Source organism: Staurois parvus, unplaced genomic scaffold (genome assembly GCF_062004578.1).
Source record: "Staurois parvus isolate SC_StPar_1 unplaced genomic scaffold, SC_StPar_1.0 ptg000607l, whole genome shotgun sequence".
Taxonomy (NCBI): Eukaryota; Metazoa; Chordata; class Amphibia; order Anura; family Ranidae; genus Staurois; species Staurois parvus.
In genome coordinates, this window is record NW_028318403.1 from 2,071,443 (window position 1) to 2,143,531 (window position 72,089).

At 42.7% G+C, this 72,089-nt stretch overlaps 1 protein-coding gene across 1 annotated transcript; it reads right to left on the reverse strand.

Annotated features, from left to right (window-relative positions):
• Nucleotides 1-2,891: 2,891 nt before the first annotated feature.
• On the reverse strand, nucleotides 2,892-42,482 carry OSGIN1 (oxidative stress induced growth inhibitor 1). The gene is made up of 6 exons (XM_089692864.1): nucleotides 41,654-42,482; nucleotides 18,010-18,105; nucleotides 14,649-14,785; nucleotides 10,989-11,180; nucleotides 9,561-9,652; nucleotides 2,892-5,692 (listed from the first exon to the last, which is right to left on the reverse strand). The coding sequence occupies exons 1-6, from the start codon at nucleotides 41,802-41,804 to the stop codon at nucleotides 4,705-4,707; spliced, it is 1,656 nt and encodes a 551-aa protein (XP_089548990.1). The 5' UTR covers nucleotides 41,805-42,482; the 3' UTR covers nucleotides 2,892-4,704.
• Between the last annotated feature and the right edge of the window lie 29,607 nt (nucleotides 42,483-72,089).

Genomic DNA, 72,089 nt, shown 5'->3' on the forward strand with positions numbered 1-72,089 from the left:
CAGGTATGACAAAATGTTGTGGTCACGTTTTTGAGAGAGCTTGTAAGACCTTCCATGAGCATTAAGTCAATAAATCTGTCAAACCAGTTTTGGAGATTAGGTTAGTTGGGTAATTTCGAAATGCAGGAATATAGCCTGACCTTCGTTAACCAAGTGGATCAAGACAGTGCTTATAGCTACTGACCGGGATAGTATTGTGTTGGAGCAGAAACAATTCAGGGGTTCTTGGCACAGAGTGGTCAGTGAACTGTTGAATGATAGTGTGGACTTGGAACAAAAATCTAGCAAGTTTTGGGCATAACCAGAAGATATGGAGGATATCCCCAGTCCACATCTCCGGCAGGAAGGGGCAGCGTATAGAAAAATTGGTGAAGTTACTGGGGCATCCCGTACCAACAAGTTAAGATCCTATAACCAAACTACGATATTTATTACAAATAGATGATTTGGTAGACAGGGATATGATCCACTTTCTCTCCAAGGCCAACATCTCTTTTCCAACATTCTAGATAGGGCAGGGGAGACATGGTCTTCTTGTAACAGCAATTTATAGGAGAAGGCCAGAGTGCATCTGTTCAGGCCTGTTAATGAACATTCCCTCTCGAATGGGGTGAGGGGCTCTTAAAAGTTGGAGACTGAAGGAAGTGAGGACAAGAAATTTAGCAGCTGTCCCTGTAGCCAAGGATCCAGGGAGGCCAGATTAGGGATGCCAGCAAGGGAATCTGAGGAGATCCAGGTATGGTTGAGGATGCAATGACCGTAGATGCCCATCCCCTGGAGAGCTAGAAATTGGGGGTCATGAATACCCAGGGTGGAAGCCACTATACCCTGAAATGGCAGTTACAGAAGACAGAATTGGGATAGAACCTTTTTACTCAGGAATGTTTTGGCCATGGTCCAAATGGGAAACAAGGTTGGGTGACATTTTAAATTCCGTGAATATGGTAGATCACAACATGGCATGGTATGAAGGGGGATAGGAGTGAATCATTGCTCAATGGCTATACACAATTACCGTGTAGGAGAGACAATATATTACAGCTTGATGTCAAGGGCGGATAATCCCCCTTTTAGTTTATGAGCATCACAGGATTGCTTGTTTCAACCTGGGGGGTTTATTGGCCCAAATGAAGATGATAATCAAAGGTTGGGCGGCTCTGAGAAAAGGGTGGGTGATCAAGATTGGTAGAGTCTGAATCAGAAAGAGTAGTTGAGGCAGGACATTCTGTTCAATTATATTGCACCTACCTAACAATGAGAAGGTACCCCAGGACCAAACTTGAAGATCCAATGTAATATTTGTAGGAGTGGGCTTCTGCTTTGTTTCAATTTACTTGGTGGCTTGTGACAGTGTTTAATCGTTTGATTTGCCACCTTATACTATGTTACAAATCACATTTGCTATTTTTGGCTGTATTTTATAAAATTTTATACAGACTACATATGTTTTAGCCACTAAGAACCAAAAAGCAAAGTCATCATAAAGACTACCCTAGGGTTTCAGAACTGAAATTTTTCTCAAAGGTTCTTAAAATGGATTCTCATTTTTTCAGAGGCTGATGGAAGAGAGAATAAAACAAGGAAAAATTATGACATTGTTTGCAATTCCGAAAAGTGACAATAATGCCTTTCTGTTTCTGTCTGCTCCCTCCCCTTCTTGTCCTGACCCAGAAATGGCGTTATGATGTCACTTTGGGTCCCCGTTCACAGTTGAGGCCGGGAAAGAATGTAACGCAGTGTGATGTACACTGCGTTACATTCAGGGGAGACTACCACTATTTTATTCTCTAGGGTGTCTGCTTTCAGAAAATATATAATGTTTAGGGATTTTGTGTAATCTTGAAGCCTAAAATTATTTTTTAAATGTGTAAAAAACCATGCAAAAACGGCTCTGGCAGCGAAAGGGATAAAGGATAAGCCCAACACTCCCTTTTCCTGAGGAGCACCCAATCGGTGCTGATTACACTGCAAAGTCTCTCCCCTCCCTGCTAGTCCCTAGGTGCGGTGCTGGAGACAGGCAGGGAGGGGAGGAACAGATATATAGAACGATGTTAAAAAAATGTAATGTTTAATTCGCCATAAAGCCCCAGACATTCCTAAAAGCACCTCAAATTTTAATACGGTTATTTTTTTTTTTTATCTGGACAAGTAGATTGTCATGTGGGAAGTAGAATGGGACCCAGATTTAGTCCCCAAACAAGTAGTTTTTTAAAAAATTTCCACACCCTTGTATGTGCTATTTTTGGTCCTCCTTTGTCAATGGTAACCCTACAGATATAGGTATTGGCATTAGGTGTCATATCTCTTGCATGGCTGTAGGATATGAAGAACAGGTGGAAGTTGGTGGGAAAATATCTCCTAGCAGTTGACTAAAGGTAATCGGGTCACAGGTGGCTCAAAAACTACAAGTAGTTCACTAGATAGTGAGCAAAGTTTAGGATGGTTAGAGGCACATGCTGCCGTACAGTAATGTGTTTCAAGCTATTGAGGAATAAATCTTTTGTTGGTTATAAAGGAGTGCTGGTATGAGTATTGGCAGATATCTCCCCACTTGTTGCTCTTTAAGAGACTACATGATCAAAACTTCGTATACACGTATGTGAACATCCCATTCCAAAACAATGGGTATATACAGTATATGAAAGTGGTCCCAACTTTGTGGCTATAGCAACCTTCACTCCTATGAGAAGGCTTTCCACAAGTGTTTGGATCGTGTCTGTGAGAAGTTGTGGCCATTAAGCCAAAAGAGCATTTGTGAGGTATTGTTCTGATGTTGGACAATAAGATCACTCCAGCAATCTACATTCCAATTCATCCCAAAGTTCCTCTACACCAAACTCGTCATCCCATGTCTATATGGACATGGGTTTGTGCAAATGAGAAGTAAACCCTTTTCAGTCAACAAACAAGTTTATTTTAAAAAATATATAAGTACAAAAAATAAGTACAATAACCATCTTAAATACAAAAATATAAAATTAAAAAGGAATATACCAAAATTATGTAGTATATTTTAGGTGTACATGAAAATATAACAAACATAAAAACACATTTAAATAGGTTTGGCCTTACAATATGAGTTAAATTCAGCACATTACCAGTGTAAGTTAACAAGTGGTCTTATTTGAGTTTGTTGGTACCAATTTCTTAAACACGTCATCTAGACTCATGTAGTTCTCCATGTGCAAAAAGCAATTAGTTTCAAAGACATTTTGGGAGATTAATTAAAACTGGTGCAGTCAGAATCTGGTGCAGCTGTGCATGGTAGCCAATCAGCTTGTTCAATTAAGCTTCAACAAAAAAAAAACCTGGAGGCTGATTGGTTTCTCTGCAGAGCTGCACCAGATTGTGCACCTTGACGTTTTAGTAAATAACCCTCACTGTATATATCAAGCATGGAAGGCTAAGTTTGGGATTCAAGTAGTTTTATATTAAATGTAACATTCAGAAATGCATGGGTATGTATTTGGAATGTCACTTATTTTATTATATATAATATATTATATACTGCTTTATATCATTGGAAATTTGGATCTACTTTATCAGACCCACCAAAATGAATTAAACTTTCAATTTTGATAGTGATTCTACCATTTAAAATAACTTGTTAGAAACTAATACAGCTTCTATCAGACCACACTAGTACAACAATAAAAATAAAGACAACTGCATATAATATACTTGCCCTTTAGCACTTGGTCACACCTCCAATTCAAGACATGTTATGGCCAACGACTGGTTGGCTGGGACAGAAGTGGATCATTCGATGTTGTGTATGGCAGGTGTAAATTTTCCATTTTGATTCCCTCCCCAATAGCGAGTGACATACTCCAAGATAGAGTATTATAAAGGATTAGAAGGAACATCCTTGACTAAAAAGAAATCCCAATTCAACCATTTTTGAGGCTGCAAAGATATTCAGTTTCATTGTGAGTGATATCGCAGACCAAAATTTAGTATATGGTCTGGGAACCATATAGGGACAATTCCTAGTGAAAGATCTCTTTTAAGCAAGCCTCACCTATGCTAGATATTAGCCTGCCCCCTAGGATCTATATCCAGTGTGACCATGCATACATACATACTTGCCAAACTGAACAGATTAGATCTCTCCAAGAATCTAAGAGCCCAGTGTCAGGCTTAACTAATTAAAAACATGACGGAGGATAATAGCTTGTATTCTGAATCGTATAATTTAAACCACATAAGGTAAATGATTTGTTTCAGACTGGAAACAATACAATTTTCATTAGTATTTTAAAACAAGTGGAATTGTCCAATCACACACTCCTTTGTAAAAATAATGTCAATAATATACGGAAATTCAGTATTAAATGTATACATATACATACAATAACATACAGACTTTTACATAAACTCTTTAACAGTTTCACCAGTATGAAAATATTCCATGTAACTAAAATAAAAACATTGTTTCAGTTTTTTCAAACTGAAAATTGTGTACACAATTAATACCTTCGATATCCTTATATGTAAAAATATGCATTGTATTGCATTACTGAATTAAATGAGAAGACAAAAACACCATAAGTATCTTCATCTAAGGTGGAATGATCTGCATTTGGCTGGCTTTTGTACTGGCTAAGGCATTCTGATTGTGTGTTATACCTCAGTAAAATGCCTTCTTTGTGAGCTGATCTGTGATACAGTTCTTGGTGTTACAGAATAACATGTCTTATAATATTAGGGAGGTTTCTTCTGAGATTTCTGTATTGAGCTAGCAACAGCTAAAGCTCCACCTTGAACAAAGCGTACAAAGTAGTCACCAGCCAGAGGTCCAACTGCATAAAGACCTTTCTCCTGTAAGCACTCATAAGTGAATGGATCAATCTCCAGCGGATTCCTTTTGGAGCTGACTGGCTTCTGTGTGTCCACAGCCAGGTGCTTGCCATTTTCTGGAAGGAAAGACAAGTTAGGGTTGGAACCAATAAGAATTAGGGTCATGGAGACACTCAAGGCCTTGCGCTGTCCATTTTTATCCTTGAAAATACATTTTTTGCTGTCACTAAAGTGAACTGCATGGTGTTCAGGAAGACTCATGTAACCTTCATAGGGTCCACCTTTAAAAACGGATTGTTCTTTCATCATGTGGTGCACCTTGTGGTACTCTGGGTACATAACCTGTGGTAACTGGTTGAAAATGAGTGCTGGGTCATTAACCCGTCTTCTAAAGGCATGAATTACGGGGATGTTGTAATGATGCGCTAACAGAATGGCATCTGCAGCTGTCAGACCTGCGCCTATGATCAGTACAGGGTCCGAGTCTTGATGGACTTTTTTTGTCTTCACAGCTTCTTCAAGAGCAGAGATCTGGTGGTATACAAATGGAAGATCTTCTCCTTGGATGCCCAATTTCAAAGGACTATCATATGTTCCTGTGGCCAAAACCACATTCTTTGCATATACACAGAAATTCTGCTTGGTTCCTGAATTGTTTTTGATGAAGCCACTGACTTGGAAGATGCTCTTGTCCTCTGGTCTATCTGTTTTAGGCTCGGGTATGTCCCAGAGGTTGTCCTTCTCAGGTAAACTTTCCTCACTTCTGCTCAGTTTTACAACCGATTTGACAACAGCTCCTGAAACAAAGTTGTCCTGAAGTCTTTTGTTCCTTACATAGTATTGGTAATAATTCAAGATGTCACCTGCAGTGGATCTATCATTTCTGAGGTTCCTAAAAAATAAAACAAGTAGGTGGTTAGTTAAGTCAATGCTGTGTTTTTACACATTTTGAAAATGAATAATTTTTTTATCAGTGAGTGGCTTCCTCCAGGTTCCAATTGTCTGCTCTTTAAAGTGAACCTATTCACCAGTATAGACAAAGTTCAGGATCACCTAAATTTAAAGTGATATTAGACCCTCTGTTTTTAAACACTTTCAGCAGCTGATGTAATCACTTAGTGAGTATGCACTTCATTATCTTTTAGTCCTTGCGTATGTCCCAGTGTAAGCCTGTGCTCTGACTGCTGCCCTAGATTTCCCATTTCAGGGTGGCTCCCTTCCTTGCAGCATCTAATAGAGTGAACCTTGCATGCAGGGACTAGACCTGTGTCTCCCAACCAGGGCTGGGACAAGGGATGGGCAGGACGGATGGCTGCTCTGGGCACACTGTGATATCATATGAGGTGGGGGGAGCACCACAAAGAGATTGGGGGGAGGTGAATTGTGTTTATAGAGGGGATTTGGTGGGAGGTAGGGGGTTAAAATTGTTCTGGAAGGAGTAATTTGGGGAGGTGTGCTAGGAGTGTTGATTTGGGGGACTTGTGTTTGGAGGGAGGGATTTGTGCTAGGAGGTGGGGGGGGGGTGCTAAAAAATGTGATATGGTGGGGGGAGGGGATTTGCGTTAGGAAGGGCACTTTTTTGGAGGGGGAATGTGTGCTAGAAAGGATGATTGGGGGTATTTGTGCTAGGAGTTTGGGTGGAAGGGGTAATTTGTGTTTTGGATATGGGCTTGGGGGAGGAGAATTTGTGCTGGGAGGGGGCATTTGGAATGAGGGGGAGAGGATTTGTGCTCGCAGGGGAAACTTTTTTTTTGGCAGGGGGAGGGGGGATTTGTGTTGGAGAAATATGAGGAGAGAGAGGATTGGAGCTGGGGGCACATAATTATACTGGGAGGGGGGGTTAGCAGGGGGGCAGATTTGTACTGGGAGGAGGGGGGATTTATGCTTACTGGGAAAGCATGCAGATTAGTGCTCAATTTTATTTTGGGGGGGAGGGGGTGTTGCTTACACATAATGCTCATACATCTTGGAGGAGGGGGGAATTTTGGCATGTTCGCCCTTTGCTCTAGATGTCCTTGTTTGGGCACTGCTCCCAACACTTTGTGCATCAACAGAAACACGCAGTCTCATTGCATAGGATGGCAAGGCACTCCCCTGCTCCTCCTTCCTCTCCCCTTCCTTCAACTTAAGTCTTCTTAAGACTGCACTGTCCACTATAAACTCTTCCTTTGAAGACTGGACATTTAGGGAAGCAGCACTGAGAGAACAGGATCCAGCAGCTGTGAACATGTGGAATAGACTCCCTCAAGAGTTAGTTCTGGCCAGCTCAGTGGATTGCTTCAAAATGGCCTGGATTATTTCTTAGATACACAGAATATAACTGGATACTAATATTTATAGGTAAAGTTGATCCAGGGAATAGCCGATTGTCTCTCGGGGGATCAGGAAGGAATGGTTTTCCCAGAAGGAGCAAAATTGGATCATGATTTGTTGGGGTTTGTTTGCCTTCCTCTGTGGGCATTAGGATTATAACTTTTTTTTTTATGGTTAAACTGGATGGACTTTTGTCTTTTTTCAGCCTGACTAACTATGTAACTATGTAGCATTGAAAGTTGTGAAATGTAAGTGTTGGGGTAAGAATGTTATCAAATAGTTAACTGGGGAATGTTTATTTCATTGTGCTCAGTATGTAAAAAATATTTTACACAATACTACATTAAGGGCCGGTTCACACTATAGAAACGCGGTCCAGACATGTTCCGGATGTGTTTCTGCACATGCATTTTTACCTATTTTGGCAGTGCATTTCTGGAGCGTTTTGGTGTGTTCTGGTGTGTTCTGATGTATTTTACCGCATTCCAGTACAGTTCTGTGCAGAAAAAATGCAGCATGTTCTACTTTTTTTTCTCCAACCGGAACGCACTGGAACTGAAAGCACTGATGTGAACTATGATATTGACAACCATATAAACTACTTTCTGTGCGTTTTGGATGCAGAAAAAAAGCAACTGAAATGCATGTAGTGTGAACTGACCCAAAATGTTGCAATTATAACTCAAAATAAGTGCAGTTCATTTGTGCAGAAAAAAACCCTTTTCACAGTAGAAAGACCCTTAAAGAAAAAGTTTGGTCAAAAGCTAATTAAACCTACTCCCACCACCACTCTAAACTCTATTCTATCTGCCCTGTATAGGAAAGTCTATACTTATTTAATCTAAAGGCGCTCTGGTCATTGGCTAGCAGGTAATTGGTGGTGACTGGCTCCCAGCACCAGCTTCCGTGTAGAGGACAGGTAGCGGACAAAGGATGCCCATACTAAGTCTATGGGTGACATCACTGCCCAGGCTCTGCAGCCATTGTCACTGGTCTCTCCTCTCCCCTAAAGCCGGCCACTGGGGAGATCATGTGACCGGACCAAAATGTCCTTAGATTAGGTAAGTATATCCATCTTTCCTTTAAAGGGTAGTGAGCATATGGCTTACAATGGGGGTTGGTGTAGATTTAGGCTTCGTTAGCTTTTGGCCATACTGCCACTTTAACAGTTGATAAGAATAGCATAGGTAGTTGTGTATGACATTAATTTATCCATGTTCAGAATGCAAGCTATGTGCACTATGAGTAGCTGAGATAAATAGAGATTAGCTGGCGGCATGGAAATCGCAATAGTTATGTGCTTTAGACTGTGTTCTTGGATTGTAAACTGAAGCTTTCTGCAATGTTCTTATCAGTTTATGACCCCCCGAGCCCATAAGAAGTAGGAATTCCAAGTACGAAGATACAGTGCATGAAATGGTAGACCCAAATACTCTATATGCTTTTCAATAAATGAACAGGAGCTAGGGAAAAGCTATTTATTTTCAGTGGGTACATATTTTATTGATCAATGTTTACCTTAATACAATTTTCTATATGACTTTCGCAGACTTTGAAGCATGGTCATTAACATTATATATATATATATATATATATATATATATATATATATATATATATATATATATACACACACACACACAGGGGCAGACTGACAACTCATGGGGCCCCCGGGCAATAGGGGATCATGGGGCCCCTGTGTCCTTGCCCAAACTCAAAAAAGCCTATGAAAAAGGTACCAGGGGCATCTCATGGGGCCCCCTACTGACCCCAGGCCCTCAGGCAGTGCCCGAGTTTCCAAATGGTCAGTCCGCCCCTGTTATATATATATATATATATATATATATAGCCTCCTGTGTTGCAGCACTAGGGTCATCATTTTAAATTCCAACCTAATCACCACCTGCATGGAGTTCACCTGTGCTTGTATGGGTTTCCTCCGGGTACATTGGTCTCTCATATTCCAAGGACATACTGGTAGGTTAATTGGCTCCTTTATAAATTGGCTCTAGTATGTGTGTGTAAGCATGTGACATAGCGACCTTAGATTGTAAGCTCCTTGAGGGAATGGACTGATAGGAAAATACAGTGCAATACAGTGTGATGTGAAGAAGTTGGCTAGCAGGTGGCTATCAGCTTTGCCTCTGGTGATTCACAGGCCTATAGCTGGTCAATCAGCAGTTGGCCCCACCTACTTCTGCCCATTGCTTTCTGGATTGACTGTGCTGCTGGGACCCTCCCACTGTGAGCTGCAGTGTCTGGGAGGGAGAGCATGTGAGAAGCAAATGAAGAACAATTTTTCTTCGTCAGGAGATTGTGCGTCAAATAGTACTGGATTTACACCAAGCTGTTCTGCTTACACATTTATCTAAAACAACCAAAAAATATACAACCCATACAGAACAGTGACCATACTCCAAAGCTTGATTGTGTATTTGGTTTCTTACCTCCTTTTCATCCTTATCCAGTCCTTAAATGACAAATCAGGCAGGCCCATCCATTCCCCACGGCTAAGAGTAATCATGGATCCCTCAATGGCCTAAAATAGAAAATATTGTCATCACATGACTTTCACAGCACAGAACAAAAATGCTTACTTTCCCTGAAGACATTTAAACAGAGAATATAGTTGATTTTCAGGCTTTGTTCACACTAGCTCCTGGTGTTTGGTGCAGGCTGGTGTTCATTGTGCACAAGTGGCGAGGGGCAGTGCAATGCAGCCCTTCACACTATTTACATTGTTTTAATCTCATTGAAGCGTCATCAATGAGTTGTGACGTGGAAACATACAGCAAATCTGCATTTTTCTGTACAGCTCCAGCATACTGTAGTGTAAACAAGGCACACAGAAAACAAATGATTTCTATGTGCTCTGGTGGTGACTGAGTATGGTTGCCACATGGTCCCTTTAAACCCGAACACATATTAATTACACAGGTTCTGTGGCTGATTAAGGTGGTAATTAAACTCACTCGGTGACTTGTGTGCATTAAATTAGCCTCAGAAGCTGTGTAATTAATGTGTTCAGGTTTAAAGGGATGAGGTGGCAACCCTATGACAGATTATAGTGTGAAAGATTCATTAACCACTTCCCGTCCGGGCCCATGTACATAAATGGCCACACGGGAGCATTGCAGGAGCGGGTGGCCATTTATAAATGGCCTCCGCATTCCCTGCCTGTGCACGCTCCCTGGGAGCGCTCCGCACCGCAATTCAGTGCCTGCTGTCCGGACACCGATCGCTGTACGGGACCTCTGTGTGAGACCACTTCCTGTCCGGCCCATGTATAAAACGGCCGGACAGGAGCAGTGCAGGGGCGGGTTGCCGTTCATAAATGGCGCTCGCCATTTTAGCCTGTGCGCGCTCCCTGGGAGCATTACTTCTAATGGCACGCCGCCCACACTGGAAACCGCAACCCTACTGGGAACCGAGGTTCCCGTGTGGGCTACGTTTTCAGAAGAAGTGCAGGGACTTCTTCCTTGCGTGTCACGGGGCACGGGAGTCCATTCAAATGAATGTGCTCTCGTGCCGTGCAAAACGCAGCCCACACGGCTGCATATATGTGAACCAGGGGTAACTGTACACAGCAGTCAAGTGTACAAATGAATACTTTGCATACTGGTGCACACAGAATGTGGTGCAACGGCGGATAGTAACTGATCACCTTCCAGGTTCTATTGTCTAAGTTAGAATCTGATTGGCTACCATGCACAGCTACACCAGATTCTGAGTGCTCCAGTTTTAGTAAATCTCCCTCTTTGAATCTATGTCACAATGAACAACAGCTAAAGCATTTGGCTTCTCTGGATGTATTCTGCAGCTGTCTCTTCTGTCTCTAATGTGATCCATTTGTAAATTACATTTGAAGCACTCACATTCCAAGCTCCCCCTGGCGGTCCTCTTCCCAGCACCAAGTGAGGAATGGCTCTCTCTGGCTCTAGAGTCCAGCTCAGCACAGATTCCACGTCCCCGAGAAAATCAGTGTCAGGTTTGAGCAGAATGTCAAACAGAAGAGCAGCTGGGCTGTTGGAACGTCCTTCCAAGCCCTCAGACAAATACTCGAGATCCTGGAAAGGTACAAAATGTAAAGTTTTTCATTTGTTAATTGTGATGTATTGATAATCAATAATCATTTAACTCCCATTGCTAAATACAATTTGGTGAAAAGTAGATATGCACCGGTACCGGTACCTGTATCAGTGCCGATACCGAGTATTTTCATAAGTACTAGTGAAAATAGTACCGATACCTTAACCGATACTTTGTGGAGCGATTTACCTTAACGGACGCAAATTGCACCGCAAAGATTAGCATGCAATTTAAATAGAAATGCGATTCCAATCCAAATCATATGCGGTTTGTCCATGGCTCCTGTGTGATCCCAGGATTGTCATAGCCCGAGTTCACAAAGGAGTGGTGCGGGAAACCTCCCTGCAGGCATCCCATGCTGAGTGTCAGTGGTAGGAGAGGAGAGAAAGCAGGATTTGAAATCCCCGCCGCTTTCTTTCCTCTCTTTGCAGTGATGACAGTTCGGGCTAAACGGCATCTGATTGGTCAGCAGCTGATGCTGTCTCCTGTGTGAACTCAGGCTATTGCAAGCCTGGGTTCACACAGGAGCAGTGGGGAAAACACATGCGATTTGGACAGGAATCGCATTACTGTTTATTTCAGGTACTTATATATATAGCACTGTCAATTTACACAGCACTTTACACATATATATTGTACATTCACATCAGTCCCTAACCCTCAGGGGGTGTACAATCTAAGGTCCCTAACTCACATTCATACATATACTAGAGGCAATTTAGACAGGAACCAATTCACCTACCATCATGTCTTTGGAGTGTGGGAGGAAACCGGAGTACCCAGAGGAAACCCACGCAGGCACAGGGAGAACATGCAAACTCCAGGCAGGTGGTGCCGTGGTTGGGATTTGAACTAGCGACCCTAGTACTGCCAGGCGGAAGTGCTAACCATTCAAATCGCATGCTATTTGTGTTGCAATTTGCATCCAGTAATGCAAATCGCACTGCAAAGTATCGGTACTCAGTATTGGTGAGTACTTGCCAGAAAGTATTGATACTCATACTCGCCGATAAATAAAACGGTATCGGTGCATCCCTAGTGAAAAGATCTCATTGCTTATTGAAATACAGAAAGCAGGTGGGTATGTCAGCCCGCTGGCATCTACCCCTACTTGATGATTTAGCATGAAAATCTGCATTGCCAGAATAAAGCAGAGGTCAAGGTATGAAATAAAAATGGATAACCCCTAAAGTGAATGTCAAATAAAAACCTCAGTCATTTTTAACCACTTGTCAACCAACCACTTGTCAACCACTTTCCACATTTTTCACACATCTTAAAGTGACATTAAAGCTTTAACAACCATGTTCTACTTACCTGCTCTGTGCAATGGTTTTGCACAGAACAGCCCAAATCCTCCTCTGCTCGGGTCCTCCACCAGCACTCCTGGCTCCTACCCCCGTTGAGTGCCCACCAAAGGAAGCTGCTTTCTATGGGATCACTGGTGCAGACTGGCTCCCAAACCGAGCTGCTTGCATCTATTCAGACACACAGCCCAGCTTGGCACCACCCCCTGCTCTCTGCTCACTGGTTTTGACTGACAGCAGCAGCAGCCAATGGCACCCGCTGCTCTCAGCCAAGCCTATGAGAGCAGGGAGAGCAGCTGCTGAAGACATGCACAGTGCTGGACCCAGATCTGGTTCAGGTGCGTATTAAGAGTGGGGCTGCATGAAAAAGGTTTTTTACCTTAATGCAAAGAATTCATTAAGAAAAAAAAACACTTTAAAATCTTACTTTTTTGCCAGAAATTACTTCAATCCCAAGCTTCAGGGTTCATAAGTTGCAGGGGGGATCAGAGAGTTGATGTTTCTTGCTCACCTCCTCCTGTGAATGTTACAGCACTGTACTGCGGTCCTAGGACTCCCGAAGGAATGGTAAAACCTCGGAAACCGCTGTGAGCACCGCAGCACCTACAGATCCCCATAAACATGACTGAACAGTCAACTGGATCACTTTCATCTAAAAGCCCATCACCAGCTCTAAAAGCCAATGCTAGGTTTCATTCTCTGTGCTCAGGAAAGGGTTTCCTTAAAGTGGAACCCCCCCCATCCTTAAAAGTTACCATCTTAGCGTCTGCTTGATCTGCAGTTCCTATGGTGCTGCACATGTAATCAGTTACGACACCAGCCATTTGATAGCTTGACAGTTTGACTGAGAGCACAAGCAACTGACAGTTGTCGTTCACGGCATGCCTTGCATGTAACGGTTTTGGGAAACAATTAAAATGATGGTTTAGTCCCACTTTAAAGCTTTGTGTAGGTCAGGACAATGAGTGATTATTGTGCTGAAGCAGCAAGCAACATCACCGCTCACCACAGGTCTACACATAAGATATATTTAACGCGGTTACAGAAAGCTATTGGAATGAATTATGTAAAGTATTCTAAGACCTTCACCAAAAAAAAAGGTCTACAGCTAACAACACAACACATTGAGTGCTATATAAAGGACAGAGTTTCAACATTGCCAGACTCCCTTTAAAGTACTGTTTTACAGATATACTCAGAAGCCTCTATTAGACAGCTTGCTTCCTTAAAGGCAAGTACTTGTAACTTTATTTTGATTTTCCACATACCAAGACATTGACCTGGATCTATTGTATATGACATTCAATGTCAGCTAATTATGAAACCAGTATTTCCATGCTGTAGATCCCCAAGGCAGTTGCCTCTATGGCCTTTCAGTGATAATCTACTCATGGCTGGAAGTGACACCTGTAGGCACCTCTCTAGCATTAAATGTATTAGTTAAAAAAATGAGGTTTTTCTGCTATACTTGGTGTTCTAATGACACCAAGTGACATTTCCAGAATGATTTTTCTCATTTAAACTTCTAAAATGTGCTGTAGTTCACGTAGCCTCAGGTCATAGTGACCTTTCCAAGGTGCCGATCACCTCCAGGGCCATCAGCTAGCTGGTTGTCAAAAGTTCTCCTGTAGAGAGTGTTGTATGAAAGACCTGATTTTTGTTATTTGGTTCCTTTTTGTTCTCCTTTCTCTTACTTTGACAAAAGAATGGGATCACATGAATGAGACTTATATATCACATAGAATGGTGCAGCGCTGCACCATTCTATGTGATATATATGTTTCATCGGAGGTTTTTTGTTTGGTTATCTTTTCGGTGTATCAGCTGCTCATCATTTTTGTTGTATATACATATTTATATACCTTTCCATTTAAGTAGCGCTCACTATAATACCTTTTACATGAATGAGACTGCCATGAAAGCAATTTGCTTATCACAGCTGTTCCCCTCATCTTCTCTGAGGTCCATTTGCTGGAGTTTTAACCATTTTTCGGTTATTGCTTCTGCATTAATGGACTAAGCTTCAATATTGTCACGGTAGCCAATTCTAACCACTGTAATAATTAAATATACTGTATGTGTTGCAGATATAGCAATGATCATGTGACTGCATAATTCCATATATAAATGTACACAAACCTGTTCTGTGATAGGAACACGAGGGAATTCTTCTAGTTTCTTTTGTAACAATGGATTGGGATGTACAGCTCCTTCTTTTACATATGGAGTATATCCAGACAATAAGTAGGACAGACAAATCCCTGATGGACCATTACCTAAAAGCAAGCAAGCATTAACCATTAAATAGATATGTCTCTAAATGCTCTGGAAAGCAAAACATGAAACAGGCACACATTCCTAAATACACCCTCTATGCATGAATAGGACTTTTTTTGGCCATCCATTTTCATTGTCTTTGTTGCCTGGACCCAATGATGAAAGAAAGACAATGCAACACGAGAACCATAAATATGCAGCTCCCAGGGAGAGGAACAGCAGGCAGGTGAAAGCTATGTGTATTATAGTAGAGATAATATATATTTAGGCATGGGAGAGGGAAATTCCATCTATTTTGTCTTCTATGTCTTGGGATAGCAGCTCTGAAGCATGAATTTATTATCCAGGGTGGAAGCATTGAGCTAAAAGTCAATTACTTTGTAAGGTCTGTAGAGAGAGAAACAAAGGGGGTAGATTTAGGGTCCTTTCACACGGGCGTCTGTTTTTCATCTGTCCGTTTACGGGTGAAAAATGGATCCCCATGTATTTCTATGGACTTGTGGGTGTAAAGGGATGAACATCTTTTTACATCCGTTAATGTCCGCATCCATTAACATCCGTGTTTGTGAACGGAAGAAAACCCTGGAAGAAAGCCCTGGTTGATGATGTCACCCAGTAACCGTGATGTCACCATGTTACATATTTAAGAACTGTCAAGCCATCGGAGCAGTCAGACGGTGGGAGCCAGCGTAGAGTGTGCAGCCTTTGTTTTTTTTAATTCTTTTTTTGGGTGGTGGCGGCGGGCATCGTGATTGATGTTGGATCTACTTCGGGGGACATTCTTTTATTTTCTCTCTTTTAATAAAGGACTTGTCAAAGAATGTCTCCTGTCTCTTTTCACACTACACTTTTTTTGTGAATGAGTAGCGGTACCATGTACCCCACACTCATTCACATAGTGGGCGGGATCTGGGGGCCCCCTGGCTAAAGGGGGCTTCCAGATTCCAATAAGCCCCCTTCCCGCAGACCCCCACAACCACAGCCCAGGGTTGTGGGGAAGATTCCCTTGTCTCCCCATGTTGAGGGCATGTGACCTGGTATGGTTAAGGAGGGGGGCGCTCGCTTGTCCCTCCCTTTCCTGACCTGCTGGGCTGAATGCTCGGATAAGAGTCTGGTATGGATTTTGGGGGGGATCCCATGCCAATTTTTTTTAAATGTTGACATGGGGGTTCCCCTCAAAATCCAAACCAGATACGAAGGGCTTGGTATGCATGGAAGGGGGACCCCATGCCATTTTTAAAATTATTTTTTAATTGCCAGCACTTTTTTTTACATTCAGCTGTCATTGGGGAACCCCCACGGGGCACCTGTGCAGGCTCACTCCTGAGCCTGCCTGTCTGTGTGTTGACCCCGCTTCCACCACATCATTTGATTGACAGTAACAGGAGCCAATGGCTCCCGCTTCTATCAATCTGCCCAATGTGGAGGGAGATGGTGGTGAGAGACGCTGCTCTCTGGCACATTGCTGGATCAGATAGGGCTCAAGTAAGTATAAGGGGGGGGGGGGGGGCTGGGGAGGATCCTGCAGCACAGAAGGTTTTTTCTTTAAATTAATGCATAGAATATATTAAGGTAAAAACTTTTAAGGCTTTAGAACCACTTTAAGCTGTTTGCCTAGTGTTCAGCTTTAAGGCCGAGTATTCCAGTTAGCTTTGTTGGTACATTGCTTTATTCTCCATTCAGTACATGTTTTCCCTGCTCTGAATGAATATGTGAGAGCATAATACATGTCTGGGCACTTTGTGACGGTCATAGAGATATGATTACATTTGGAACAATAATGTATGGCTCCCGTACAGAGAACCTGCCGAGCCACTTCCAGCGTTGGCTGGCAGGGACATCAGTGGGTATGGGCACGGTGTACTTATGTAATGTAATACAAGTTACAGCTGGTCCTTGTGTGCCTGTAAACTATAGACGATGCTGATTAGGACACAATGTGGGTCTCTGCCAAAAAGGATCAAGGTTACAATCAGGACACATTACCAAACATAAATGCATATGGAAATATCATGCCAGTCATGTCTGGCATAAATGGTTTCTTGTTGTATCTTGTATCTCCGCTTTGTTCTCACTCTAAATAATGTATCATTACACTGTTGCAACAATGTATATCATTTTGGCCTGTATAAGGCAATTTTTTACTTGCCATATTGCTAACATGGTAATACAAATGTTTCAGGTATGAGAGACGCAAACAGGGCCTTTTGTATTTATAAATTAAAGAAATGTCTTATTGTCACACAAGAAAATCAATATTGCCAAGCCAATCGGCCCTGGCCTCTGATTGATAGCATACTATGGCCACTTAATGTTGCATGCATAGCCAAAACTTTTTTTTTATTTGGATAGAGTAACAAAGAGTTAAAACCCATGCCAGGGTATTTTTTTGCTGCCTGTGTACCACTGGGGAAATGTGCCAGCCAATCAGAATTCTGCAATCAAGGACACATGGTTGCAGTTGGTCATAAGACATTATTTAGTGACCACTGTTCTGCATCAACTGGCTTATTAAAAAAAACTGAAACACAGTGAATCAACCAATCAGAATGCACCTTGTACTGGTCTCCCTTCTTTTAAAGGCTGTTGCAATGGTTTACTGTGGTTTCTGCTCTTTAGATTATTCCTTTAACAGTGGGGGAACCCCCACGGGGCACCTGTGTGGGCTCGCTCCTGAGCCTTCCTGTCTGTGTGTTGACACTGCTTCCACCACATCATTTCATTGACAGTAACAGGAGCCAGTGGCTCCTATACAGCCAAGGAAGATTCCCTCTTAGCCTCTGTTCGATCTGCAGTTGCCATGGCGTTGTACATGCAATCAGTTATGACAAGCAATTTGATGGCTTGACAGTTCAATTGAGAGCACAAGCAACTGACAGTTATCATTCACAGCATGCCTTAAATATACCGGTTTTGGAAAATAATTAAATCAAATCAATTAAAGTTAAATCAATGGGTTTACTTCCACTTTAAAATCATCAACATTCAAAAAATATGGCAAGAATATGAGAAAAAAAAAAACTGAGTACACACGTCTCTTTTGAAAGGACAGATGTGGAAGGACTATTACTCACGTAGATCTCTTCTGATAAAGAGTGATTATTGCTAAAGTGGAAGTGGTCTAAATGGAAATCAGCAGATCAACTTCTGTGTTTCAGTTTTATAAGTATTAGAGATGCCAACCTGACTAAGCAGTAAGAAAAGCCAACAAGCAAGCACTTACCAATAATAACCACAGGAAGGGGCGACTGTTCACTAGTCTGATAATCTGCTACTTCCATAGACATTTTGGCCTCTTGGGCGAAACAGATCGGAGTATCTGGAATTAGAAAATATGCATTTAAATGATCTATAACTTCTAAGGAAATATCTAATTAAACACAGTTATTGTGGTACAATACAGTCTGGCAGTGTTAATATTAGTGCTAAAAAAAGTGAATGCATCAGTGCTGTCCAAGGTATCCCAAAGGAGAGGGGAGAGGGAGAGAGAGGGGGAGAGAGGGAGATAGAGAGAGAGAGGGCGGGGGGGGAGGGAGAGAGAGGGAGAGAGAGAGGGGAGAGGGAGAGGGGGGAGAGGGAGAGGGGGAGGGAGGGAGGGAGAGGGGGAGAGGACGAGAGAGAGAGAGGGAGAGGGGGGAGAGAGAGAGAGATTTTTAATAGAAGAGGGAAAAAGGTTAAAAGGGTTTTTTTTGCCATTTGCAGAAATGTCCCTTCACACAGATGTACATTTTTTTTTTTTTTAATTTCAGGTACTTATATAGTGCTGTCAATTTATACAGTGCTTTACATATATAGTGTACATTCACATCAGTCCCTAACCCTCAAGGGGTGTACAAGCTAAGGTCCCTAACTCACATTCATACATACACATACTAGGGACAATTTAGACAGGAGCCAATTAACCTACCAGCATGTCTTTGGAGAGTGGGAGGAAACTGGAGTACCTGGAGGAAACCCATGCAGGCACAGGGAGAACATGCAAACTCCAGGCAGGTGGTGCCCTGGTTGAGATTTGAACCAATGACCCTAGTACTGCCATGTGGGAGTGCTAACCATTTAGCCACTTTGCTGCCCATGAAGGTTTGAGAAAATTGTGAAAGGATTTCCCCTTTCAGACAGATATGAGTGTCCCCATTGGATGATTTCCCCTTAAATATTGTTCTGTAGACATCTCTAAAATGTTAGATTTTCCCTAACGGTCACTAGTACAAAGAGGGAGGAATCTCCCCATTGGGGTCAAGCCTGTAGCATCAAAATGATCAAATCCAAAACCTATCAAAAAGGGCATAAGCCTTCTGATCAATTTAAAGTGTTACTAAACCCACAACAGTAAAATCAGTCTGTATATGCAGTAAAGCATGCTTGTTATACTCACTGTGGAATCTAAGGGGTTAATCCTCTGCACTGTGTAAAACGGCTGTTTGCTCCTGTCATCTCTGATCCTCCCCTTTTTCCAGCGACCACCTCGTATCCCCAGACTAAACCGTAGGCATGCACATACTCAGTTTAGTGTGTATTGCTAGGGAGGCTTTTTTTTTCTTGGGAGAGTGCATGTGATCAGCACAGAGCCAATCAGCATTGTCCAGACAGAGGTCATGGGATTTGTATCCTCCTAGAGCAGAAAGAAAACTCCTCCTACAAGCTTTAGCTAGTGCTCTGCTGGACACTGATAGAAGTCACAAGACTGCTCTAAGTGCTGATGAGAAAAGGTATTTAGCAGTTTATATTTACTAAAATAATTGCATTTCCATGTTGTGTGTACTGTGGGAGACCAGATATAGTAAATGCAGGGTCTGGGTAGACCAGATATAGTGAATGCTGGGTCCAGGAAGACCAGATATAGTGAATGCTGGGTCCAGGAAGACCAGATATAGTGAATGCTGGGTCCAGGGAGACCAGATATAGTGAATGCTGGGTCCTGGGAGACCAGATATAGTGAATGCAGGGTCCTGGGAGCCCAGATATAGTGAATGCAGGGTCCTGGAGACCAGATATAGTGAATGCAGGGTCCTAGGAGACCGGATATAGTGAATGCAGGGTCCTGGGAGACCGGATATAGTGAATGCAGGGTCCTGGGAGACCGGATATAGTGAATGCAGGGTCCTGGGAGACCGGATATAGTGAATGCAGGGCCCTGGGAGACCGGATATAGTGAATGCAGAGTCCGGGGAGACCAGATATAGTGAATGCAGGGTCCTGGGTTTAATAACACTATAAATTCAGATTTGATCAAACTGAGTTGATCAGCCAGGGACAAATATATCTGCTGCTTTGCATCAACTGGCAGCTTTGAGATGATTTGGCTATACAGTTAATTGTAGTTAGATTGACATACGAGGTTGCATAGTGAAGATACCATCAATAACTCAATTGTAAGGTTAAATTGTATCTTCCAATTACCAATCGAATTCCACTTCCCTGTGAGTAGAATATCAAGTAATTGTGTTGTTGACTATCAATCAATTAATCCTATTAGAAGAAATTGATCAGAGATGAAACTGATCATTTATAAATGTACAGAATATGGCCACCATAAGGATAACTTAAACCCAACCTAATCCCTAACACTAATTAACCCTTTTTGTATCTTACCATGACCTGCACTAAACACACAACAGTGACATCCCAGTATTGTGAAGTTTATTAAATATTTTGTAGTCATCATGCATTGATTACAATGCGGCTATTTACTGTAAATAGGACGGATAACAGGATAGCTCTTGTCTGCAGTATCTAATACTTCATATCATCACAAAGATTAATTTATTTTGTTTGATTAGACCATTGGGAAATCACTAAGGAGAGATACAAATCCTAAAATCAAATGCAGTATTATTTGGGAAATATTCTTGATTAGAAAACTTAAAACAAAAAAAAAATACATTATATAAAATAGAGAATAGTATTCATTGGTGCTGATCTAAAACCCACTACGCCTGCACAGAAAGGCCAGCTGACATTTACATAACTTTCTCCTATTGTTTATTGTTTGCTGTCTATTAATAAGCTGAAAGGAGGCTTCAAATTGACAGATTGCAGTATTCGTCTATGGACCACTTGACAGGGGATCAGTGGTGCCTTGGAAAATATTCTTCCATGCTGTAATGTTTTCACTGTAAAGAGCACCTCTAAGCAACCAATGTGCTGATTAGAAAACAAATGCATGCTACCTTTTTGATACATTATATTACAGAACACTAGAATTAATTCTGGCACTATACAATAGTTACATTTTCCCATTGTGAACATTTCTTGCCCTCCAGAGGATTTAACCCCCTTCCAGACCAGCCCATTTTTTGCGATACAGCATTGCGTTACTTTAACTGACAATTGCGCGGTCATGCAACGCTGTACATAAATGAAATTGATGTCTTTTTTCCCACAAATAGACCTTTCTTTCGGTGGTATTTGATCGCCTGTGCGGTTTTTATTTTTTTGCGCTATAAACTATAAAAGGTCGACAATTTTGAAAAAAAAAAAAAAAACAATGTTTTTAACTTTTTGCTATAAAACATATCCAACAAAACCATTTAAAAAATCTAATTTCTTCATGAATTTAGGTCAAAATGTATTCTGCTACACGTCTTTGCTAAAAAAAAATACCAATACATGTAAATAATTGGTTTACATGAAGGATATAGCGTCTACAAATTTTGGTGTATATACTGGGATTGTTATTTTGATTTTTATACTAGTAATGGTGGCGATCGGCGACTTACAGCGGGACTGCGGCGGGCATTCTGACACTGGATGGGAACTGGCTAACTGCCACTGACATCCCCAGTGACACCAGTACAGTGATCAATGCTAATAAAAAGCACTAACACTGTACTAATGACACTGGGCAGGAAGGGGTCAACATGTGAGGCGATCAAAGGGTTAACTGTGTGCTGTGTGTTTTACTGGGGAGACATGCTGTTTTGTATTTCTCTGCTGTGCTGTGCTGTGCAGAGAGATACAAAGCAGCATGTCCATGCTGGCAGGAGAGACCCATACGGGCATTCTGACACTGGGTGGGAACTGGCTAACTGCCACTGGCATCCCCAGTGACACCAATACAGTGATCAATGCTAAGAAAAATCACTAACACTGTACTAATGACACTGGGCAGGAAGGGGTTAACACGTAAGGCGATCAAAGGGTTAACTGTGTGCTGTGTGTTTTACTGGGGAGACATGCTGTGTTGTATTTCTCTGCTGTGCTGTGCAGAGAGATACAAAGCAGCATGTCCATGCTGGCAGGAGAGACCCATGTTTTTCCCTAACAGGGCCAGGCAACAATAAAAAATTAAAAAACACTCTACCCAAATTTTAAAAAAAATTAGATTTTTCTTATACTTTAAAATTGTTTTATCACTTATATAGTTAAGTACAAATGCTCTCAAGTCATGTCAGAGAATCCAACTGGCAATCACCATCTAGTGGCACTTTCAGCACAGGCAGGTACCGATCTGAACATCTTATTTTTGGAATCTATAATAAAAATCTAGGTGGCATATAATGCTCCCGGTACTCAGACTGAAGTAAAAAAATAAAAGACATGAATGAAGCAATCTTCCCCGTGCCCGCAAATGTTCCCTGCCTTGTCTGTATAATGAAGCAGCCTGGCTCTGGATGTACAGTTGGCAGCCAGTGAAAGAAATCTGTGCCCTCAGATATGGGCGCGATCTGATCTTGTGTCACTCATTCTGCTCTGCCTGTCAATTAACTGCCTTCTCCTTCTGCTGGCAGCTCACCTCACATCAACTGTGATAAAGCAGATTGTAAATGTGCCATGAGTGAGTGCCCACCACAAAATCAATGACTGCCTCTGCTTAACCTACTCAGTGCCAAACATCTACAAAAAGACTAGAATGACTATAGAGCAGGAGGGTACACAAGCCAAAATCTCAGAACTGCATACTGCTAAAAACATGCATGGTATGTGTCCTTGGGTCATCTTCAGCCCCCGTGCCACACAACATCCTTGGTTGCTAGGATGCTGTCGGCTGTCCTAGCAACTAATGACACATCCCTGTCCCTGCTCAGCTGCCACCCGGGAGAATCCCATTATTGAGCAAACAGCCACTGCCATGTCGAGGTCAGTCAGTATTTCTTCCCCCTTTGTTTTCATTCATCTCTAGTGGGGCTGGAGAGGCTAGCTGACCTCATTACCTGGCCAGGAGATTCCCATCATTGACCAAATACGGCCATTGCTAGATTTGGGTACTGAGGTCAGCCAACCTCCCTGATCCCCCTACAGCTGAATGTAAACAAATAGGCTGTTGAGGTCAGCTGACATAATTTCCCAAATATGGCTATGGCCATATTGGTCAATGATGGGAATCTCTAGCCAGGTAATGAGGTCAGCCAAACTCCCTGATCCCCCTACAGATAAATGTAAACAAATAGTCTGTTGAGGCCAGCTGAGATAATTACCCATATATGACTATGGACATATTTGGTCAATGATGGAAATCTCCTGGCCAGGTAATGAGGTCAGCCAACGTCCCTGATCCCCCTACAGATAAATGTAAACAAATAGGCTGGTTAGGCCGAGTGACAGCATTACCCAAATATGGCTATGGCCGTCTTTGGTTAATGGCAGGAATCTGTCAGCCAGCAGTTGAATAAGGGCTGGATATGTGTCACTGGCTGCTAGGCCACCAACAGCAACCCCCAAGGTCTAAGCTTCCTAGTGCAAATGTGCCCCACTCTGAGCATTGGTATGTCTCTGTATGCCAACTTAAGGCTCCTTCACCGTTGTGCAGAGACCTGCATTTCTCTGCAAGGGCACACAGAAAACAATTGTTTATGTGCCCTGTTCACACATACATGGAGGTACCCTAGGTATTGCGGACAATTTCATATTGTACATGTTTTTCTGTGATGGACCAGCTCGCCTGAAGGCTCCGTGTCAGGGGCGGACTGACCATTTGGAAACTCGGGCTCTGCCCGACGGCCCGGAGTCAGTAGGGGGCCCCATGAGATGCCCCTGGTACATTTTTCATAGGCTTTTTTGAGTTTGGGCAAGGACACAGGGGCCACATGATCCCCTATTGCTCGGGGGCCCCATGAGTTGTCAGTCCACCTCTGCTCCATGTACGCCTGTTTGGAAGCACCACAGCTCAATCATTTTGACAAAAAAAAGTACAAAGTGTGATGAGCTTAGACACATGTCGCACCGCCCTCTCCTAGCCCTTAGAATGACAGCTGCATTTTACTGTGCAGGCCAGTTGGATCGGGCCCTTAGAGTTGTTCTTACTTACCACCAGTTTCCTAATCTGCGAACTGGCACTGATTCTTTTGAATGTGTTGCAGCCACAGCAAACCACTCCTGAAGAGGCGCACATAAGAACTACCTGAATGTGGTGCATGTATTGGAATTCCAGGACATCTAACTATTCTTAAAACTGCTCTCTTCACCTCCTAACACATATACTAACCAACCTGTGGAAGAAAGATCTGTATACTTATTTCCAGGGTGTTTAGCTTTGGTCACGTGCCCGGCTCCCTCGTGTCAGTTAGTGGCAGCTGCAGGGGAGAGGAGGGAGCTCCAACAACAGATGGGTCATAGGAGCCTCTGAGTGATGTTACCACTCCCAGGCATAACAAGCCATTGTTGGAGCACTCTTTCCTCTCCCCTGCAGCTGCTGCTGGCTGACAGAAGGGAGCTGATCACGTGACCAGACCAAAGATGCCTGGAATTAGGCAAGTATACAGATCTTTCTTCCACAGCTTATTTAGTATAGGAGGGGGAAAGGGACAGATTTAAACCCTTCCCACCCATGCATCCCCTTTAAAAGTTCTGAACACCCAGGGGGGTGGGAAGGATCGGCGATCATGTGACCACTGTGATTGTCCGTCACAGTGGTCACATGATCAGAAGCCGATCCTGCCGGCTACCGATGTTTGCTCAGGACTGAGCACAGGTTTCGGCAGCACTGAGCTGAGAGCGCACAGGGAGTATGCTCCCACCACATAAGCATTGCTCACCCAGCAACACAAATGTCCAGCTTTTTGGCACCGCACATATATATTACTGGGGTGTAAAGGGGTTAGGATTAGTTAGATACAGTGGGGAAGATAATTATTTGATCCCCAGCAGATTCTGTAAGTTTGCCCACTTACAAAGAAATGAAGTGACTATCATTTTTATCATATGCGTATTTTAAATGATAGAGACAGAATATCAACCAAAAATCCAGAAAAAAACATGATACAAATGTTATAAACTGAGTCACAGTTCAGTGAGTAAAATAAGTATTTGATCCCCTACCAACCAACAATAATTCTGGCTCCCACGGACTGGCTATATGCTCATGTGGTACACAGATTAGTCCTGTCAATTTAAAAAGGTGCTCCTAAGGACAACTCGTTAACTGTATAAAATATACCTATGATAAAAATTATAGACTCTTCATTTCTTTGTAAATGGGCAAACTTACAAAATCTGCAGGGGATCAAATAATTATTTTCTCCACTTTATATCCTGAAATCTACTTTAAGGACACCGTCCCAAGGCTTTCATTAGTTAAGTGTAGCAGAATACGGCCAGAATAGTGTCACCCATTGGGATTCATGTACACAAGTGTCTGGGACAAGAACTGCTTTTACGTGGACAAAAGGGACAAGAACTTTGTTACATGGAGAAAGATGAAATGGAAAAGTTTAGAAAGATATGGGGTAGATGGTATGAGTTTAAAACATCAGAAAAATACTTAAAAGTGAAAGGTCCCCCGGTAGTTGAAGCAGAGAATTTAAATGGTTAAAGAGCTCTATATACAAGACTAGATCAATAGGATGGGAAAGCGGATAAGACGAAATTGGACAGGGGTGTTCTGGGGGTGGGAATGGGGATACAGTTTACGTGTATGATGTAATAAGATTTTATGGTTGTTTTGTAATGTATTTTTTCTTAACAGAAAGTTCAATAAAAGATATATTTAAAAAAAAAAAAAAACTGCTTTTGTTGCCCTTAGCAGCCAGTCACATCCTTGGGCTCCATGTACACGGGACACTTCTGAACGATGGAAACTGACTGCTGGAAAACGTAGGTTAAAAAACGTCTGTTCAGCTGCGTTTGCATACAGTGTTTATGCGCATTTGCGTTTAGAAGCGTTTTTTAAAGATAAGCACAGGAGAACCTCCCAAATGCCCAGAATGCACTGAAAAGTGGTAAATTATTAACTATTTCAGACTGTGTCCAAGAAATACAGAGAGTAGAAGCAGAGACAGCAGGATGTGTTGAGATAATTAGGTGTGAGTTGCTCATTAACATTTCTTTTGTTTCCAAGGGTGGGAAAGGTGTCTGGTGGAGGGAGTCATTAAGGCCACCTGGCAGGGGGTCTTCATGAGGAATTTGAGGTGTGAATGGTCATTAACATATCTTTTGTTTCCAAGGGTGGGAGAGGTCTGAGGTGTGAATGGTCATTAACATATCTTTTGTTTCCAAGGGCAGGAGAGGTCTGAGGTGTGAATGGTCATTAAAATATCTTTTGTTTCCAAGGGTGGGAGAGGTCTGAGGTGTGAATGGTCATTAACATATCTTTTGTTTCCAAGGGCGGGAGAGGTCTGAAGTGTGAATGGTCATTAACATATCTTTTGTTTCCAAGGGTGGGAGAGGTCTGAGGTGTGAATTGATCATTACAATGTGTGACAAGCTTGGTGGGAACATCCTGTGTTCAGTGTTTTCTCCATCTGAGTACCTTGAAACCGCTTTGCATGCATTTTCTATGATGAAAAAAGGCTCTGGACAGCATTGGGAACTGGAAGAATTAAAAAAAAATTTCAGACGCAAACGCTTATAAACGCGATTTGTGTCTTGCGTTTGAAACGCTGATAAAATCGACTGCTGAACGCAAGTTTTCTGCGTTCAAAAAAATGACTGTAAACTCAAATGCCTGTAACGGACTGTAAGCAACTATGTGTACATGGACATATAGGAAAACATTAGGGAGAGTTCAGGGGCTGCTGAAAAAAAACGCTGAACATCTCCTAAACGTGTACATGAGCCCTAAGAGACAGAAATATGAGAGCTGCTGACTTGTTTCTGAATGTGCATGCTCCAGAGCCATCATTTTCTCACTACTTAGCATGCCTCCAACCCAGAACAAGCATGCAACCAGTGAGGGGTCAGGTCCCTTGACAGCACAGTACATACGTTTCTGGGTCAGTGGCTTGCTAAACACTGAAGCAAAAAAAAAATGGAGGTTGTACCTTCAAAAACAAGTCAGAATTGGTAGAACCTATATTTTTATCCCCTTACATAGCTGTTCATTATAATGTAACCATACGATAAAAAAGGCGTTTACAGTTATTAAAGTGAATGGGAAGACAGAGATAAGCAGCGCAGTCACCACACCCAGCTGTACAGTGCTGTCCATGAAAGTCACCTAGGGTGCCCCTGCACAGTATACTATCTTCTACAACCCCGCCGGGCCCCCGATTCATAAACCACAAGAACTGATTGTCTGAGTTAGTATAAGAATGCAGCTGTCATTTGTCACAAACAGATCTGACGTGCCACTCTGCTGTGCTTTAGATATGATCGCCAACAAATGTGCATGCCTTCATTTACTGTCACTCTCTATAGCAGTGGTTCTCAACCTTCCTAATGCCGGGACCCTTTCATACAGTTCCTCATGTTGTGGTGACCCCCAACCATAAAATTATTTACCCAGTAATTATAATTCATGAGTGTCGTTTTACCTCCAATACTGCTGCTTTCAACACAGTAGCTGCTTTTAACAGAGTAGCTGCTTTCAACACAGCAGCTGCTTTCTACACAGTAGCTGCTCTTTACACATCGGAAATATGTGTTTTCTGATGGTCTTAGGGGACCCCTGTGAAAGGGTCGTTCGACCCCCAAAGGGGTCGCGACCCACAGGTTGAGAACCACTGATCTATAGAGTCCCTATAGTCAAACTGAACTCTGACTTAAAGTGCATAGCGAAGAGTATACCTTATAGCGCCGTTCCAAGCCGAGGATGGAAGGAAAAAGATCACCGGCAAGTGAGAAGAGGGGAGCATGAGTCTGAAGGTTTCCAGTGTCAGCCAATACAAGTGAAGGGATGGGAGCTGCTCAACCAACCCCAGGAGACCAATATTAAGAATGGCCTCAGCCGCTGTTCTGGCCACGCCCACTGATGCATTTCGCCCCACCCACCGGGACTTAGGCAGGCCATAGACGGGCGTTTATCAGCCGAATTTTCAACCGAAAAATGAAAAATCGTTCAGCCACGTTGCCGATGCTGCCACCAATGTCCACAAAAAATGGCTGATTTTTGCGGATTTTCCAGCATGACCAATAAAACTAAAGGAGAAGATCCACGGAAAACGGCCGACGGGCTGGCCCCAATAATGGCGTAAATATCGGCCGATTTTTCGTGCGCACGAAAATTCGTCTGATAAACAACCCGTCTATGGCCTGCATTGGTCACAGAGGCTTCGTTCTGACTAGTTTTTCTGACACCAAAAGAAAAAAGGTGATGGGGAGGACACTAACTTGACAGCTTCAGCTCTGTTCCTGTGTGTTATATGAAGGGGGGTGTGTCCCTTTCCATCCAATCAGCTCTCAGAGCTCTCCTCAGTGATGTAACTTTTTTTTGTTCCATAAGAGTCTTATTAAAGCGGAGTTCCACTCACCTGTCAAAAAATAAAAGTCAGCAGCTACAAAAACTGTAGCTGCTGACTTTTAAAAAACAGCCACTTACCTGTCCCTTGGTCCCGTGGTGTGTCCCCCGCAGCTCGTTTCACCAGCCGTCCTGTATTCCAGGAGACCGGCATCTTCACTATACAGAGTATCCCCAAGGCTGTGTTCTATCAGAAGATTAAATGGGGTACGTGGAAGAAGGGGAGGATCAGAGAAGACAGGCTCAAACAGCCTTTTTACACAATGCAGAGGATATACAGTCATGGCCGAAATTGTTGGCACCCTTGATATTTTTCCTGAAAATCAAGTATTTCACACAAAAAAGGTATTGCATTAACACATGTTTTGCTATACACATGTTTATTCCCTTTGTATGTATTGGAACAAATATAAAACAGAGGCAGAAAAGCAAATATGACATAATGTCACACAAAACCCCAAAAATGGGCTGGACAAAAGTATTGGCACCCTTAACTTAATATTTGGTTGCACACCCTTTGGAAAACATAACTGAAATCAGTCGCTTCCTATAACCATCAATAAGCTTCTGACACCTCTCACCCGGAATTTTGGACCACTCTTCCTTTGCAAACAGCTCCAGGTCTCTCTTATTGGAAGGACACCTTTTCCCAACAGCAATTTTAAGATCTCTCCACAGGTGTTCAATGGGATTTAGATCTGGGCTCATTGCTGGCCACTTCAGAACTCTCCAGCGCTTCTTTGCCATCCATTTCTGAGTGCTTTTTGACGTATGTTTGGGGTCATTGTCCTGCTGGAAGACCCAGGATCTTGGACGCAAACCCAGCTTTCTGACACTGGGCCCTACAGTGCGACCCAAAATCCTTTGGTAATCCTCAGATTTCATGATGCCTTGCACACAGTCAAGGCACCCAGTGCCAGAGGCAGCAAAACAACCCCAAAACATCATTGAACCTCCACCATATTTTACCGTAGGTACTGTGTTTTGTTCTTTGTAGGCCTCATTCCGTTTTCGGTAAACAGTAGAATGATGTGCTTTACCGAAAAGCTCTATCTTGGTCTCATCTGTCCACAAGACGTTTTCCCAGAAGGCTTTTGGCTTACTCAAGTACATTTTGGCAAACTGTAGTCTTGCTTTTTTATGTCTCTGTGTCAGCAGTGGGGTCCTCCTGGGTCTCCTGCCATAGCGTTTCATTTCATTTAAATGTCGACGGATAGTTCGCGCTGACACTGATGCTCCCTGAGCCTGCAGGACAGCTTGAATGTCTTTGGAACATGTTTGGGGCTGCTTATCCACCATCCGGACTATTCTGCGTTGCAATCTTTCATCAATTTTCCTCATCCGTCCACGACCAGGGAGATTAGCTACAGTGCCATGGGTTGCAAACTTCTTGATAATGTTGCGCACTGTGGACAAAGGCAAATCTAGTTCTCTGGAGATGGACTTGTAACCTTGAGATTGTTGATATTTTGCCACAATTTTGGTTCTCAGGTCCTCAGACAGTTCTCGTCTCCTCTTTCTGTTGTCCATGCTTAGTGTGGCACAGACAGACACACAATGCAAAGGTTAAGTGAACGTCTCTCCTTTTTATCTGCTTTCAGGTGTGATTTCTATATTGCCCACACCTGTTACTTGCCCCAGGTGAGTTTACAGGAGCATCACATGCTTGTAACATTCTTATTTATCCGCAGTTGTGAAAGGGTGCCAATACTTTTGTCCAGCCCATTTTTGGAGGTTTGTGTGACATTATGTCGAATTTGCTTTCTTTCCTCCCTTTTTTTGTTTTGTCCCAATACACACAAAGGGAATAAACATGTGTATAGCAAAACATGTGTTAATGCAATACGTTTCGTGAGAAATACATGATTTCCTGGAGAAATATCAAGGGTGCCAACAATTTCGGCCATGACTGTAAGAGCCTTGTGACTTCTATCAGTGTCTGGCCGAGCACTGGTTAAAGTTTTTGAGTTCTGCTCTGACTATCCTATGGGATTGCATGACCCCTGCCCATCTGTCCGCACAGCACTTATTGGCCCTGTGCTGATCATATGCACCCTCCCAAAGAAAATAAAACTCTCTAGCAATACACACTAAACTGAGCATGTGCAGAATGACTCCTAGAGCTCTGTACTATCAGCAGATAGATTGGGGACAGTGGAAGAAGGGGAGGATCAGAGAAGACAGGATCAAATAGCCTTTTTAATTAATGCAGAGCATTAACCCTTTAGGTTCCATAATGAGTATAACAAGCATGCTTTACTGCATAGACAGACTGATTTTACTGTTGTGCGTTTATTAAAACACTTTAAAAATATAATAGCATCTTGACGTGTCCACACTAAGTATATGCTTGAATTTACATTTGATCAATTTGCATTTACTATTTTTAAACAGAAGATGAAGCTCAGGCTCCTTTTTCGTGTGCTTACCAGGCTAACATTGACTGCTTTGGAGAAAAAGCCTGCTTAGAGAGCTTTCAGACAGGCACACTGTTAGGAGTTTTTGGCTAACAAATATATGTGAGGACTACTAGGTCTTTTTTAAAGCATTTGTGGGGTGACGCTGCACAATCGTTCCCCATATTTTCTCTAATATTTATTGATTGTCAGCCCCATCTAGTGACCAAAGAGAGGTATGTTATTCTTATTGAGGTATTTAAGAAACAATACCGCATTTTGGCCACTAGATGGAACTGAAGATCATAGGTGGTCATAGTAGTGACAATACAGGGAAACTTCGTGCAGCATGATTGTGACATTCGTCCAGCGAAGGATTTATAAAGAGACCCCTAAATGTTTGAAATGCTCATAGCAAACTAATTATAGCTCGGTCATACCAAGGGTGGACTGAAAAGTAAAAGATGTGTATGAAAAATAGACAGTGGGCATGACAGGTATTTAAAAACACTATTTAAAAGCATAGCCAGCGGCTTTTAGGGTTCATGTACACTGCAGCTGATAAACTGACGTTCAGGAGCTTTTCTGCGTTTTTTTTTCAGCAGCCCCTGAACTCTCCCTAATGTTTTCCTATGTGTCCATGTACACTATGTTGTTTACAGGCAGTTGAGTTTACAGTCGTTTTTTTGAATGAACCAAACTTGCGTTCAGGAGTAGATTTTATCAGCGTTTCAAACGCCAAACATGGTTAATCGCATTTATAAGCGTTTGCGTTTATAAGCGTTTTTTAACTGTTCCATATCCAGGTGCTGTCCAGAGCCTTTTTTCATCATCAGAAATGTATGAAAAGTGTTCTCCATGTATTCAAATGGACCCAGTACACCGGCGCAGTCAGTTCCAGGTTTTGTGTGAAGGAAAAAATGGTAGAACGTGCCACATTATGCTCATGATGGGATCCATAGTGAATACAACCAGAAAAGACAGATCATCTCAACACATACCGCTCTCTCTGCTTCTGATCTCTCTATTCCTCTCAAAATGTCTGAAATAGTTAATTTTTTACTGGTTTTTCAGTGCATTCTGGGCATTTTGGAAGGTCTCCTGAGGTTATCTTTAAAAAACACTTCTAAACGCAAACGCACATAAACGCGGTATGCAAACACGGCTAAACAGACGTTTTTTAACCTGCGTTTTCCAGCAATTGTCAGTTTCCTTCGTTCAGAAGTATTTTCCAAACGTCCCGTGTACATGGAGCACTATAGTGACATAGAGATCCATTATTTATTCATAGAAGTGACAGGCTAAGAGGAGTCATCGCTGTTCACATGTATCTGCCTACACAATGGTTACCTGTGGTCAGGGCCATGGATAAGGGGGTACCACCAGTCCTCCTATACGTGACCCAAGCCAGCAGGGTGGCCTAGGCAGCTGGGTGAATCACATGTGGGCAGGGAAGGTAATCGGAACAGCGGGGGGCAATTACTGGAACCGATCTACTATATGGCTGCCTCTGCAGCAGCTGAAAGCGGGCTTCTTCTCCTCTTCCAGCTGCTGCAGAGAAAGCCATACAGGGGACCTGTTCAAGCTGAAAGCGAGTTCTCCTCTCCCAGCTGCTGCAGAGAAAGCCATACAGGGGACCTGTTCAAGTAACTGCCCCCCGCCACACCCTCCCTGTGCACCATACATTTCCCCCTGCTGCCCAGGCCCCCCCACCGCCACAGTGCTTCTGGCTTCCCTCCTCTCCTTTCCACTGACAGCAACAAGCACACAATAGGATCCTTCAGGATGGAGAGTGCCATATATGGCAGTGTCACATTTACCAGCCCCTTCTTTTCCTGAATGAACACAATGAGTGATCGGTACCACTCACTGTATTCATTCCTACCTGAATGAACACAATGAGTGATCGGTACCACTCACTCACTGTATTCATTCCTGCCTGAATGAACACAATGAGTGATCGGTACCACTAACTCACTGTATTCATTCCTACCTGAAGTATAGCAAACTGTTTTTTTTTGGGGGGGAGGAGGGCCCTGTCAGGTTGACTGTATGGGGCCCCATTGTTTCTAACAGCAGCCCTGCCTGTGGTTAGGGACTGATGAGTGATCCTAGACACAGAGAGATGTGCTCACGGTCACACATTTGTAAATCGTCAACAATGCGCCAACGCATGTCAATCCCAGATTTTGGGTTTTTTGGGGGTTTTTTTTAATGATTGTATAGATTCCAATAAAAAATAGCAAAAGTAGCAGTGACAAGTGGTCTATCACACAGTTATTGTTTTAGATATTCTAACAAAGCCAACTCTTCATATCAGCATCCTTCTGTTAATCATTAGGCTGCATACAAAGGTGTGCCGTCGCACCCAGTCACATGACCCGCATGTGTTCCAGAGAGCACGCTACTGCACAGAGTTTGTAAATACAGCGTACGTGCAGCAACCTCCACAGCCTGCTGATAGTGCAGAGCCGCACGAGCACCACATCCAAGTCTTGTACTGTAAAGTAAACACTCACCTTAAGCAACAAAAGTCTGAAAAAATCAAGAGAACACATCCATACACAGTGTATGTGACACGTATGATAAGATATGATGCAATGTGCTTCAACGGTATCATGTCATCCTAGAACTGTATTGTTGGGTTATTATGCTGCAATCAATGAATCAACACTATTCAGTATGAGTAATTACTGTCTAATATAGAATTACACTGATCACATCATATCTGTCATTAGGTTACAGAGCTCCAACTACTTCAATAATCCACAACGAGTGCACACAAACATGTCCTATAGATTGCTAACACGCACATTTCTGCATGCCAGAAAGAATGATAACAAATTACCGTGCGCTTTGGTGCGGTGTGATTTATTAAAATTTTCAGGCATCTCTTTTGCACGATTCTCTCTCATAGGGCATGCAGGAATGCACATGCTCTATTGTACCTGCATAGGTGCAAAAGAGGCCTTAAAGTGGTTGTAAACCTTAAACATGAAGTCTGAACAAAGCATATCCCTCTATAGTGTGTGTTTGTCTCAATCCAGAGCACTAAGTGTCATTTGTGTCTGCTGCTTTGTTCCTCTGCTATTAGCATGAATCCTTTCAGAAACGTTTTCCTGACACCAAGAGAAAAATGGTGACAGGGGGGGAGCTCCAGAAGATTGACAGCCTCAGCTCTGTTCCTGTGTGCTATGTGAAGGAGGGTGTGTCCCTTCTCTCCAATCAGCTTTCAGAACTCTCCTCACTGCTTTTCAGAGTTGAGAGATCCTGAGTAAATTCTGCACTTTGAATGGATGTAGGGGCACCACAGTGGCTAAATGGTTAGCACTTCCACCTGGCAGTACTAGGGTCATTGGTTCAAATCCCAACCACAGCACCACCTGCCTAGAGCTTGCATGTTCTCCCTGTGCCTGTGTGGGTTTCCTCCAGTCTCTCCAGCTTCCTCCCACACTCCAAAGACATGCTGGTAGGTAAATTAGCCCTAGTATGAATGTGAATTAGGGACCTTAGAGTGTACACCCCTTGAGGGTTAGGGACTGATGTGAATATACAATACAAATGTAATAAACTGCATAAATTGATGGCGCTATATAAGCGCCTGTAATAAACAAATAAGACAGCTACAGATAAACTGATACAACTTATGTAGGAGGATTTGTTTAATCTCTGTGCCACTTTATGGTGCTCACTTTATAACCAGGGCTGCCCTTGTCTGACTCATGTTAACACTACAGCACCATGACACAGCAAAATGATAAACAGAATACGTCAGTGATCTGTGACCCGACCAGATATTCCTGCTTGTTTGTAAATTCAGATGCTACCTTAACGGAATACTACACGGCCATTTTAAACGGATTAAATGAACCAAGGAAGTATTTGTTCTCACACACCCTTGACTCCATACTCCGTTCTCTCTATCCTGCCTATTTTACCCATGTGTGGTCCAGAGAATTGTATGAGAAGTACGATCGCTGTTCAACTCGATGTTTTTCAATTTTTGGACACATTTTTGGATCCTCATTTCATGCACATAAATTTGAAGTCCATACAAAAAAGTTAAAGTAAGTTCACCTTTTATTTATTTATTTTTTTAAGGTGGACTAACCCTTTAAGGCCTTGCTTAGACTGGTCGTACTATACTGTACGCCTGAGGAGAGCTGTGTTTACCTGCATGGGGATGCACAGGTGTTCCGTGCATCCCCGTGCAGGCAGTGCCATTGATGTCATGCACCCACCAACCAACATGGATGTCATATTGGGACATGGGCTTTGTCCGTGCAGCTGTGTTCCAATTGAAATCAATGGGACTGCCTACACAGGTATGCAAAGAACACCTGTGCATCCCCATGGGGGTAAACATAGCCCTGCATGGGAGTATGGCATAGTTCTGTATAAAAGAAGAGTCACAACTCCTCCACTGGGGGTACAGGGCTCTGAGGAAGGGAGCTTGACTCCCGAAACGTGTTAGTTTCCTACCAGACCGCTTCAAGATGGACCTTCTAAGGCTGTGTATCTTGTATATGTCTGCAGTTTTCATGCATTTGTGAGTATGTCTTTGTCTCTAGGCATTTGAATACATTTTATGAAGGTAATGCACGAGGAGTCCGTGCCCTTATATGCGTGTTTTCACAGATGCAGGTTAGTGGTTAATGGTGCAGGTTAGCAGTGTGTGCTGCCGCCCCCATCACCCTTCCGTACAATGTAACAATATGAAGCGTCCATCGCATAGATGATCACTTTTCCTCTTTATTGGTCACAGAATAAAAAGTTACAAAAAGATCCCAAAGGCTTATGCGTTTCAACCCTATGTGGGCCTTGAGCCCTTGGGTTGAATTGTGTAAGCCTTGGGATCTTTTTGTAATTTTTTATTCTGTGACCAATAAAAAAGAAAAGCGAATTTCTATGCGAGGGCCTCTTCAAATTGTTACAATGTAGGGTATAGTATGCCCTGTATGAACGAGGCCTATAACAATGGGGTTCTTGGTTCAAATCTTGGCCAGGATGTCATTTGCATGGAGTTTCCCTGCGCTTGCATGGGTTTCCTCTGAGTTTTTCTGGTTTCCTCCCACATTTATGCTGGAAGAGTATTTGGCCCTAGTATGAGTGTTCAATTTGCGATGCACAATTTGGTAATCACTGGTAGGTTGAACTGGCTCCTATATGCATTTAAGTTAGTGATCATAGATTGTGAGCTCAGGGACTAATATGAATTTACAATATGGAAAACATTGCATAGATTGTCAGTGCTATAGAAATACCTGAAATAATACAGAAAATTGGGGAAGGGCTGAGGAAAGACCTGGTGACCAAAAAATTCCATAAAAATCTCTACAGAAAAAACTCTCAAACGCATCAGGAATGATGCCAGAGAGCATGCCAAACGTTAGATACGACTCAATGGATCTATACAGACCAACTCATTCATGCAACAATCTCCAGCAATACAGCCAAGATTCCCTACCTTGAGATACTGAAAGTGATTGCAATGCACAGGAATGTGAAATGTACGCTGGCATGGGGCTATGTGTGATCAGATCGCCCTCCAGCAGTCATCAGAGCTCACTTTGGAGAGTTCATCCCCTCTACGCTCACGTGCAAGGATTTTTAAATTGTATCAACATACACATCAGAATGTGGTGAAGGGGAAATCAAGCCTTTTAACTTGCTGGTTGAACAAAAAAAAAAATAAATGAATTGTCTATGCGCTGCCTTAGACCTCTTACAATGCACCCCCACCTACGAAACATACACTCTACTAACTAAAACTAATAAAGTCAGCAGGACGTATCTGCCTCCTTCTCACACAATTTCCCAGTCTCAGATCTCCTGGTCTCCTACCGATCAGAAATCCATGCCACCATTAAAAAAAAAAATTCTGAATGATGGATGAGGAGCCTGGCATCATTGGTGGACTGGAAGACGAGAAGAAAGATGGTGACTACTGATGAGGTTGAGTGCCTCAACTCGCTCATGCGCTGTACCTCATTACCCTACTGGGGGGGAAACGTTTCCCTGAGGTCATCAAAATATATAACTGTAATGTCATACAATACATGTGCGAGATACGGTGACGTCATCGATGGCTGGCTTCTTCCTTCTTTTCTGCTGGCTCACTGGTGATGTCAGGAGCCTCATCTTGCACATGCACCATACAACATTACACTAATCTGTAAAAATAAAAAAAATTTAAAAAATGTAAATCTTTTCCATGAGATCTCAGTTAGGACTCAAAATCTCCTTGGAGGGCACTGATGATGTAGCCTTCCCAGGGGGCATCTGTGAGGAAGAACCTAAGGAGACCAGAAAGTGAGAACCATGTAAAGTAAGAAAAAAAACTGGATGTTTGAAATCCTGGCAGCCTTTCTCAACCTTTTCAACACAGAGGAACCTTTGAAATAACTTTCTGGTCTCAGGGAACCCCTGCTAAAAATGACTATATCTACAACTCATGGTACATCAGTGTGATGGTCGGTGGGAAGAATGCTCCTTACACTTGTGGTCATTGGGACAAATTACCTCCTTACCAATACCTAAAAAGATCAATGGTGTCAGTGGGAAACTATCTGAGAGGCAGAAATTGCTCATTGCTTAAGGAATCTCCAGCAACCTTCGGAGGAACCCTTGGGTTCCATGGATCCCTGGTTGAGAAACCCTACACTATGGGATGAGTTCACTTTGGCATGCAGAGCTGCATACTGATGAAAAGGTGTAAAGGACCACTTTAATGTCCATGCTGTATGTAGTATGCACCAAAATCAATGGAAACAATTAATGCAGCAAAAAAGGTTTTTTTGTTTTTTTTTAAAAAAGCCATGGGAAGTTCCATCCATTTTGTAATATATATCTTATTTCCTCCTTTGGAGTCAGCAACTTTATATTCACTGTGTAAAAGGTTACACGTTTATTATGTGCTGCGCACGGTCCTATGAACACATAACACAGACAAGCCATACAATTACCAGGCAGAAATGATTCAGCAATATTCATATCAGCACTTAAAGCAACAGTGTTCAGAACCAATCATAAGGCAGCTTTCATCAGTCATATGTATAGTCTACTAAAGCATACATTATCATAGTATAATATAATGATAATAATATAATTAAAAATAATATAATAATTAACATTATAATAAATAATATTATAATAATAAATAACATTAGAATAAATACTATTATATAAATTAATATAATTATTGTAATAATATAACAAAATATAATACATAATCACTCTTTTGTGCTCCCCTGCCATCTTCTCACTTATATAGATGGCACCCCTTAAAACTGGAATTTTCTGACTTTTTTTTATTTCATTGACTTTACTTCTGTTGCTTGGGGATCCCATGTGTTACCCAATCGGACAGCAGTGCAGTGCACTTCAGAAGCTTCTCACAAACTCATGCTGGAAAGGTAGAACATCATAGCATATAATCCAGGAGAGGCTGAAGTCCCAGCGTTACTAATAAGGGCTCATGTACACGGGTGTTTGGAAAACTCTTCTGAACGATGGAAACTAACTGCTGGCAAATGTAGGTTAAAAAATGTCAGTTTAGCCAAGTTTGCATACCGCGTTTATGTGCGTTTGCGTTTCCCAAATGCCAGAATGCACTGAAAAATAGTGAAAAATGAACTATTTCAGACATTTTGAGGTGAATAGAGAGAGCAGAAGCAGAGAGAGCAGTATGTGTTGAGATGACCTGTCTATTCTGGTTGTATTCATTGTGGATCCCATCATCAGCATAATGCGGCACGTTCTACCATTTTTTCCTTCACGTGAAACCTGGAACTGACTGCGCTGGTGTACCGGGTCCATTTGAATACATGGAAACCACTTTGATGCATTTCTGATGATGAAAAAAGGCTCTGGACAGCATCTGGACATGGAACAGTTAAAAAACGCTTCTAAAGGCAAACGCTTATAAACGCGGTTAACTGCGTTTACAACGCAGGTAAAATCTACTCCTAAACGCAAGTTTGGTACGTTAAAAAAAAACGACTGTAAACTCAACTGCCTGTAAACGACATAGTGTACATGGACACATAGGAAAACATTAGGGAGAGTTCAGGGTTGCTAAAAAAAAAATGCTGAACAGCTCCTGAATGTCAGTATAGGAGCTGCAGTGTACATGAGCCCTTACTGTATCTCAGCTTCCTCTCCCTGTTCTGTCCAGCAACTAAAATAAATATTCTGCAGGGAGAATTTCCTCCTTTCATTATCAATCTTGACTAGCGGCACCCTTCGGGTTGTAGTGGGAGCTTAGGCTACATTCACACCTTCGTGTTACGGGAACGAGGGCACAAACGAGTGGGAAATGTGTCAAAATGCACATTGTGTTTGCGGTGCCATTATTTGTTAGTGGCACTCTAAATGCAGGTAGCAGTTGCATGAAAAAAACGCCATGCAAAAACACACTTGGCTCACTGCCAAAAAAAAGTGCAGGAGCTACTTTGGCACCTTTGATACAGGTAGGGCAGCTCATTCATAAATAGGATGCCCAATGCTGTCACACTAGCAAACAAGTTGGAAAAAAGTGACGTCATTAAGATATGAATGCAGCCTTATTGATAATGGGTGCCTAACCAATTGGGTGTTACCTTCATTTCAATACCCGTGCTAGAAGACTAATATGAAATCTGATTGGTTTGGACCAGGGGCGGACTGACAACTCATGGGGCCCCCGGGCAATAGGGGATCATGGGGCCCTTGTGTCCTTGCCCAAACTCAAAAAAGCCTATGAAAAAGGTACCAGGAGCATCTCATGGGGCCCCCTACTGACCCCGGGCCCTCGGGCAGTGCCCGAGTTTCCAAATGGTCAGTCCGCCCCTGGTTTGGACCAATCTCATCATCCTCATAAAGCAGCCAATGGCTTCCCCTCTCTACACATTTGATGTGGATGGAGCAATCCTCCCTGCTGTGTCATTGGACAGTGGGATTTCCCCATTGGCAGAATACACTGAGCAATGCTGCAGCCCATTGGCTGCAAGCACTGATTGAAAGAAAATTTTCCATTATTCTCATCACAGAGAACTTGATTATTAAACTGACTTCTCTTGAGCAGAAATGGCCATAGATGGATCCAAATATGTCTGGTCCCTGTTGAACTGGCTGACATTCAATTCATCTATGGCTGGCTTTGGGGTGTCTCTACTTCACTGGAGCAGCAAGGGAGACACCTTTGGTCAGCAGACATCGCATTTTCTCTTGCTCGTATTTTTTTTTGCACGTATTTTTTTTTTGCACTTTAGTTCGCTTTAAGTACTTAAGTACTTGTGTTGAATGTTTGTACATACATCGCTGTACTATTATACTACTGTTATATATTATGAGCGCTACTTTTATATACTATGAGCACCGTACTACTATTATATACTGTGAGCACCGTACTACTATTATATACTGTGAGCACTGTACTACTATTATATACTGTGAGCACTGTACTACTATTATATACTATGAGCACTGTACTACTATTATATACTGTGAGCACCGTACTACTATTATATACTGTGAGCACTGTACTACTATTATATACTGTGAGCACTGTACTACTATTATATACTGTGAGCACTGTACTACTATTATATACTACGAGCACCGTACTATATTATATACTATGATCTCTGTACTACTATTATATACTATGATCTCTGTACTACTATTATATACTATGAGCACTGTACTACTATTATATACTGTGAGCACCGTACTACTATTATATACTACGAGCACCGTACTACTATTATATACTATGTGCTCCGTACTACTATTATATACTATGATCTCTGTACTACTATTATATACTATGATCTCTGTACTACTATTATATACTATGAGCGCTGTACTATATTATATACTATGATCTCTGTACTACTATTATATACTATGAGCACTGTACTATATTATATACTATGATCTCTGTACTACTATTATATACTATGAGCACCGTACTATTATATACTATGAGCACCGAACTACTATTATATACTATGAGCACCGTACTACTATTATATACTGTGAGAGCTGTACTATATTATATACTATGAGCACTGTACTATATTATATACTATGAGCTCTATTCTACTATTATATACTATGAGTTCTGTACTACTATAATATGCTATGAGCGATGTATTACTATTATATACTATGATCTCTGTACTACTATTATATACTATGATCTCTGTACTATATTATATACTTTGAGCGCTGTACTATATTATACACTATGAGCTCTGTACTACTATAATATGCTATGATCTCTGTACTACTATTATATACTTTGAGCTCTGTACTACTATTATATACTTTGAGCTCTGTACTAATATTATATACGATGAGCTCTGTACTACTATTATATACTATGATCTCTGTACTATATTATATACTTTGAGCGCTGTACTATATTATACACTTTGAGCTCTGTACTACTATTATATACTATGATCTCTGTACTATATTATATACTTTGAGCGCTGTACTATATTATACACTATGAGCTCTGTACTACTATTATATACTATGATCTCTGTACTATATTATATACTTTGAGCGCTGTACTATATTATACACTATGAGCACTGTACTACTATTATATACTATGATCTCTGTACTAATATTATATACTTTGAGCTCTATTCTACTATAATATACTATGAGCACTGTACTATATTATATACTATGAGCGCCGGCATATCCAGTGATGGATGCTGTATTATGTAAGTATGAGTTAGCAGGCAGCCGCTGCAGGTTACATCACCCAGGATTATATGACAGCTCTGATAGACACAGGGAGCACATGGAGGACAGAGACAGACAAGAAGCCTGCATAGGACGTTAGTTCTGTCCATTCTTACCAGTCAGTATAACGATCCCAGCTCCGCTCTCCCTGCACCCGGCACGCTCCGTCCATGTGCGCTTCGCTGCGCTCCGGGTTATATATATAGCTACAGGTATCTCCTGGATGGGGCGGGACGAGGAGTGAGGGGGCGGGGTCTCTGTTTTCATTTGATAAGCATGAGTCAGCAAGCTCCGGTGGCCGCAGATTATGAATGGGATCACGTGACATCTCCAGCAGCCTGGCGGAGGGATGGAGGAAACTCAGGAGAGGAGAGGGTGGAGAGGATTGGGGAGGAGAGGAGAGAAGAGGATTGAGAAGAAGAGAGGAGATAGAAAAGAGGACTGGGGAGGAGATGATTGGGGAGAAGCGGAGAGAAGAGGATTGGGGAAGAGAGGAAAGAAGAGGAGAGGATTGGGGAGAAGAGGAGAGGGAAGAAAAGGATTGGGGAGGATAGGGGAGACAATGAGAGGAGAAGGGGAGGGGAGAAGAGGAGAGAAGAGGATTTGGGAGGAGAGGGGAGAAGGGGATTGGGGAGGAGAGGAGAGAAGGGGATTGGGGAGGAGAGGGGAGAAGAGAGGATTGAGGAGGAAAGGGGAGAAGAGAGGAGAGAGAAGAGGATTGGGGAGGAGAGGGGAGAAGAGGAGAGGATTGGGGAGGAGAGGGGAGAAGAGGAGAGGATTGGGGAGGAGAGGGGAGAAGGGGATTGGGGAGGAGAGGGGAGAAGAACAGAGGAGAAGAGTATTGGGGAAGAGAGGAGAGAAGTGGAGAGGGAGAAGAGGATTGGGGAGCAGAGGGGAGAAGAAGAGAGGAGGAGAGGATTGGGAAGGGGAGAAGAGAAGAGGGAAGAGGATTGGGGAAGAGAGAGGGGAAGAGGATTGGGGAGGAGAGGGGAGAAGAAGAGAGGAGAGAGAAGAGGATTTTAGGAGAAGAGGATTGGGGAGGAGAGGGGAGAAGAAGAGAGGAGAGGAAAAAATGATTGGATAGGGGAGGAGAGGAGAGGAGGCTTACAGGGAAGAGTGGGGTGAAGGGACAGAGGGGAGATACACAGGAGATCTGAATACAGATCTGTATATCTGTATTCTGTGTGCTGCTGCTGAGCTGTGAACAGGAATCAGTGAGAGGCAGAAGACACTGAGATATTTATGACATCTGTAGACAATGAGGGCTAAGCCCCAAATCAAACATTTATTACCAATCATTAGAAGTGGTGACTGCATTCGTTTAATTTTTCTTTAAAAGCTTTTTCCCTGTGTTTTCACCTGTGATCTGGCCAGTAGCACACCTCCTGCCTCCACTCTGGATGAAGGAGCACAGGGGGTACAGCAGACAGCAGCATTGTCAGTTGGGGGGGAGGTAGGGAATGTAAGCTTTAATAGCAGATTTAAATACACTAACAAATTGAAGTCAAACTCCAGCTCATACTTTATAATCCGTTACAGCAAACAGCTTTCTCCTTTTTTGATGAAGGTTTTACATAAACAAAATCTGATCATTGTAAGCACCTCTGTCGGTGTTAAATGGTTTGTCTAATCTCGGTAACTGATACATTTGCAGGAGAGCTTGTTCTGTTGAAAAACAACAGACTTATTTTTTAACTTAAATAAAAACATGCGCATTCCAGTGTGTTTTTAGGTGCATTCCGGTGCATATTTGGTGCATTTTTTAATGCATTTTACTGCGTTCCAGTACAGTTCAGTGCAGACAAAAAGCAGCATAGTCTACTTTTTTTTCTAGAACTGGAATGCACTGGTGTGAACTATGCCACTGGAAACCATGTAACCTACGATCAATGCAATTTTGATGCAGAGAAAAATGCACTGGACTGCATGTGGTGAGAACTGGCCCTAAAAAAGAAAACAAATTCAGATATCACCTAAGAATTGGTAAGCTGCAATATAATAAACATTTGCTTTTGCTTTAATACCGCTCTATTAAAGTGGAGCTCCACCCAAAAGGGGAATTCCCCTTTAAGGCCTCATCCCCTGCTGCCCATGAGGAATTTGCACCTAGTGGGGGTTACCCTATTTTGACAGATACCTGCTCTCACTTCCGCTGTGACCTCCTAGGCGATTGGAAGCAGATGTTGTCCTCCCCCCTCCCTCTCTGTAGTCTTCTGGGACATGTGACAGGTCCCAGAAGACTATGGGACCAGGGGCGGACTGACAACTCATGGGGCCCCCGGGCAATAGGGGATCATGGGGCCCCTGTGTCCTTGCCCAAACTCAAAAAAGCCTATGGAAAAGGTAAAAGAGGCATCTCATGGGGCCCCCTACTGACCCCGGGCCCTCGGGTAGTGCCCGAGTTTCCAAATGGTCAGTCCGCCCCTGTATGGGACCATTCACAAGGCGCAGCACTACTTGCGCATGTGCAGTGGGAACCCTCGCTGTGAAGTGCGGGTGACTACACTTAAGATGCCAGCATCAGGGAGAGAGGGTGGCCGGTGAAACTGGCTGCAGTGAGGACACCACTGGATCATGGGACAGGTGAATGGCTGTTTTTTAAAAAATAAAAAGAAGGGGAAAAAAGGGGAGAGCAGAGGGAAACTGGGCAGTCCACTGGAATTCCAGAAAAAAAAATGAGGTGCCTCCAGAACAATCGGGAAGGATACTACCTAAAGCATATAATACAAAAACCAAAGAAAAAAGAAACTAGGCTACACACCTAAATGCTAACCTCAAAAACGTATTTATTCGTAGAAAACATACAAAGTAAAAACACATTTTATCGGGGACCTGGTGATCACTCCCAATTGTGAAAGCCCCCACTCCTGGCATGGAGGAAACCACCCACAATAGACACCGATGGTACCAAAGATGTCCCCTGTGTGCACACAGCACCCATACCTCCACAGTAGGGACCCAGCTCACCACCCTCAGAAACCCCAACCACCCCTCAACAATCCCTCCAACTCTCAACCAAAACAAACCCCAAGAACCCCCGAGAGCACCTCCCAAGGTACCCCAATGTTCCTCCCACAGTGATCCTCCCAAACCCACCCAACCAACCAACCAACCACCCCCTCTCCCTCAGAAGGGAGAGAAGGGAGCTGAGGTATAACACCAACCCACTATCATCCCCCCTACCCCCAGACCCCACTAGATCGAATATCCCATCCCCCAACACACCTATAACAGGATAATGTGGTATTCCTTTGGAAAATGATAACCTGCAGTAAAAATCAACCTCAACACATGAGCAATATGATAAACCAGCAAGAACCTGAAAGAAATGATTGAGTACAAAGGGCTATAGCCTATAAAGTCCAATTGAACAATCAGGTAACAAGTGCACTAGAAAAATAATGCAGTCTGGTTTGGCTGGTTTTTAAAAGTCAGCAGCTACAGTTTTTTTAGCTGCTGATATTACGTTTTTATGTTTTGACTGGAGCTCTGCTTTAAGTTTCTTTTATTTTAATCTGGTGACACAGCCAGTCAGTCTGTTTTTCAACAAACTGTCCTGCAGCACCACTATCTAATAAATAACATTCACATCTAAAAAAAACACTAAAAAAAAAATAAATAAATGTAAAACAAAATAAAAAATTATATATATAACAAAAGTATGTAAACACTACATGATTTGTAGGTGTGAAAGTGATGACATGTTTCTTTTTGCATTCAAAGAGCAAGTGATGTAACATTTTTTTACTTCTGCTGTGGGATGAGACACCTAGCTAACAGGTGTGAATCCTCATTTTCATCATTCACTGCATGGGCTGCTAGTAATACGGGGTCATGTCAGAGCTTACTGATCTTGGTGCTCTCTTAGCTGGTGCCTCTGTGATTGAAGTTGGCAATTCATTTTTTCATGTTGCCAGGTGCAGTGTCAAAGTTTATGATGGCTTATACACCTTCCAGGAAAATGTCATCTGATAAGCCTAAGCATGGTCAAAATGGTCAACTGGCCGAAAGAGACAAGAACATTGCACAGGATTGTGACCTAGAATAAGAACACAACTGCTGTAAAAGTGACTGCACAGCTCAATCTCAGTCTTCCAAAGCCTGTGTCAACAAAAGCCGTGTTAGAAAAACCTTCATGGGCGAGCTGCAGTTGACAAACCAGTAGTGACCGATATCAATGCTCAGAAGAGGAGAGAGTGGTGCAGCACCCGTAAAACATGGATTATCAATCAATGGAAGACTGTAATATGGTCCAATGAATTGAGCTTCATACTGTTCCCAACCTCCAGACGTGTTTACATGTGGCAAACACCATCCCAAGCTTACGACCAATGGTAAAGCATGGTGGTGGAGCAATCATTATTTTGGCATCCATATCTTGGTATTCATCAGGCCCCATCATCACCTTGAAAGGTAGAGTCATGGCCAGCGACTATGTACAAACTTTGGCCGACCATGTGCATCCCATGGTGCAGACATTGTTTCCCGAAGCCATTTACCAAGACGATAATGCTCCTACTGACACAGCTGGTGTTGTAATATGGTGGTTTGATGAGCATGCAGACAAAGTCCCACACCTTCCCTGGGCTCAGCAGTTGCCAGGCCTCAATATTATAGAGCCACTGTGGTTACTTTTGGAGGACAAGGTTCGGGCTGTTTTGGTTTCTTTGTATGTATGGATTGCATGGGTTGTTACTGACATGTGGTGAGAATTTCATGTCAATAGCACCTTTAGAAATATATTTACCTAAAAAAAAATGGTGACGTGTTCAATACTTATAATGTATATCATAAATAAATGAATGAATATCAATACACGTCAATTAATTTGCTGCACACTGTAAAGAATCAAACCGTGATGTCTTAAAACCATAAACAATTAAATCTGAATTAATAGGCTTAGGCTCCATTCACACTTGTATGACTTTAATGTCGCACGCGGCTTAGGAGTGCAACTCTGGTGCAACTTAGATGCAACTTTGGATGGGTGCGGCTTGGATGCAACTTAGACTTTGACCAATGTAAATGGACAACTAAAAAATTAAAATAAACAGTGCAGCGCTAATAAATAATAAATATAAATGTCCATTGAATAAGTGATACAATTAATCAAACTCAATATACCCCTACAAATATAAATCCAAAGTAATCAGTAAAATATATAATGGTGTCATACGTGTATTCCCTCACAGGGAATATCTCGTGCAAAAAAGTGACAAATATAATCATAAACAATAGTGGCAAAACAGATACAGTGCTCAAAAAAAGATGAACCAATATTCAATTACAAGAAAAGTCCAAACAATTAATAATACTAATAATAATGATGATGCAATGCTTAGTGATAGTCTTCACACTCCACTCTTCATGCAAAAGTAATGTGCAATGTGCGTGATTCACACGTGACAATCGTTTAGCGGCCAAAATGCCCCCTCACCTCCTTACTTAGACCCCAAAGGGCCAGCACGCTATAAGGATCAAACGATCCTATCAGACTGGATTCCTCTCTGGTTATCGCCTTGCACCTCCAGCATCCACCAGATCAGCAGCCAGCTCCTCCCAGGGTCATAATGAAACACAAACAGAGACCCTCCATAGTGCAACTAATTTTATTCAGCGATAGATAGATACAAATAGAGTTCCACTCACATAAAAAACGAAATGATCCAGCCTCCTACCACATGCTATGGGTGTACTGCATGGGTAATACACAGGGTGATCCAATATGGCCCCCACGTCGGAAATGACGTCACCACGTTAATGGAAGCTCCTCCCCATGTACCGACGCGTTGCGTCACGCTCAGCACGTGACTTCATCAGGGTAACCTATCAAATGGACAACTGTTGCACAACTGACTCATGTAAAACATTCAGGTACAACTGTCATGTGACTTTTGAGGGTTAACACTGAAGTCTATGGACCTCAAGTCGCATGAAAGTTGGACCGAAGTAGTACATGGACTACTTTGAATTTGCTGCGACTTTAAGTCACATAGATATGAATGGTACTGATTGGAAATCATGGGATGTGGCTTGTCATGTGACTTTTGAAGTGTGAATGGAGCCTTAAAGTGGTTGTAGGTATTCTCAGCATTAAGGTAAATACACCTTTTGTACAGAGGATGCCCACCTCCCTTATAGTTATCTGAGCCTGATCACGATCCAGCGCTGGTCAACCTGTGGCTGAAGAAAATACAATTGCATTATCTATGGCTTCTGACTCACTCACCAGAATAAACTGACCTCCTAATAATAGGATGGTCAAAATAGACTTCAGTCTATACCAGCGGTCACTAAATGGAGGACCGCAGTCTGAGAAGGGTCCCAGCAGCATTCCCTTCTGGACCACCAGCCCGCAATGACAGATCAGCCGCTGAGCAGGGAAATCATCACAGCAATATGGCATCATGTGTGCACCCCGCCCCTTGCAGCTCACTGTCTCTCCAGCCTCCGCTCCCTACCTGTACACAAGCATCCTTCAGCAAGGATCCCGGCACAGCTCCTGTCTGCCCTTAAGGTAGGGTGTAGTCTTACAGGGGCACTCTGATGGGCACATTGAATGTTAAGGGGCACTCTGATGGGCACAACATAGAATGTACTCATCAGTGTGCCCCTTAACATAAATGTGCCCATCAGAGTGCCCCTTAACATAAATGTACCCATCAGAGTGCCCCTTAACATAAATGTGCCCATCAGAGTGCCCCTTAATATAAATGTACCCATCAGAGTGCTCCTTAACATAAAATGTACCCATCAGAGTGCCCCTTAACATAAATGTGCCCATCAGAGTGCCCCTTAATATAAATGTACCCATCAGAGTGCCCCTTAACATAAAATGTACCCATCAGAGTTCCCCTTAGCATAAATGTGCCCATCAGAGTGCCCCTTCACATAAATGTGCTTATCAGAGTGCCCCTTAATATAAATGTACCCATCAGAGTATCCCTTAACATAAAATGTACCCATCAGAGTGCCCCTTAGCATAAATGAGCCCGTCAGAGAGACCCTTAAAATAAATGTACCCATCAGAGTACCCCTTAACATAAAAAGTACCCATCATAGTTCCCATTAACATAAATGTGCCCATCAGAGTGCCCCTTAACATAAATGTGCCCATCAGAATGCCCCTTAACATAAATGTACCCATCAGAGTACCCCTTAACATAAAATGTACCCATCAGAGTGCCCCTTAGCATAAAATGTACCCATCAGAGTGCCCCTTAGCATAAATGTGCCCATCAGAGTGCCCCTTATTTTATGTTAAGGGCCACTCTGACAGGCATCTTTTATGTTCAGGAGGCACTCGGATGGGCACATGTTATGCTAAGGGGGCACAAATGGGCACATACTGTGGAAAGGGGCACTCTGATTGACACATATGATGTAAAGGGGCACTCTGATGGGGAAATATGATGTAAAGGGGCACTCTGATGGAGAAATATGATGAAAAGGGGCACTCTGATGGGGAAATATGATGGAAAGGGGTACTTTGAGTGTAAGGGGGCACTTTGACGGGAATGCCTGGTGTAAGGTGGCACTGTGATGGGGATACCTGATGTAAAGGGGCACTCTGATGCGCACACCTGATGTGATCGAAACAGGGCCGGGCTGACCATTTGGAAATTCGGGCACTGCCCGAGTGCCCAGGGTCAGTAGGGGGCCCCATGAGATGCCCCTGGTACCTTTTTCATAGGCTTTTTTGAGTTTGGGCAAGGACACAGGGGCCACATGATCCCCTATTGCCCGGGGGCCCCAACAGTTGTCAGTCCGCCCCTGGATCAGAATACATGATGTAAAGTTGCACTCTGATGGCGACACCTAATGTAAGGGACACACCCTATTCGGACCTTTTCCAGAAGAAAATTTTAGTGACCAGACCTCCTTGAATTCTAATTCAATACCCCTGGGCTATACATTCTCTGCTTGTGGTCAGATCTCTCCACTCTGTGCTGTACATAAGCGATAATCGCATCAGAGTATCTTCCTCATCAACCAGCAGGGATGCTTTCCAGCTGATATGTGCTCCAGTCCTCCGGTGTCACCCCATCACATCCATAGAAAAGACACAGACCAGAGCACAGGGTCATCATCTACCAACATTTATTAGCAATGAGCCTGGCCTGGTCTGTGTAACCTCTACATTACAGACGCAGACAAAAGTTACTATGCTATGTTGAATATTTTATGAAAGTATTGTCACACTGTAGCAGTAATCAGACTCAGAAAGCACATGATCTGTTGTTGTGTCTCATTTAGTGAATTGCTGCCAATCCAAGGATGTCTGGTGGAATATAAACAGGTTCTCTTTGACTTTATGAGTGCTGGAATCTTATCAAGTTTACTGTGCAGATGAAAAACACAAAAGCTATTTTAGGAAGTGATACTACAAAAACAGATTTATGGAAGTCTATACAGAACAGACCTTAAGTCCTGATTCACACTGATGCGAATTGTCATGCGATTTGACCAGTCAGATGACAAATCACATGCACAGTGGCTAAATGGTTAGCACTTCCGCCTGGCAGTCCTAGGGTCATTGGTTCGAATCCCAACCACAGCACCACCTGCCTGTAGTTTGCATGTTCTCCCTGTGCCTGCGTAGGTTTCTTTGGGGCACTCTGGTTTCCTCCCACACTCCAAAGACATGCTGGTAGGTTAATTGGCTCCTGTCTAAATTGGCCCTAATATGTGTATGAATGTGAGTTAGGGACCTTAGATTGTATGCCCCTTGAGGGTTAGGGACTGATGTGAATGTACAATATATATGTGTGTAAATTGATGATATGATACAAGTACCTGAAATAAATAATAAATCCAATTATCAGCAATGAAACCATTTTAATCGCCGTGACTTCATCTTGAAAAGTAAATCCTGCCCTACTTTTGCTGATGTTGGGTGCGACTTGCATAAACATCTGTTCATGAAGTCACACAGATGTCTATCAAGTCGTACCTGAAGTCACACTGCCACCTGAATTCAAAATCGTCTGACTGCATGTGAAATCCCATGATTTCAAAGCCGGATCCCGTGTGAACCAGGGCTAATTTTCGTTCAAGAATTTTCGTTTCAGGAATATTCGCTTGATTTTCTAATCGTTAGTGGGGTCAAATTGATGTTTGTTTTCGACAGCAGTGATGGGAAAATACGAAGGGGCAGAAAGAAAAACTTTTCACGATCAAACGAATTTTCAGCCAGTGTATGTGGTTATCGTTCAGAAATTGCATTCATTTTAAAATTGAATGTTAAAAGCCAAGGACAATTTTCGAACGACATTCGTCCATTCATCGAATGTGCAAAGAGTTTTTGTACGACTTTTCTTACGGATATTCTCGGCTGAAAATCTACATGTGTATTAACCACAAGCCTACAGGGCACTTATACCCCCTTCCTGCCCAGGCCAATTTTCAGCTCTCAGCACTGTCACACTTGAATGACAATTGCGTGGTCATGCAACACTGTACCCATAAGAAATTTTTATATTTTTTTGAGACAGATAAAGCTTTCTTTTGGTGGTATTTAATCACCTCTGGGTTTTTTATTTTTTGCTAAACAAGTCAAAAACTGAAAATTTTGAAAAAAAATGTTTTTTCTTAGTTTTTGTTTTAAAATTTTGTAAATAAGTGATTTTTCTCCTTCACTGATGTGCGCTAATGAGGCTACAGTGATGGGCACTGATAGGCTGCACTGATGGACACTGATAGGTGGCACTGGTAGGTGGCACTGATGGGCATTGACAGGCATCACTGATGGGCACTGAAAGGCAGCACTTATATTTGGCACTGATAGGTAGCACTGTTAGGTGGCACTGACTGGCAGTTTGGTGGCACTGATAGGCGGCACTGACGGGCACTGATAGGTGGCAGTGATTCGCACTGATAGGTGGCACTGATAGGTGGCAATGACTGGCATTGGTAGGTGGCACTGACTGGCACTGATAGGTGACACTGAAAGGCAGTTCAGATGGGCACTGATATGTGGCATTGATGTGGACTGGTAGGCACTGATATGTGGCATTGATGTGGCACTGATGGGCACTGGCAGGTGGCATTGATGAGCACTGACAGCTGGCATTGATGGACACTGACAGGTGGCACTGCTGGGGCTACACTGATCATCATGTCCCCTCTGAGGAATGCTGATTACTGGCTCTCCTCTCCTTACGAGATGTCAGTGTGACTCTTGTGAGGAGAGGAATGCCGATAACCGGCATTTCCCTATTTACATGCGATCGGCTGTGATTGGACACAGCTGATCATTGTCCTGATATTGTGTAGACATGTATAGGAGATAGGTGGGGGTTGTGGATTGTTTGGTGTTATGTGATTGCATCCCATTGTTCTATTGTGTGTCTTGCTTGGGAGCAAACTAGTATGGGATGTATGTGTTTGTGTATTGGCTTAGTGGGGGGTGTCTGCTGATGTGTTTCTTCTTGCTAGATTTGGTTTGCCCCACCCTGTGTCCTTATGTAGGGAGGGGAGAATTGTTCCCTTGAATGTATATATCTTGTGTCTGTGTTAAAATAAAGCAGTCTATTTCCTATTTATGTCAAGACTGGTCATGTCTAGTCTCGTATGGCCAGCAGTGGTGTCCGTGGATCTGTGTTCGGACAGGGAAGCGGGAGTCTAATGGAAATACCCTAGTGCAGTCCGGGTCCGGTTCCGTTACATTGGTGACAGCAGTGGGATTGTGCTTCCAAGCTGTGAACACGTCCAAACCACCAACGGGATTCAAGATGAGGAAAGTAGACGTCGGTCACCCCAGTGGAGATATGGACCTGGCATCAGATTTCCCAGGGCTGCTGTGGATCGTTCTTGCAGCATACCCCAGGACTGCAGTCGGGTCCGGTTCCGTTACAACGAGCCACTCTGGTTGTGGCATTTTTGCTCCTAATGTGCACAGGATCTCAACCACCTTCCTCCGCCCGCCATATAAGGAAATGAAGGGTGCAAAGCGGTTCTCTTGTTCTGGGAGGACTTCATATGACGTCCTCCCACTCTAACCGTGCATGCGGGGCTCCGGGAGCGCGCAGAGCAGCGATCAGTGGTGAGCTGTGTCCCTCGGACACAGCGGATCACTGATCAACGGAATGATCTGAAGACGTTGGAACGGTCATGTGATAATACGAATCCTCCCTGTAATCCTAACACTAATCCTTCTGTAATCCTAATACTAATCCCCCCTGTACTCCTAACACTAATCCTCCCTGTATCTTAATACTAATCCTCCCTGTAACCCTAACACTAGTCATCCCTGTAATCCTAACACTAATCCCCCTGTAATCCTAACACTAATCCTCCCTATACTCCTAACACTAATCCTCCCTGTATCCTAATACTAATCCTCCCTGTGGCCTAATACTAATCCTCCCTGTAACCCTAACACTAGTCATCCCTGTAATCCTAACACTAGTCATCCCTGTAATCCTAACACTAATCCTCCCTGTATGCTAATACTAATCCTCCCTGTAACCTAATACTAATCCCCCCTGTACTCCTAACACTAATCCTCCCTGTATCCTAACACTAATCCTCCCTGTATCCTAATACTAATCCTCCCTGTAACCCTAACACTAGTCATCCCTGTAATCCTAACACTAGTCATCCCTGTAATCCTAATTCTAATCCTCCCTGTAATCCTAATGCTAATCCTCCATGTACTCCTAACACTAATCCACTCCTAATCCACTAATATTAATACTCTTTGTAACCCTAATACTAACTGTTCTTGTAACCCTAATGCTAATCTTCCCTTTAGCCCTATCACTAACTTTCCCTGTAATCCTAACACTAATCCCCCCTGTAATCCTAACACTAATCCCGCCCTGTAATCCTAACACTAATCTCCCCTGTAATCCTAATACTAATCCTCCCTGTAACCCTAATGCTAATTCTCCATCTACTCCTAACACTCTTCCTCCCTTTACCCTTTGTTAACTTTCCCTGTAACCCTAACACTTATCCCCCCTGTAATCCTAACACAAATCCCCCCTGTAGTCCTAACACTAATCCTCCCTGTAACCCTAACACTAATCCTCCCAGTAATCCTAATACTAATCCTCCCTGTAACCCTAACACTAATCCTCCCAGTAATCCTAATACTAATCCTCCCTGTAACCCCATAACTAATCCTCCCAGTAATCCTAATACTAATCCTCCCTGTAACCCCAACACTAATCCTCCCAGTAATCCTAATACTAATCCACCTGTAACCCTAACACTAATCCTCCCTGTAACCCTAACACTAATCATCCCTGTAATCCTAACACTAATCATCCCTGTAATCCTAACACTAATCCTCCCTGTACTCCGAACACTAATCATCCCTTTAACCCTGATGCTAATCCTCCCTATACCCCTATCGTTAACTTTCCCTGTAACCCTAACACTAATCCTCCCTGTAATCCTAACACTAATGCTCCTTGTAATCCTAAAATGAATCCTTCCTGTAGCTGTCACAGTAATCCTCCCTCTATTCCTATTATTAACCCTTCTTGTAATCCTCATGCAATCTCCCCCAGTAAAGTTCACACTAACCCTCCTTGTAACCCTAACACTAATCCTCCCTATAACCCTAACACCACCCCTCCTTGTAACCTTCACACTAACTATGTGGGTGCGAAGAGAGAGTTTTCTGCATGTGTAGCCTGTCCAGTAGATCCTCTAAGGCACAGTGAGCAGCTATAACCACTTGAGTCCTGGTTACTCTTTTAAAACAGTACAGCTTTGAATGTGAAGTCCAAGTCCTATACAATAAAAACCCACCATAAAGCAGTATTAAACCCAAAAGCAAATATTTATTAGATTGCAATTTATCAATTTGTAGGTGTGATGGTTGCATTGGCTTTCTTTTCTTAGGTTTTCTTTCTTCTTTTTTCATCTTGTGATCCAGTCAGTAGGTCTGTTGTTTTTCAGCAGAGCAAACTCTCTTGCATATGTGTCAGAAGGATGAGACAAACCATTTTAACACCTGCATAGGGTGCTTACAATGATCAGCTTTAATTATTTATGTAAAACCTTTACCCTAAAAGGTAAAAAAAACTTGCTGTAATTGCTTGTAAAGTGTGAGTTTGGTGAGTTCAGTTTGTTAGTGTGTTTAAATCTTCTAGTACAGCTTCCTGTGCTCCTTCATCCAGAGTGGAGGCACTCTAATGTAGGAGGTGTGTTACTGGCCACTTCACCAAGTGAATATGTTATATTACATTTTTGTTTTTTGATTTCATACCAATTTAACTGCTTCCCTCCACTGCAGAAATACTGCTATAGGGTGGCACGGGTGCGCAAAATCACGTATATATACGTGATTTTGCAGTTCTGGGTAGGGCCATTCACGGCCTCGGCTGTCAGTCACTGGGTCCTGGCCGGTGATTCCCTGCCGACACTTGGCGATTTCCGAGTACTACCAACAGGGGGAGTTCCCTCTCAGATCCTGCACAATGCTTTGTGTGTCTCTGTATAGCAAAGTTATACAAAGCAGTATGCTTACAGTGTAAAGCACTCACACAGCCCCCAGTAAAACAGCACACAGTTAACCCATTGATCGCCCCACATGTTAACCCCTTCCTGCCCAGTGTCAATAGTACAGTGTCAGTGCTTTTAATTAGCACTGATCACTGTTTTGGTGTCACTAGGGATGCCAGTGACACCAAGTCAGTTTCCCCCAGTGTTGGAATGCCCGCCACAGGCCCGCTATAAGTCACTGATCGCCGCTATTGCTAGTACAAAAAAATAAAGTGCAGTTATATTCCGCCATTTGTAAATGCTATAACTTTCACGTAAACCAATTAATTTACACGTATTGGGATTTTTTTTTTAGCAAAGACATGTAGCATAATACATTTTGGCTGAAATTTATCACAAAATTTGATGTTTAAATTTTTTTACTGGACATGTTTAATAGCAAAAATAGTTTTTTTCTTAAATTGTTGGTCTTTTTTTGTTTATAGCACAAAAAATAAAGAACGCACAGGCAGTCAAATACCACCAAAAGAAAGGTCTATTTGTGGGAAAAAAAGAACGTAAGTTTCTTTTGGGTGCAGTGTTGCATGACCGCGCAATAGTCAGTTAAATGAATGTAGCGCCGTATGGCAAAAAATGGCCTGGTCAGGAAGGCGGGTAAATCCTCCGGAGTGCAAGTGGAATGAAACGTTTACTCCCTTGATATGACTGTTTAGCTGTACTCTCTGCTTTGAACATACCTAACTGTAGAGACTCTCACAAGCTGGCAGACAGACCTGTAACCCGAATGTGTATCTAAACCTAAGAACATAAATGTAATATTGCAGATCACCAGTCCTTAAATGTACATTGCCTGAGAAGCTCTAAGGGCGCATTCAAATGCCACATTCTACCGTGCAAGAAGAGTCTGTTCTGGTCAGCATTCTGGCATTCCTCATTTTTGCTGATTTTTAACCTTTTTTGAAATGTCACAACTTCCTTGAAATTTCTATGATACATAGCACCATCTAGTGGTTAAATGTGGAATTTTCTATTTTAAATCAATGAAAAACATTCAACCAGCCCAGGATGTAGCCTAATAGCATTTCTTATTAACCTCATACAATGGATTTCGCTTCCGGTTGCCACACAGTACCGTCTGATGTGTTGCGTCACATCCGACTTCCTCATAGGATTGACTGTGCTGTACGGCAATCACAGCTTTATTCCCCCACCCCTCCTGACATCAACATCCATGAAAGGCTGGTGACAATCATACTCACACCCCCTACTTAGTTCCAGCCATGACCTGGCATTAAAGTCATTGGGTTAGTTATGGGTTACATTTTCCCCACTCCGACGTGATAGGTATCTTTTCTATTCTCATGCCCTTAATTCCATTTTAGATAGATGTTGTTCCTCAAGGTCATGGGTGGAACTAAGTAGGGAAAAATTATGACAAAAAAATTACAACTTCAAAAAACTTGCCATGCCTCTTATGAAATACGTTGGACTGTCTACTTTGCAAAAAGGGGTCATTTGGGGGATATCTATACTGTTCTGACATTCTTGGACCTCAAGAAATTAGATTGGCTGTCAGTACTTCAGGATTGATCAATTTTCAGATATATCCCATAGTTTGTGAACTCTATAACTTTCCTACAAACTAAAAAAATTCATCCTAATTTGGGTTATTTTCACCAAAGACATGTAGCAGAATACATCTCGGCCTAAATTTATGAAGAACAATTATTTATTTGTAAACTTTTATAACAGAAACAAAGAAAAATGTTTTTTTTTTCAAACTTTTTGGTCTTTTTTTGTTAATTTAGCAAACAATAAAAACCCCAGCGGTGATTAAATACCACCAAAAGAAAGCTCTAGTTGTGTGAAGAAAATTATACAATTTTAGTTTGGGTACAGTGTTGTATGACCGCGCAATTGTCATTCAAAGTGTGACAGCGCTGCAACCTGAAAATTGGCCTGGGAAGGAAGGGGGTAAAAGTGCCCGGTATGGAAGTGGTTAAGGACTTTATTTAGGACTTTTTCACATCAAAAGTTATATTTTGATATTAAAGTTGTATTGTTTCATTCACTCTATGACATTTTGCTCTACTGAACCACTTTAAGTTGTTCTTTTTGGGTCATAATGAAGGATCTCTGTCCACTCCGACAATATTGCTTCTCAAAAGACAGATTACACAAACTCCAATCCCACAGCGGTAAGAATTAGAAAGAAACAGAGCATTAAAGAGAAAACTCCATGATGTTGTACCAATATAATAGTATTTATTGCATTGAATAGAAATGCACTCAGTTGGAGCGAAACCCATTTTTGTTTGCTTTTGTTTCTTGTGGGCACATTTTTATTTGATGCAATAAACGTGAGCACTGCTTTTACATTTCTATGAATAGTGTTCTTTTGTGTCACTTGTTATTTAGTTTGCACAATATTATATACTGTACTTGGTTAGTTTGTTTCAGTGGATATATGGGGTCGGTTTACTAAAACTGGAGAGTGCAAAATCTGGTGCAGCTGTGCATGGTAGCCAATCAGCTTCTAACTTCATCTTGTTCGGGTAAGCTTTGGCAAGAAAACCTGGAAGCTGATTGGTTTCTATGCAGAGCTGCACAAGATTTTGCACCCTCCAGTTTTAATAAATCAACCTCTATGTGTCTTTTATTATATGTTTTTTTTAATACATATGCAGCGTTGTTTATACCTTGTGACATAATCACAATATAGAGGGGGGTGGGGGTGTGGAGATTTCCACAAGGATGCAAAGGATGGATTCCAATGAGAACAGAGTACAAAACCTGCTACGCTCAGATCAAAGATTGAGCGTGCAAATGAGAGCAGAGGAATTGAACACGAACCATTATTATTAATTATTTATTTAATAAACCAGTTTTAACCTCTGAACGCCAGCCGCACGCAAATGAGCGGCCTCCTGGCATCTGGGCCTTGACGCCGAGCAGCCGCACATTTGTGTGCAATTAAGAAAAACATATGTGCTGAGAGCGCACGCCCTGCACGCTCCCAGCACACATGTCCGGTACTCATCGAAAGGTCCCGATCTCCTCTTTCGATCGGGACCTTTCCCGATCATGTGACCGCTGTGACCGCGAATCATGGTGGTCACATGACCTTAAAACCCCGCCTTCTGAAACCCTTAACCAGTTGCCGACCGCAGATAGCCGAAAGACGGCTACACTGCGGCCGGCCAGTTCTGGGAGGGCGTCATATGACGTCCTCCCAGAACGCACTCTCCTGCGCGTGATGTGGTAAAAGGTCAATCACAGCGGCTTTTTTCCACGTGATCAGCCGTGTGCAATGACACGCTGATCGCAGGGAAATACAATTGCCGGTTCTCGGCTGCACTTTCCTCACACTGTCAGAATGTGGGGAAAGTACTGCCAAGAACTGGCAGTTGTCAGAGCAGGGATCGGCATCGATAAGTGCCCTGATGATCGGTGCCCAGCAGTGCACCCACCAGTTCCACTCACCTGTGCCCAGCAGTGCCACCCAGCAGTGCCCAGCGGAGCCACCCAGCAGTGCCCAGCAGTGCCAGCCACCTGTGCCCATCAGTGCCACCCACCTGTGTCACCCACCTGTGCCTATCAGTGCCACCCACCCGTGTCACCCAACTCTGCCCATCAGTGCCACCCATCTGTGCCTATCAGTGCAGCCCAGTCAGTGAGCAGCAGTTGTGCCAGTCAGTGCCCAGCAGTTGTGCCAGTCAGTGCCCAGCAGTGCCATCAGTCAGTGCCCAGCAGTGCCGCCAGTCAGTGCCGTCTATCAGTGATGGCTATCAGTACCTATCATCAGTGCCGCCTATCAGTTCCACCTATCAGTGCAGCCTATCCGTGCCACCTCATTAGTGCTGCCTATCAGTGCCGCCTATCAGTGCCCTTCAGTGCTGCCTATCAGTGCCCATCAGTGCTGCTTATCAGTGCCCTTCAGTGCTGCCTATCAGTGCCCATCAGTGCTGCCTATTAGTGCCCATCAGTGCTGCCTATCAGTGCCCATCAGTGCTGCCTATTAGTGCCCATCAGTGCTGCCTATTAGTGCCCATCGGTGCTGCCTATCAGTGCAGCCTCATCAGCGCACATCAGAAAAAGGAGAACAATTACGTGTTTGCAAAATTTTATAATAGAAACAAAGAAACGTTTTGTTTTCAAATTTTTTGCTTTTATTTTGTTTATAGCGCAAAAAATAAAACCCCCAGCAGCAAGTAAATACCACCAAAAGAAATCTCTATTTGTGAGAAAAAAATGATAAAAATTTCATATGGGCACAATGGGCACAATGTTGCATGACCGCGCAATTGTCATTCAAAGTTCGACAGCGCTGAAAGCTGAAAATTGGCCTGGACAGGAAGGGGGTAGAAGTGCCCGGTAGGCAAGTGGTTAAAGCGCCGGTGCCAAGCGGTTAATAAATCAACTCCTATGAGTGTTTTATTATATATATTTTTTAAATACATATACATCGTTGTTTATACCTTCTGACATAATCACAATATTGAGAGGGGGGGTGGAGATTTCCACAAGGATGCAAAGGATGGATTCAAATGAGAACAGAGTGCAAAACCTGGTACGCTCAGATCGAAGATTGAGTGTGTGAATGAGAGCAGAGGAATTGAACATGAACAAAATTAATTATGAATGAAACATAATTCATTAATTTAATGAAACAGTGTGGCATAGTCTGAGAATTGTGGATTGAGAAGATTTTCCACATACATTGTTCCTCAAATCTTGACAGAAGATCAGAAAGAACGTAGTCTTCAAATTTCATCCGATCTTTTGAAGATGGCAGAGAATTGTTTTTACAGTCCAGTCCAGGAATTAAATTGTCACTCCTCCTATTTGTTGGTAACATTGTTATAATTGTATTCTGATACAACCCTATATAATGCAGATATTTTTGGTTTCTCGGTGTTACTAGGTTCCACGTGTCAGCTCAGTTTGGTGAGTGTACAGCATAGGGAGCAGCTGCAGCACAGTGTCCTAACTTGTTCTCTATCTAGCCAAACACTTGGCTACATATGGAAGAAAGAATCCATTTGCTTTTTTTTTCCTTCAGCTCACTGGCTCAACAAAAAAAAACCTGAATCATCTATGGCCAGCTTTAGTTACAGAAGGATATTATGGGGTTTATTTACTAAAACTGGAGAGTGCAAAATTTAGTGCAGCTCTGCATAGAAACCAATCAGCTTTCAGGGTTTTTTTTGTCAAAGCTTAAAGCGGAGTTCCACCCAAAAGGGGAAGTTCCACTTTAATGCTTTGTCCTCTGCTCCCATTAAGGATTGGCACCTTTGGGGAGTGGGTACCCTAATTTGACTCCCACTTCTGCTGCGATCGCCTTTGCGATTGTAAGCAGAAGTTGTTCTCCCCCCTCCCTCCCCATAGTCTTCTGGGACATGTGACAGGTCCCAGAAGACTACGGGGCCATTCACAGAGCGCAGCACTTCTCGCGTATGCACAGTGGGCACCCGGACGTGAAGCTGCAAGCTGTCACAGCCGGCTGCCCACACTAAAGATGTCGGCACCAGGGAGAGAAGACGGCAGATGAAACCAGCCGTGGTGAGGACACCGCTGGACCGAAGGACAGGTGAGTGTCTGTATTTTAAAAGTCAGCAGCTACAGTTTTTGTAGCAGCTGACTTTTTTTTTTTCAGCTGGAACTCCACTTTAATTGAACAAGCTGAAGTTATGTTGCAGTTACAAATTGAATTTTCTAAACCTGTTGACTTTAAAGCAGGCCATACATGGTTCGAATTCCGAATTATTTTTCGTCCGAAAATCGGAAACGTTGTTCGCTCGGTAATCTGATGGTACCATCATTGATTTCAAAAACCAAGTCAAAAAGTTCACCCCATCAGGGGCGGACTGATAATTCATGGGGCCCCCGGGCAATAGGGGATCATGGGGCCCCTGTGTCCTTGCCCAAACTCAAAAAAGCCATTGAAAAAGGTATCAGGGGCATCTCATGGGGCCCCCTACTGACCCTGGGTCCTCGGGCAGCGCCCGAGTTTCCAAATGGTCAGTCCGCTCCTGCACCCCATATAACAGGCAAAACTTCTGCCCCTTCCAGGTCACGGCTCATGCGCAAATTATTTTCAGAAAAACGATCGTACGATTTGACCATCATTGAGTCGAAAATCGGTCGTTATTCACGAATTTTCCCACATGCCCGATCACCGAAAAGGGGAAGAACCAGGAAAATCGGCCGGTGCCATTGACCCACTAACAGAGCGAAAATCGACTTATTATTCTTAGGTCCGATTTTCGGACAAAAAATCGGTCGATTTTCGACCCATGTATGGCCGGCCTTAGAAGCTGATTGGCTACCAAGCACAGCTGCACCAGTTTTTTCACTCTCCAGTTTAGTAAATCAACCCCTATATCATCAGTTTTGTCATCATTATGAAGCATACATGTACATCTAGGATTGCCTTTCTCAACCTTTTTAACCACAGAAAACCCGTTCAAATAATTTTCAGGTCTCAGAGAACTCCTATTAAACACAATTCATTGGAGGTCAGCAAGAAGAATGCTCTCCTTTCAGTCGTGGTGAGAACACCACCCTTGTAGACAGCTATAAAATGCATTGATGTCATGCTGCTGGATCTGCCAAGTAACATTGGCCCCAGGACAATATGGGTAGGTTCAACTGGGGAAGGTGGGGGCTGCGAGAATGAAGATGGGTGATGGTGGCAGACCTGGTGGCGGCGGGGGGATTGCATGTGGGGTGGGGGCGCCAAATTTTAGTGTTGCCTAGGGCAGCACAAGAACTAGATACACCTCTGGTTCAGACTAGTGTGTTTGCGTCACTTTGTGTTGCAGAGCATTCGTTTTAACACGGCAAGTCAAATTTGGCATGCATTATGGTGCGGTGTTTCAATAAATTGTCCTCGAGATTGAAAAACAGGCAGTAGCAGTATCGCTTTCTGTCCATCTGTAAACTGGCTCTAAGCTGCCATCTGTAAAGCGATTCATCATGGAATGCTTTTCAGAACCTGCCACCTGTATTAACCTCCCTAGCGGTATGATTATTTCAGATTTTTGGTGCTGAAAGCGGTACCATTACTTTGCATGGAAATATGTCGTTTTTTTATTGTAGGCCTGTAATTTTTAGGAATAACTCACTGAAATCTGTCCGAACAAGAGTCTATTAAAACATCCCGGGTATGATAAAATTTGAAACACGAAATCATAAATTATAATTGAATAAATAATCATAAAAAATAATAATATAATAATAATACATTTAATTCAATAATGTAATCAAACCAAAAACACTGAAATTTGAAATATAGCGCCAAGTTCGCACATTGCTGAGCAAAGTCTCAAAATCGTTTTCAGTGTCTGATGACGAATTTCCCCACGAATCATTATCACTCAATTCTGCAAGTGGTTCTGATTTACTATCGCTGTTCTCTAGCTGATCTAAAACCGCTTTTGACCTAAAGGGACACTTTTTGGACACCATGGGCGTTTCTCAGTTTCCAGGCAGAAAGAACAGACAAAATGCAGGCAGGGCACAGGACAAAGCACTCGGGACAAAATGGGTTGAAACAGCAATGTTTTACTATGAAAAATCTGTTTTAAAAAAAATGAAATTTTTTAAAAATTTTCAAATTTTCCGTGGCCAGTGGCGCCCGTACATCCCGAGGTCACAGGGACCGGAACACAGAAGCCGGATGCCGGCATTGGCCGGAGGAGATGGCTGGGGACGCTGCAGGGGACACATTGCGGGAGCGAAGGACAAGGTAAGCTCTGCAGGGACTCCCTATGCAGCGCCGCATAGTAAGCCCGAGTGTAGCTCGGGGTTACCGCTTTTGGCACTGACATTTTACCCCAAGCTACACTCGGGAATACCGCTAGGGAGGTTAAAGAAGCTTTATGATGTTGAGGGGTCTTGGCTCAAGTTTTGGATTAGAACCCCTAGTGCTGGAATAAAATTGTCATAAACATTGGTCAGTACTCAGGCACACTATGGCTTGTATAATTTATTTATTTTAGGTACTGTCAATTTATACAGCGCTTTACATATATATTGGACATTCACATCAGTCCCTAACCCTCAAGGGGCGTACAATCTAAGGTCCCTAACTTACATTCACATACAAGGACCCATTTAGACAGGAGCCAATTCACCTACCAGCATGTCTTTGGAATGCAGGAGAAAACTGGAGTACCCAGAGGAAACCCATGCAGGCACATGGAGAACATGCAAACTCCAGGCATGAATTGCTGTGGTTGGGATTTGAACCAATAACCCTAGTACTGCCAGGCAGATGTACTAACCATTTAGCCACTGTGCTGCCTGTGTTACTACCTAATACTCTACAAAGTATAGCCTGGACATTGTAGGAGCAGCAATTGTATGACACCATTATCCAGTATCCTCCCACCAAACGTTTATTCTTGCGAAATCCATAACATGATGTAGCCTGACTGCCGCTATCATAATCCACCATAGGGAAAACAGTTTACTTACACCCTTGTCTGACTGTCATGTTAACACTACAGCATCATGACACAGCAAAATGATAAACAGAGTACGTCAGTGATCTGTGACCCGACCAGATATTCCCTCATCACTGCTTGTTTGTAAATTCAGATGATACCTTAATGGAATTCTACACGGCCATTTTAAATGGATTAAATGAGCCAAGGCAGTACTTATTCTCACACACCCCTGACTCCATTAATCATACTCTGTTCTCTCTATCCTGCATACTTTACCCCACGGGTGTCAAATCGGCGGCCCTCCAGCTGTTGCCAAACTACAAGTCCCATGAAGCATTGCAAGATTGACAGTTACAAGCATGACTCCCAAAGTTAGAGGCATGATGGGATTTGTAGTTTTGCAACAGCTGGAGGGCCGCTGGTTCGACACCCCTGCGTGATCCAGAGCAGTGTATGAAAAGTAGGATCACTGCCTAGCTCAATATGTTTTTTAATCTTTCAACCAGAAAGTGCAGCGCTACTCGAGCATGCGCAGTAGGCACCCGGCGGTGAAGCTGCAAGCTGTCACAGTTGGGTGCCCACACTGAAGATGCCATCGCCTGGAACACAGGATGGCCGGTGAAACGGGCTGCGGGGAGGACACCCAGGGGCGTTTTTACCACAAGGCAAACAAGGCATTTGCCTAGGGCGGCATTTTTCAGGGGGGGACTGCCCCTCCGAAAGAAAAGATGGAAGAAGTGACACACGCAGCATGGGGATCAGGTTTGATCTGAGAGAGGCTGTGGGCTGCTTGATGGTGTATGTAGAGCCTGACTTCTTTTTTTTTTATTTATTTAAATATTTATTAATTTTCCATGAAAAATACATATTTCTTAATTACTCTCATATACATACAAAACCATCAGATATGTCCCTTTCTATCTTTATTCCATTGCCCCCCCACCTATCTAATAGCCCCACCCACCCCACAACCACCCTCCCCCCAGTAATAAAACCACCCACTCTGCATTTCTCCATTACCTCTTTTCCTAAAATAAGGGGTACTTTCACATGTCCCTCTCTACTGCTTCATATATTTCTCCTTGGACACAAAATCTTCCCATTTTCCCCACCTCCTGTAGAGCCTGACTCTTGCTCCAGGAATATCTGTGAAGGTGAGTGTCCTCTCTCACCGGGGTGGGGGGTGTTACCAGTGTGTATGGGGGATGGTGAAAGTGGAAGGCTCTCTTGGGGGGGGGGGATGAGGTCTTGTTGGTCAATGTCAGGCTCTCTTCAAGGGGGTCTATCCATGGGGGGAGCCAATTTTTGTGTTGCCTAGGGCAGCACGAAACCTAAATACACCACTGAGGACACCGCGGGACCGAGAGACAGGTCAGTGGTTGTTTTTTAAAAGTCGGCAGCTACAGTTTTTGTAGCTGCTGACTTTTATTTTTTTACAGTGTGAGTGGAACTCTGCTTTAATAATTCAAAAAGCAAAACCCACAGCAGCCAAAAGAATTAGACAGTCATTGATTTGGCTTAATTTAATTACATTTTCTGTCAGGACCAATCATTCCCATTATAATAAAACAATAGCTAACCGATCATGACAATCATTCAGCATAACTGATTTCTGAAAAATACAATCCCTTCATCAACACTGGCAGAAAAATTGATCTGTAGATCTGGAAGTTAGTTTATGCATGTCTATTTTTCGTCTCAAATTCTAACCTTGGAAATGATAAAGTTCTCTCTCTTGCAACGGGGCTGCACCTACACTGCCGCAATTAGATGCTTCTTTATGCCCAGGGAACTGGTAAAGCAGTTTTACAGTCATACCCAGGGGCGGACTGACAACTCATGGGGCCCCCGGGCAATAGGGGATCATGGGGCCCCTGTGTCCTTGCCCAAACTCAAAAAAGCCTATGAAAAAGGTACCAGGGGCATCTCATGGGGCCCCCTACTGACCCCAGGCCCTCGGGCAGTGCCCGAGTTTCCAAATGGTCAGTCCGCCCCTGGTCATACCTATTTATTTTATTTTATTTATTTCAGGTACTTATATAGTGCCGTCAGTTTACGCAGCGCTGTGTGTAGTATTATGTTCAGCAGACTGTGTTCTTCTATTGTTGTGACTTAGATGACGTTCAGAGCACATTTTATGCCCAATTCATGCAAAACTCCACGTAATCCCAAGGGGTTCACATACTTTTTCTTGCAACTGTATATATTGTACATTCACATCAGTCCCAAACCCTCAAGGGGCGTACAATCTAAGGAATACCTGAGCATCCTCACCTCCTATGTGCCGCTAGACCAATCCTGGAAGCCTATTCATCCCTGCACTCCAGTGGTCTACCTTCCTCTGATGTCATCAGGACCGATGCAGAGCTAATAGCCCACACAGGATGTGAGGACACTGAAGGAAAGTCCACTGCCAGAGCCAAGGGGAGCATTATGTCTTTACCACCATAGACTAGAAAAGCAGTTACCCTAGATTCACACCTAAGCATTTTCCGTAGCGTTTTGCATAAATGCAGTACAGTCCATTTAACATGATTTCCTATGGGACATGTTCACACCTTCCGCGTTTTCATCTGGTGTGTTTTTTTAGGAAAGGGTCAGGGACTTTTTTGAATGCAAAAAGTTGCGTTTTTGGGTCTATAGACTTCAATGGAAATGCTGCAGAAAAGCATGTAGTGTGTTTTTATGCATTTTTTTGCATTTCTGCCGTGTATTGATGCGTTTTGCATTTTAAATCTGCCTAGTAACAAGAAGAATTTAAAAAAAATTAAAAAATGTAAAACGCATCAAAATTGCAGCGAAACTGCTGGTGCAAAAACGCAAAATGCAATGCAGGAACAGCTCAAACGCAACCTGCATAGGTATGACACTAGCCTTAATCTTTTCAGTACTGGCACAGCCTGACTGCAAGGGAGGACTTTTTAGTTTTACGGATTTCATCTTTAACCTCCCTTTACCCCTAGTGTAGCTCGGGGTAAAGTTTCAGCACCACAAGCGGTAACCCCGAGCTACACTCGGGAATACCATGCGGCGCTGCTCCGGGATCTCTTCTTCACTTACCTTGTCCTGCGCTCCCGCGATGTCCCTCCTGCAGTGTCCCCGGCAATGTCCTCCAGCCGATGCCGGCCTCTGTCTTCTGGGTTCCGTTCCCTGCGACGTCAGGATGTACGGGGGACGGAACGGCGGGAAATTTCAAAATGTGAAAAAGTGACATTCACTAAATACACTAAAATCACATAGTAAAACATTACTGTATCAAAGCATTTCACATACATTTTGTCCCTAGTGCTTTGTCCTGTGCCCTGCCTGCATTTTTACTGTTCTTTCTGCCTGGAAACTGAGAAACGTCCTTGGCGTCCAAAAAGCGTCCCTTTAGGTCAAACGCGGTTTTAGACCAGCTAGAGAACAGAGATAGTAAATTAGAACCACTTGCAGAATTGAGTGATAATGATTCGTGGGGAAAATCGTCATCAGACACTGAAAGCAATTTTGCGACTTTGCTCAGTGATGTGCGAACTTGGCGCTATATTTCAAATTTCAGTGTTTTTGGTTTAATTATATTATTGAATTAAATTTATTATTATTATATTATTATTTTTTATGATTATTTATTAAATTAAAATTTATGATTTCGTGTTTTCATTATATTATTGAATTAAATTTATTATTATATTGCTATTTTTATGATTATTTATTAAATTATAATTTATGATTTTGTGTTTCAAATTTTAACATACCCCCCATGTTTACTAGACTCTTGTTTGGACAGATTTCAGTGAGTTATTCCTAAAAATTACAGGCCTACAATAAAAAAAAATACATATTTCCATGCAAAAAAATTTACTGCTTTGAGCACAGAAATATTGACATAATCAGACCACTAGGGAGGCTACTGGAAAAGTTACAGAAAAGCATGTAGTATGTTTTTATGCATTTTTGATGCATTTCTGCCATTTATTGATGAATTTTGCATTTTAAATCTGCCTAGCAACAAGAAAAATAAAAAAAAATGAAACAACATAAAATGCATCAAATTACAACAAAAACGCAAAATGCAATGCAGGAACAGCTCAAATGCAACCTGCATAGGTATGAACCTAGCCTTAATCCTTTCAGTACAAGCACAGCCTGACTGCAAGGGAGGACTTTTTAGTTTTATGGATTTCAGCTTTAGGTTTTATTAAACGATCAAACATAAACCGCACCTACAGTACCAGTGAGCATTATTACTTTATCAGATACAATCCTATAGTAGAAAATGTGAGGTGTACATGATCCAATGTCTATGGGAAACTGAAATCACTGTCATACTGTATACTATAGGCATCACTGCTATGAGTACTGCAATATAAGGTAGGCTTGAGTTAGCAGGCAGCTGCTGCTGGTTGCATCATACTAGATTATATGACAGTATTTCGATCACCCACTAGATAGTTAAAAAGGGCACATGGAGGAATAGCGAGTATGGTAACAGAGTACGAAGACTAGATCGGAGCTGATTGTTTTTCTATATGCTTACTAATACAGTCAAAATTCAGCTGTTGGTTTTGAATGAAGCAGCCGCTATTTGTCTCAGCACAAGCCCTGAGATTCAATGGATCCTGCGGGCTCCGGCAGCATCTACCGCTGGAGCAGCTTGCCGCCATTGACAGCCAGGGTCCAGCACTATTATTATTATTATTATACAGTATTTATAAAGTGCCAATAGTTCGCTCAGCGCTGTACATTACAAAGGGGGACAGAACATGTGACAGAACAATAACAATACAATGCGATACACGAGGGGTTCGAGGGCCCTGCTCTTTCGAGCTTACAATCTAGGAGGGAGGGGATGGTGGCACAGGAGGAGATAGCTGTTGGGGATGGAGTGGTAGGAAGAGTGGAGGAGGTCGGCAAGTTAGCAGGGGGTGGGGTAGGCTTCCCTGAAGAGATGGGTTTTTAGGGTGCGCCTAAAGGAGAGGAGAGTAGGTGATAATCTGATGGGTTGGGGCAGGGAGTTCCAGAGGTTGGGTGACACCCTGGAGAAGTCCTGGAGGCGGGCATGGGAGGAGACCAGGGAACTAGAGAGAAGGAGGTCTTGTGTGGAGCGGAGTGTGCGTGCTTGGCGGTACTTGGATATTAGGTCGGTGATGTAGTTCGGGGCAGTATGGTGGACAGCTTTGTACGTCAGTGTTAGGATTTTGAATTTGATCCGTTGCGCAATCGGAAGCCAGTGGAGGGATTGGCAGAGGGGGGTGGCGGAGATGGAGCGGTTGGAAAGGTGAATGAGTCTAGCAGCCGTATTCAGGATCGACTGAAGCGGGGATAGCCAGCGGCGAGGCAGGCCAGTGAGGAAGGAGTTGCAGTAGTCGAGTCGTGATATGATGAGGGAGTGGATGAGCTGTTTAGTGGTTTCTGGGGTTAGGAACGTGCGTATTTTGGCCCAATACCTAAAACAATGAGCTCCCGGGCTTCTGATTCTTCTACAGATCGCTCCACTGAATCGCTGATTGGATACGGTGGAGATCCTAAATTCATTCACCACCTCGGCTAATCAGAGTATGATTTGTAATCAATGACAAAAATGCAAGGCTGGACCTGAATGGATGAGATGTTATATAAGCAACTCTTTTTTTTACCCAACAGCAGAGGGGAAGACACTGGTACCCAGGGACGGACTGACCATTTGGAAACTCGGGCACTGCCCGAGGGACGGGGTCAGAAGGGGGACCCATGAGATGCCCCTGGTACCTTTTTCATAGGCTTTTTTGAGTTTGGGCAAGGACACAGGGGCCCCATGATCCCCTATTGCCCGGGGGCCCCATGAGTTGTCAGTCCACCCCTGCTGGTACCCAAAGGAGAAGACAATGCTTTCTTATGTAGCGCAAGCTACTACAGTCTGTTACATCATCCCTAGCGACCAGTCCTTTCTGCCATGGAAAGAGAGTTTGCGTGAGCCAAGATGGCCCAAAACACCTATTTAAAGTGAGAGGAAACCTGGAGTTCTGGTTTAGGGGTTAAATTAGGGTATCTTTTAAAGTTTGAGTTTAAGTTTAGGCAGCATAGTGGCTAAATGGTTAGCACTTCTGCCTAGCAGTACTATGGTTGTTGGTTCATATCCCAACCACGGCACCACCTGCCTGGAGTTTGCATGTTCTCCCTGTGTCTGCATGGGTTTTCTCCCACACTCCAAAGACATGCTGGTAGGTTAGTTGGATCCTGTCTAAATTGGCCCTTGTATATGGATCAATAAATAAATAATTTGCGCTAGTAAATGTGTATAAATATATAAATATATATAAAGAAATCATCAAATCATAAGTCCAGAAAAAAATATATATATATGCCAATACCACAAAAAAATATATAAAAAAACTTTTAAGTGCAAAAACTTTTGTGCAAAAAAAGTGTCTAAATATGAAAAATTTCACCAAAAAACCTTGATAATATAATGGCAGATCATCCATAAATATATCTTCAGAAACGGAAACTCTGCAACACACCGATCCTCATCGATCGAAATAACAGGATGAAAAACTTAGTAGTTAATCGAAAATCCACTTCTCCAATAGATAAAGGACCACCTTCAAACGTATCCATGGGGGGAAATGCCAAGCACTCGAGAGAAACAGAAAGACTTCATGGTGCAATATTATAAAAACCAATTCCTTTATTAGGTACTCATTGCACTTACTCAAGAGGTGTCCCAGCCGACACCAGCATCAACAGCATAACAGCAATCACATAAAAGAGCCTGGCTACTCAGCACATGCGCATGTGCTGAGTAGCCAGGCTCTTTTATGTGATTGCTGTTATGCTGTTGATGCTGGTGTCGGCTGGGACACCTCTTGAGTAAGTGCAATGAGTACCTAATAAAGGAATTGGTTTTTATAATATTGCACCATGAAGTCTTTCTGTTTCTCTCGAGTGCTTGGCATTTCCCCCCATGGATACGTTTGAAGGTGGTCCTTTATCTATTGGAGAAGTGGATTTTCGATTAACTACTAAGTTTTTCATCCTGTTATTTCGATCGATGAGGATCGGTGTGTTGCAGAGTTTCCGTTTCTGAAGATATATTTATGGATGATCTGCCATTATATTATCAAGGTTTTTTGGTGAAATTTTTCATATTTAGACACTTTTTTTGCACAAAAGTTTTTGCACTTAAAAGTTTTTTTATATATTTTTTTGTGGTATTGGCATATATATATATTTTTTTCTGGACTTATGATTTGATGATTTCTTTATATATATTTATACACATTTACTAGCGCAAATTATTTATTTATTGGTGCACTTTATATATGGTGATTTTTTGCAGCTGGTACACTATTAGTAAGTTATATAATTTTGACCATAGGCGCTATTATTAATTTTTCTTACCCTTGTATATGGATGTAGGTTAGGGACCTTAGACTGTATTCCCCTTGAGGGTTAGGGACTGATGTGAATGTACAATATATATGTAAAGTGTTGCATAAATTGACGGTGCTATATAAGTACCTGAAATAAATAAGTTTGATGGTGAAGTAAGTTGGTGGCAAACTGTACATTGTTAAAACAACCGCACCAATTTCATGCCAAACTCTTTCCATAATTATCATATCGGGGCTATTGTACTAGCTTTCATCAGAAACAGCAGCAATGGGAGGAATGCAGGGAGAATACCGGTATAAACCAAAGTTTTGTGTCTTTTCAGTGTCATAACTACAGGTTATGGGACCCCATAGTAAACATTTTATGGGGCTCCCTGGTGACCTTCCTACTGTCATTGATCTTAATATAAAACATGTTTACACTAAGGACAGGTAGCAGGAGAGCTTTCAGTATAATCAGTACACCAGGGGCCAGAACTGTTGATAGTTATCACAAAAGAGGAAGCATCAGTGCATGGATTTAACATAAATGTTCCACCTGACATTTCCATAGGGCCACACAACAGCAGCATATTTTGTGCATTGGGGTGCATTGTGTCAATTTAGGCAGTCTATTTAAAATTAATAGGCTAAGGTGCACCTCAACACCCAAAAATTGGGGTCCTACTGCATTTTTTGCAATGTATCAGAATGCACACTGAAGAAGTTGGAGTACAATAATTCCTAGCATTGTTGTTAGTGGAAGGAATTATAACCCTCCCCCATCATTGGTGTTAGTAGGAGCAATAATAACTCCAAATATTGGTGTCAGTGAGTGCAATAACTACCAGCATTGCTGTCAGTGGACGCAATAATAACTCCCAACATTGGTGTCAGTGAGTGCAATAAAATTGCTAAACATTGGTGTCAGTGAGTGCAATAATAACCACCAACATTGGTGTCAGTGAGTGCAATAAAATTGCTAAACATTGGTGTCAGTGAGTACAATAATAACCCTAAACATTGGTGTCAGTGAGTGCAATAATAACCACCAACATTGGTGTCAGTGAGTGCAATAATAACCACCAACATTGGTGTCAGTGAGTGCAAAAATAATCCTAAACATTGGTGTCAGTGAGTACAATAATAACCCTAAACATTGGTGTCAGTGAGTGCAATAATAACTACCAACATTGTTGTTAGTGAATGCAATAATAACCCCCAGCATTGGTGTCAGGATCCACCCAGATGCACAAGGCCGATAACTTGAGCCGGCTGCTTTTTCCCCCTTTCCAGCCCAGCACTCC

Coding starts and splice junctions, on each gene's coding strand:
- OSGIN1 (XM_089692864.1), bottom strand. CDS start 41,804: ATGAAAACAGAGACCCCGCCCCCTCACTCCTCGTCCCGCCCCATCCAG. Junction 14,786..18,009: donor CCTTCCTGTGGTTATTATTG/GTAAGTGCTTGC, acceptor GCTTGCTTTTAG/GTAATGGTCCATCAGGGATT. Junction 5,693..9,560: donor TGGATAAGGATGAAAAGGAG/GTAAGAAACCAA, acceptor TTTATTTTTTAG/GAACCTCAGAAATGATAGAT.